We start from the raw sequence: 72,089 nt of genomic DNA, 5'->3' as shown, positions 1-72,089 counted from the left end.
TTGTTCAATGGGTTGAGGAGATGCTCCCGCAAAGGTACCGGAAAGTGACTGATACCCAAAGGGAACAGAAGGACCGCCGTACAAAAAGGATTCTGGCGATTGAGTAAACATGGACGACTGTCTTGACATATTTAACGGAGGATAATAACCTCTAGGTGTTGGGTGATAAGGAATACGAGGTGGTGAAAAACTTAGCCCTGGGTTTTCCAAAAAATTAGTCAATGAAAGATACCAAGCACTACTCCTAGGTGGACTGTAAAAAATTGATTCACGCTCCCTAAGTTCAACAACAGGTTGATTTTCAGGGATAGGGATGCTTACTTCTTCTTCCAGAGTAGCAAGTTCTTCGATAGCTATAAGTCCAGAAGGAAGATTTTGGGTAATTATTCTTTCTACCCTGGGTGAACCAGGACCACTAGAAGTTGGAGAGGTAAACCCCGATGTTGGAGTAGCAGCAAATTCACTTTCAGGTTCGGATATTTCAGGTTCCTCACCTATATCACTAGTAGAGGAAAAGCTACTAGTAATCTCGGAAACAGACACTGATTGTGGATTATAATCTGCTACTAAAGCTTGAAAATCAGGATGTATCACCAAAGAAGACTCTCCTTCTTCAGGTGACCCAACTCTACTGTCTCTAGGAGTTACGAGGGCTCTTAACCCTTCATGCTGGCTCAGTGAAAACTCAGGAGGTTGGCCCCGAAGTCTACGGGACTTCCTCGGTAATTCAGCCACGATTAAAAAATTTTAACTACTTCACACGCAAACAAAGTAAAATATCAATGAAAACCACCTAAAGCCTCTAAAGAACCAACCAAATTTGAATCACACGCCTAAAGAATCTAGGAGATCAAACCACACACAAACAGTAACTTTCCGTACTGAAAACACTAGTTGGTGATGAAGCCCAACGTTGCAGAGTTCAATACAGAAATGGCGATTGGAACAGTTACCCTAGCAACCTGCTTAATGAATAGACTGGCACAAGTTCCTCCACTAAACCGTCTCGATTGAAGAGAACCCCCCAGAAAATCCAAGTGAGTCTAGTCGACGTCTGCTCTAGGTACAATGGGATCTTCCAACCACTGTCACCTTAGGAAGAATCCTATAGAATATGGTCACTAAGGTTACCAACGGAAACAAATATACCTGGGGGAACAGTCTATGATCCGATACGCACGCAAGGGTAGAGTAACAAGCTCAATCCCCTTGAAGGCTCCTTGACATAATCCAAGGTTTACCAACAAGTGACCCCAGGCTCCTCGACAATGGTTAATCCGAGGTTTACCGTTTTTAATACGTGAATATCTAGCGTTGTTCCCAATGAGGAAGGATTGATTCCCACACTGGTTCGGACACGATATAGTGCTTCTCCTTTAAGAGGAGCTTTCCCAGAGCATAAATGTAACAATTTGATTTCTCTTCTACCGCAAGATACAACTACTTGTTTGTTTTACTGTCTTGGAGAGTTAATTACTCCCTACTCCAAGACACTAGCCTAAGCTATATTGGTGTATCAGGGCCCTAGAAATAAAAATATTACTAGATAGATTTTACTTTAAGCGTTATTTTTATTGGTTTTTTTTTAAGTCAAGAGGTGCGGAGATGAAACTCGTGGTGTGAAGACTCGACTCGAAATCACTAAAAAATGCACTTAAGATGATTAAGCAATCTTTTCCCTTCAATGAACTTCTAGCTAGGAAAGAGTTTGAGAATGCAAATACTTGTAAACACAAATCTTTCTTAACAAACAAATTAAAAGAAGAGCTTTTTGTCTTTTCCAATGCACTCAAAACGAGACAACTAGTTATTTCCACAAAAATTTCCCTTTTCTTTCAAAACACTCAAACACTACAAAAACAAACTTTTTCCAAAAGAGATTTTTATTTTTTATAAAACACTCAAAACTATGGAACTAACTAATCTTGAGATCTATAAACTATAAAAAATTATTTGAAGTCAAAGCTTACAAGATGTCTTTTTCAAGGATGTTTTACTTAGCTATAAGCAAACTAAGGACTCTGTGCTAAAAGCAAAAGTGCGGATAGGTCTGCACTGTGTCCCAAGCTGAGGGTGCAGTCCTCTCCCAAAGTTATGAAAAACAAAAAATAATCTTAGATGTACTAAATCTACCCAATTCCACACACAACAAGCCAAAAACAAAAACAAAAACACAGTTTCTCAAGTCAAAGTAAAAACAAGGAAAATATCAAGTCCCCAGTATGGTCACCATTTTGTCACACGAAATGAGTCGATCTTGCGGACAAGATAGACCTTCCTAGAATCTAACGATATCTAGTGACAAGCAAGCCAATCAAAAACTATCTTTCTCTAAATATGCATTTATAAACAAAGGCAAACAAGTGTTTTAGGCCTACCTTGGGTCCAATGCAAGTTTGTGGAAGCCTCGCTCCTTTGATCCAAATGAGCTCCCTTGTTTCGAATCTGCAAACACAAACTAGAAAACAAATTAAATAGAACCTAAAAAGTCAATATCATAAAGCATACTTAACATGATGATCAAGGAATTCATGAAACAAATGACATAAGACAATTTGTTGAGAAAAATGAATATGATTGTATTAATTCAAATCAAAGAAGAACTTTACAACCTGTGCCTTGATGTTGTACAAGCTCCTCCCAGGGTCCAACAAGAAGTCTCCTCTACTTTGACAAGTTTCACTCTCTTCCCAATGAAGCCAAAAAGGTATGTGATCTCTCCTCTCAAGCTTAAGTAGGAAGTCTCAATTCCACTAGCATTTACCCTCAAAAATGTTCAGCTTCTAACCTCTCTAGCAACCAGCCCAATGCCTTAATTTATAGTGCAATGGAGGGAAGTTACTAGGTCCTCCTTCAAAGGGATAAGGTCCTCCTTCAAAGGGATAAGGTCCTCCTTCAAAGGGATAGCTCCTCTCATCAAGGGATTAGCTCCTTCTCTTTTGGGATGCATGAACCACCTAAGAGCGGCCAATCCACGTCAAAATTCCTTCTAGAATCATCTAGAATTAACCCAAAGTGAGTTTTTTAGAATAAACTTGCGCCTTTTTTACTTTCACAGGGGTCCGCACCCACTCCTTTAGGGATAGAGCGGGCAGGTCCGCAGTTTTTGTGAACATGAGGTGCGGGACCACAGGCAACAGTGAGAGAAAGTGCAGAACCAGAGCTTTGTTGATTTTCAATGTCTTTCTCTCATTTTCAAAGCTTGACTTGAAGAGCTGAGGTCTGAGACTTGCTTAGGAGGACAGTACAAGTGATGATAGACCCATACTAACTGCAAATAATCATGGTGACGATATTTTTGTGTAACAATGCCAATCCATCACCCTCATATATTTTCACCATCCACCCATCATTCTCAAGCTTCTACCACTTATTTGCCTTGTTGTCCTAAAAACTACAAGATGCTCTATTTTACTACAAGATACAAAAATACATAGAGTAGAAATTTGTTTTTTCCATAACTTGAAAACCATGCATCCATTTGCCAAGATGTTTCAGGGGGAGATGCATATGGATGATGGTAGCATGCTCAAGCAATTTCAACAAATTCTAGTGCACGGTTTCCAAAAAATTGGCCTCCATCACCTTCAACCATTTGTTCATTTTCTCAATATCCATGCATCCATTTAAAAATTTGTTTCATGGGGAGATGCATATGGCTGATGGTAACATGCCCAAGCAAATTCCAGTGCATGGTTTCCAAGAAATCAGCCTCCACCACCTTCATCCATTTTTATTTCTTCTCAAGATCCGTGCATAATGATGATGGAAACATGCTCAAGAAGTTTCAGCGTAATCCAGTCTACTGTTTCGGAGATATAGACAAAAAAAGTTGTTGTCCTGTAAACCTACAAGATATAGAACAACATCTACAGGATTGGAAGTGAGAAGTTTTAAAGGAGATCCAGAGGTCAAATAAGCTCCTCCAGAGCTTAGAAGTAGCATCATGATCATCAGCATCACCATCCAACACCTTCACATCAACATCAACTCAGCAGCAGTATGCATGTCTCTCCAACAACCATCAGGTAGGTACAGGTATGCAATATTCTTGACCTCTTCTCTTGAGCATATTATGGTTAGAAATTTGTTGTCAATGCATGAGAGATGAGGTTTTATAAGCTAAAGATGGGTCAGCAGTCTCAGTCGCCTTCAACTAGTTGATTGCAGCTCACTCCTCCACTCATGCAATGTTGAAAAGTCAAATTATGAAGGGTGATGATTTCAAGAAATTAGGACAACCGTTAAAAGAAGAATTTTTTGCAAAGGCCAAGGTCACCACAATAGTCCAAGCCCTACATCCACTTCATATTCACTATCTATTCATCATTCATCCATCCCATTTCATTCTTGAAAAAAAAAACAAAAAACAAAGAGAGCATCCTCTCCATTTTCATGAAATTTCCATTTGCAGGTCAACAAGAAGGACGGTCAAAGAGCAAAGGAGGATCACAAAGAGACCCCTATCACTCACATTTTTATTTTACCACTCATTACCATTCATTTCTTGACTATGTCTGTCATTTTTTCCACTCCTTTACTTTAGTTTACAAAGGGACTGTGTTTTCTACAAGATGATCCTATAGGAATTACAGTGACCTAGAAATCCTACAGGAGGCAGTCCTAAGGAAAATAAATGGTGGAACAAGGTAGCAGAATGTTGATAAGGGTGTGGAAGACCTTTCCAAACTAAAAAAATAATCAAGAACCATCTTGAATAAGGGGAAGAAGGCAAACTAATGGTCTCAAGAAACAAGGATTTTTCTTTGCACAAATATGTTTTTTGGCTTGTCCTTGCAGAGCTTACAGCCAAGATTCTTAATGCATAAGAGAGAGGCCACTAGGGCCATGGATGAGGCACAATGAGGTCACTAAGTTGCTCAAAGGATGAGCAACACTTTCAGCAAGGGGGTATGATGGACCTCTAAATTAGACATAAATTAAGGTCCATGACTCTAATTTAAAACATAAATTAAGACCTATGACCATCCTTCAGCACATTAAACCTCTCTTTTTGCATTAGATAATTTATTTTTAACTTTAATATATTCATTAGGAAGGTTTATGAATAATTGAATATTTGTGCCTAATATTATTTATTTTTTGTGGAATATTATGAGAATATTGGGCAGATTATGAAGAGTTGGAGGAGGAGAAAATTTAGGGACTTGTTTCCTACTACTACAGGATCAATAATAAATAACAAGTCAACAAGATATTATGGAATTATGGCACAAATTGTGGAACTCCAATGATTGAGAAAATCTAGGAATGTGTTCCACTAATCAAGGGAGCAGATCCACCAATCAAGGGAGAAGATCCACAAATCAAGGTATTGCAGGGGGGGAATATTCCTCCATCCATGGGGAATGATTCTTAATCATTTTTTATAAGTACCAAGTCGAATTTTCCTCTAGGGAATGATTGAGAAAATCTAGTAATGTGTTCCCTGCCATTTAATGCAAATTCCTAGTATAGGGGACTAGATCCACTAATCAAGGGATTTTGGTGGGGAAATCTACCTCCATTCATGGGGAATGGTTCCTAATCATTTTTATAAGTACCAAGTCTAATTTTCTTATAGGGAGGTATTTTCATTAGTGTTATTGTGGAGAGAGCTTGTATTCTTGCAACTCCATTGTATTTTCTTGCAGGGATGTAATTCTATTGATGAAAATAATGAAGATTGGTGTCATGTTCAGCTTATAAATCTTGTTCTCCTCCATAGGTCTCTGAGTTTCCTTGGGATTTTCCATCCCAGGAGCCTCAGAGTCCTTTTGTATCATTTTCTTTCCTTCTTTTCGTTGCTTATTCACATGCATCTCTAGTTTTTATTTCTTTCTATTTCTACATTTAGGATTAATAATTTCTTGTTGTAGGATTGAGTTAAATGGTTGATGACAGTTCTTTTGCAGGATCACAAGAATTTTTTAATCCTTGGAAAATCTTTGGAATTTCATAATAATCATTGAGTTGCTTCGATTAGTCTTCTTATTCCCAAATCTAGTTTGCTAGACCTCCCTTTTAGCAAAGAACAATAAATTTCTGCTATTCTTTAGAGCATGCTAACGAGATTCAATCGAATTGATTCCACTTGCATTATATCATAAAAACATTCTAGTTCATAAAAAAGTTACCCCGTTTCATTTGCACTTGATTTGGTTAGGATTTTTTTAGATTTACTAGCTCACAAGTTCTCAACTTTCTAGATTTTTCGACTAGTAATGTTTTTTTTTTTTTTTGCATGGGTTAACAGAGGTACTTTTGAGTGATTCCACTCGGAATAAGGACCTAATACATCCTATTTAATAAAAAAAAATCCCATCCAATTTGGATTTGATTTTCTTGGTCATTAAACCCTCACAAATTTCATCATTTCACAAGGAAACTTCTCCAAGCTTCTTGTGCAAATCCATCCTTCTCCCAACTTTGGTTTTGAGTTCTAAGTGATCCTAGGTATTTTCTCACTCCATTCCACCCATATACCACCTTCCCTAAGCCTTTCATCACCTCCAACACCTCACATTTTTCTCTCGGTTGTATCCTGTAGGTTCATTGTAATTCCTACATGATCATCCTGTAGGTTTCTATTACATCTTGTAGGTTTTCCTGAAATGGCCTGTTTTGAGGCTGAATTGAGAGAAAACCTCTAGGAAGTCACCAAAATCCTCCCAATGGTCTCCCACACCATCCAACCATCTCTTAACGCTTCCATCCAACCTCCAACATCCTTAATTCACCTGCCACATCACCAAAGGAAATTAGTTTGCATACTTGATTTTGCATGAAATGACAAAAAGAAAAAAATAGATTTATTTTAGTCCCTTTACTTGCACATTAGTGATGTTTGATGCTTCTTACTTCCATGCTTAGATAGTAGCATTTGGTTCATGATAATTTACCATTATTGCAAAGCATAGTTTCTTAGCAGTTAATTAGGAAATTGTGTGATTTAGCATTGAATTTTCGTCTCCTTCCTTGTACTTTCTTTCTTGCAATAGGTTAAGGTTCCATCTCAAACATTTCATTATCTGCAATTAGTTTAGGATTTGACTTCAGTACATGCACTCCATTACATCATGACAAAAAAGGAAGGAGACATTGTATGCTGCACATATAGTGCTGACACCTCTTAAGTTTGTACGAAACCTGGGTTGATAATTAAAGTCGATAGCCTTGGGATTTGTAGCATTCTTGTTGCAATACCGAGGCCCATCATAAGTTCCCTTCTCTACTTGGACTAAAAGTTGTGTATTAGGGAATTGAAGGGGTGACTGAATAACTCTGCTACATAAATCAAAGGAGGCCTCATGGGCCTCAACTATACTAGCAAGGCATGTAAGGGCCATCCTATGCATATTACAACCCTAACCAAAACACATCCATTCCCTCTTAGGGCCCCCTTGCTCATCCCTCCTGGTCTACACCTTCTCCTTGGTCTTTTTCACCTCAGTACCATTCCTAGCCAACCAACCAACCATTTTAGCCATATACTCCTCCACAGCCTCAATGGAATGCACCACCCTAGGGGTGGAGGTCCCCATACAACAATGCTCCAACTTTATTGCCTTCACCTCTTACTCAACCACAACTTTTACACCTTGCTCCACCTAAACAACCTCAGATGCCTACCCAACCAAATCCAAACCTGAACAACAGACAAGCACAACAAGTATACAGTGGAGAGACATCCTACCCTACTTATGCTATGAAAATTCAGGAAATAAACCTGAGGTCTGGGAGAGCACTCTTGGACATCCAATGTCCATCTCCACCAAGGGAGAGTGAGGGGGAAAGAGAGGAAAGTACGGCTAGAGTGAATCCACCACCCTTTCCTGAAATATTAACTCATCCAGTTCAACCTACTCCAGAAGAGAATGAACTTCTGGGTGAACTTTGTGTCAAAATTCCACTTCTCCAAGCCATTAAGGATGTACCTATTTACAACAAACTGATTAAAGAGAAGTGTTTCAAACATCTAGGGAGGCTAAAAAGAGACACCCCTACCATTAATGTCGTTGGACAACTGTCCAACTTAATGCTAGGGCAGGTAATTTGCCCAAAGTATTTAGACCCTGGAAGCCCTGTAGTAGATGTGAACATCAATGGCACTATTGTCCCACATACCTTGATTGATCTCGGGGATACCATTAATGTAATGACTAAGGACACCATGCTCAAGCTAAATCTCCAAGGTTCATTAATAAAGACCAGAACAGTCTTGTAGTTTGAAGATTGTTCCACAATAGCCCCTGAGGGGATTGTTGAGGATGCGATGGTCTCCATTGACTCTTGGGAGTACCCTTCCAACTTCCTAGTTCTCCAGCCTAAGACCAAGCTTAATGGTTATCCTCTCATACTTGGGAGGCCTTGGTTAGCCACTACCGATGCCTACATCAGCTGCAGGGCTAGAAACATGACTATAAAAAATGGGCATCTATCCAAGCAGTTGATCTTGTACCCTCCTGCTCAGCCATCTTTAGAACATGATTTACCTTTATGGCTGGAAGAGGAGGAAGAAGATGAAGTTTACTCAACCCAACTCTATACCCTAGAAACTGCCATGGGAGGAGGACAACTTGATGAAGATGATTTGATTGAACACATCCTCCAAAATCCAACTCCCAACACCTTGTCCTTAGAGGAAGTTGTAAAGGAAACCAAGAGCAACCATCAATTGATATATGCTTAGATGATTCAAACCCTAATTGTGTCAAGACAATAGAATTCAGCCCTTAAAGAACTTTGAAAGTCAACCCCTCTCTTTCTGTACACCAAGAAGAAGAGTTGTGCAACATGTTATGGGAACATTTGGACGCCTTTTCTTGGAGTTACAAAAAAATCAAGGGAGTGCACCCCTCGATATGTACTCACCACATTTATATCAAAAAAGGTTGCAAACCAGTCTGAAAACCCCAATGGATAATGAATCCAGCTCTTAGGGATATAGTGAAATAAGAATTGCAAAAGTTGCTGGATGCAGGATTCATTTACCCTATCTCAGATAGTGAGTGGGTTTCTACTTTTGTGTTGGTTCCAAAGAAAAATGGGAAGTGGAATATTTGTGTTGATTACAGAGAATTAAACAAAGCAACAAAGAAGGACCATTTCCCTCTACCTTTCATTGACCAAGTGTTAGATGGTCTGGCAAGGAAAAAGTTCTTCTCTTTCTCAAATGGGTTCAACGGATACAATCAAATCCAGATTAGCCTAGAGGACTAGGATAAAACCACCTTCACCTGTACTTGGGGTACTTTCACCTATAGGGTCCTTCCTTTTGGCCTATGAAATGCCCTTGCCACTTTCTAGAGGGCAGTTCTGAGTATATTAGTCGAGCTAGTCCATGATGCAGTGGAAATTTATATGGATGACTTTACACCCTATGGGTGTGATTTCCAAGAGGCTCTATCCAACTTGGGTAAGGTGTTGAACAAATGCATTGAAATGAACCTATACCTTAGTCCCGAAAAATGTGAGTTCTTGATGACTTCAGGGATTGTTCTAGGTCACTAAATATCCTAGAAAGTACTGCATGTAGACCCAAATAAGATAGCCATCATCCAAAGGGTTCCATCTCCGCAAAACTGAGAGATGTCATAAGTTTTCTAGTTTAGTTGGATACTATAGGAGATCTATAAAATACTTCAGCAAGTTAGCTTCTCCTTTATTTTGGTTATTGGCAAAGGACTCCGAATTTGTATGGTTAGAAAGCTTTCAAGAAGCCTTAGACACCCTAAAGGACAAGTTGACTATTGCACCTATTCTCCGAGGCCCAAATTGGGCTCTTCCTTTCCATATACATGCCGATGCCTCTCACAAATCCATAGGAGCAGCTCTAGGCTAGCTAAATGACAAGCTACCTTATGCCATTTACTTCATCAGTAAGAATCTGTCAAAAGTCGAGCTAAACTACACAATGACTGAAAAAGAGCTCATAGTTGTTGTGTATTATTTGAATAAATTTAGACATTACATTACTGGTTACCATACATTTTTACATACTCACCATGCTGCAATTCAATACTTGAAAAATAAACCCGATGTAAATTCCCATATTATTAGATGGTTACTTTTATTGCAATAGTTTGATTTCACTATTATTGATAAGCCTGGAAAGGAGAATGTTTTTGCAGTGTTTTTATCCAGATTGACTTTGCCTACAGGGGAGGAAGGAATGGTTGATGTTCAGTTACCAGATGAACACTTATTCTCCATTTCAGTTCTCTCTCCATGTTTTATTGACATAGAAAATTACTTGGTGTCTGCACAGTTTCCACCAAATTTGTCTTCCAAGGAAAAGAGCAAGATTGTAAGGAAGAGCACCCCATTCACTTGGATTGGGGGCAACCTCTTCAAACTAGGCTCGGATCAAATTTTGGGAAGATGTGTCATGGAGGAGGAAGTCTTTGACATCCTTTTGAGCTATCATGAAGGGACTTGTGAAGGTCACTTTGTAGCCAAAAGAACAACATTCAAGGTACTACAAGTTTCTTATTACTGGCCCACTCTTCACCAAGCTGTGAGGAGGTATACTAGTTAGTGTGATCGGTGCCAAGAATGGGGAAACCTACCCCAAGGGATGAAATGCCTCTGCAACCTCAAGTGACTTTCGAGCCATTTGACAAGTGGGGCATGGAGCTCATTGGACCCATTGATCCTCCATCTAGGCAAAATAAGTACATCATTGTGTGCACTGACTATTTAACCAAATGGGATGAAGCCAAGGTCATCAAAGCAGTAGTAGCAAGATCACCAACATCACTCTCCAGCACCTGCACATCAATATAAATAAGCATCAAAAGAGGCCAATACAAAGAAGGATATGCAGCAAATACACAACACAATGACATCACTCTCCAGCATGCATCATCATCAAAGCATCTTACCCACAGGTGTGTCATCTTGCTCATGCTCTCTCGTTAGTACGATATGATCAAAACTGTAGGATTATGTGAGAGCTATTTTTATAAGAAAAGGTGTCCAGTTAACTTGGCCACCTTCGGCCAAGCAACGAGGAGAAAACAATTAGAACACTCCACACGTGGTAGCAGTCAAATCAAAAGAAAAAGGAGATAAGGTAAAAAATGGTTAAGTTATGGAGGAACGAAGTGGGAGATGATTACAAGGTAAGGTGGAATGATGGACTGATAGTGGGACCAATGGTCCAAAAGGAGGTGCTCGTACTTAGAAATCCAGCACACCATCCCACATGATCATCCATATATGGAAATAAAACACTGATTCCCATACAAAGAGAGCATTAGTAATCTCGATAATTCATTGAAAAGAGGTTTCTCTCAGCATTCTTGAAGCAGCACTTACAGGAGACAGTTAGCATTTGTAGCGCAAGAGACCTATAGGATCCTACAGGAAAACCTACAGGATCCTACAAGAAAACCTACAAGATACAGAGCAATCAATCTACAAGATTATCAGTGGGCACTAAGGGAGGAGAAATCAAAGTTTGTCCTCAACAGAACGTAACAAGTGAGGTAGGAGCTATACCTTCCATGTTTTCCAGTTAAAAGAAGAAAAATCATCAATTTGATTAAGGGAATTGCAGTCTAGGAGAATTGTATTGCAGAGTTAACATTCAAACCTCTCTCACCTACTAGAATTCTTGAATTGTATCCATACAAGACTCCACAATTACTAGGGAAAGATGACAGGAGGTTTTAACAAAAGAGAACCCACAAACACAGTAAGGATCCACCAGCATCCTCTTGTAGTAGAAATTTTCACAAGGCACCAATGGATGGGGTTCTTTGAGAGGATGAGAGGATACGATGATGAGGTGGCCAGAGACTTTGCTCTCTCACTCATACCCCTCACTAGGACCCATGCCACTATTGTGGTGAAAGGCCTATCAGTAGTAATCACCCCTGAAGTTATAAGCAGAATCACTACACTCCCTTTAGGGTTACCTTGGAGAAAATAAGATAAGGGTAACAACACCCTTGCAAAGAAGAAATTCTTTTTGGAAGGGGAGGAGCCAATGGAGGGAAAAAATGGGGCTAGAAGAGAAAGAATTCCATACCCTTGGAATGAAGTTAGTTACCACTTCATTAAATACATATCATGTGAAGGGAGACAAAATGTGGTGTATGGATACCACTTTAGACTCCTCTAAGAACTAAGATTTGGAGAAAACACACTTCTTTAAAACAAATTGAGTATCCCCTATTTTATTCTTCAATCAATGATAGACATGACCATCAAAGTGTAGGAGGGAAAACATCAACAACTAGCCCATCATGGGTTGATCAAACTCATCCTATAGGATTCTCTGCAAAACCTAAGACTCCCTATTACATGGAAAACCTTCAAAGGCATGCAGGCAGGAGGAGAAATTCAAGCTCTTGAATATGAAAAAATCCCCAATGCTAGTGAAAAGGGAGAAGAAACAAAGGAGGAAAATGAGGAGGAAACAGAGGAGGAGAAAGAAGAGGAAATAGAGGAGGAGAAAGAAGAAGAAATAAAGGAGGAGAATGAAGAAAAGACAGAAGAAGAAACAAAAGAATATATAGACGGGAAGAGTGAGGAAATAGAGGAAGATGGAGAGAAAGAAAAGGATGAGAAGGAGAATGGAAAAGAGGGGACAGAACAGAAGGAGGAAAAAAGGTCTACAGTTCAAGACAAAAAAGGGGAAGAATCACCAAGGGTATCTCCAAAACCCATTGAGAAAGAGGCAGCAACTGCTCTTACTGCACTAAGTACACCTATAAAGTCAGAAGGGAAGAGGAAAATACAAACCCCACTATACTTCAGGACAAGAAAGAGCACAAGTATTAGGCAAGGAAGACCTCAAACCCCCACAAAAGCTCCAATTGTCATTGAGTATTCACCAAAGCAGTAAGAAAAGGTAGCCCCTCTAGATAAAATTCAAGGAGAAGGATCATCAGGACAAGCCTCTCCCAAATCTCCCATCACTTATGTTAGGAGGTCTATCACAAGGTCAACCTCATCAAAGGAAAAGGTTTCCTACAGGAGACACAAGCAAACCTATAGGAAGCATAGGCCATCCTACAGGAAATCCAGTCAAACCTACAAGATGTATAGAAAAGGGACCAAGAAGGTATCACTCCACAAGAAACAAAGGAAGAAGACCAAGAACTGAGGGAACCTAGTCCACAACCCAACCTCAGCTCCTACTACAGATTCATTGAAGGAGGTAGGGTAATCCCACAAAATTTTTCCATCCCCTTATTCTTTGAACTTGAAAAAGAGAGGGCAAGGACACACAGGTGGATGAAAATTTCCAAATCAAAAGGAGTGGAGGATGTAGGCCACATGGAGGAAAAATTGAAGGAGATGGGAAGAGAACTAAGTAGCATAAGGGACAAAGAGGCAATGATGAAAGCTCAGTTAGAAGCAGAGAATGCATGGCTAAGGGGACAACTACAAGAAAGGGAAAGCTAGTTGGAAACTATGGCCAGTTTATCCTTGGAGGCAATCCAGTGCAGGATGCCAGCAAAGTCTTATGCCTTGTATCTCAAGGAACAATGGCTACAATTCCAAATCAATAATTTAGCATAGAGAGGCACTATGCCCTTCCAAGACTATAGACAATTCATTGATCTCTGTGATCAAAGAACCTTGGAAGATAGAGCAAAAATGTCTGAGTTTTACCTACACAACTTGGCCTTGACAGATTTGAATGTGTGGGACCCAAATTCAAAACTAGGAGACTTGCAACTGATGGCCTTAGCATCATGGATGAATCATGAGGAGGCAAGAGCTACAGAGATGAAAAATGTAATGGAAAGAGAAGAGACAAAACCCCTCATGATCAGAGCTAAACAATCTAATCCAATGGCTATCATCAACACCCACAACCTCATTGGAAATGATCCTAAGCTTGCACCTAGGTACCTTGCTACACAAGAACAAGGATTTCTAGGAGATGACATCATGCAATATTTCCAAAGGAGGTGGAATAGCTTGCCTTACAGCCTAAAAATCAAAGAATATCATTCTCTTGAGAGAATGAGAGAGGCAAAATATAGAAAACCCATGTACAAAGACTCAAAATGAATTGGATTGGCTTGAGACTCAGTCCACCACTGCTTTTAGGAATGTTGGAAGGGAGGAGAGAAGAATAAGAAAGAAAGCAGTGGGAAGAGACAAAGAGGAAGGCAGGATTTTATTCACAGGAAGAGGAAACTACAATAGAAGCATGGGATGTCAGGGAGGCCACCAAAGCAATGAAGGACATGGACATAGATTAATTTTCTCAGAGGATGAGCAACACTTTTAGTAGGGTGGTGATGATGAACCTCATCATTGGGTAACTATATGGACTTTAATACACCTCCAAGCTTATTAAAAGCAACTCTTTTCACAATTCCTTACATGTTTTATTATATTTTGCTTAATGAGATGAGTAAAAGTAAGATGTTATGTCTAGTGGTCTAATGTGCATTGATTACAGGTTTTTGGGAGAAAATCATGGCAATTTTGGCTAATTAAGGTGCAGGAACTCGAATGAGACAAGAAGGAGAGATTATAGGAGATGGATCTTAATCATTAAATCCTCACTCATGCGAATATCCCTTAATCAAATCACACTAGCTCAGAGTTGCAAGTAGCCGAGTCATGGAGATCATGGGCAGCCGAGCTAGTGATAATTAAGAACTAGTTCATCTTGATTTTGGGAGCTAAGCCTCCCTATATTTAAGGAAGTTTTTGGAGACTTCAATTGTATAAATAAGGAGGTCTGGAGCCTCATTAGGATTCATATTTTTTATGTAAGAGCACTAAGCATTTTCGAGTAAAAGGATTGTGGTAAAACACTGTTATGTAATTTTTTGATATGATAATTAGAATGAGCATTTCCTTGATCCAGCACTGAGATGACTCCGAGGGATGAGCTCTTATTGTACTTGTATGCTTAGATTATTTCATAAATTAATTGTTGAATTGATTTTAGGATTGTTTCATTGCAAGTAGTGGTGAATTTGATTAGTTTTCTTCCATTTGTGCATAGATTTAGCAGTAGCTTTAGAGAGATAAAGGAATACAAAAAAGGCTGATAGCAGGTGGATTTGGCGTCACTCCTCCCTTCAGGGACCATGGTTTGAGGAAAAACTCTTATTCAACCCCAAAAAGACAAAATTCTGATGTCTTATGGAATTTAGGGTTTTCTGCTACTTAGGCCAACATCTTTTCAGTTTTCAAGAATAGGTTTCAGTTGTTATCTCTGCTATCTCCAGCCTTGTATTAGATCTCATGGTGTTTCACAAAATTCTGCAAATATTTCCATGCATGAACTAGGAAATTAAATAATGGAATTCTATTTTCTTATGTTGATTGGAAATATTTCTTGTTTGACATGATTCATGGGTAAATGCCAGTGATGTGTGTATTGCAGGAGTTTCAATAGTGCAGGAAGATCTCATGTCAGCAGCCCCAACCTAACCTCATCCATCCATGATCACCAAGATCCACTAAGTCCATCAACCAATTTATCATTCCATAAGAACAACTTTCCATGTTTTTTGAGAAAATCCAACCATCTTACAAACTTTGGTTTGAGTTCTGAGGAAGTCCTAGCCACTCCCTTGCCTTATTTCTTCCATCATTCACCTTCCCTAAGCCCTATACCACCTTCCAAATCACTCCTATTTCTTTCGGTCGGATCCTGTAGGAATACAGGGGATCCTGTAGGAGCATTAGGACATCTTGTAGGTGCATTAGGACATCCTGTAGGACGACCTGTAGTGGCTTGTTTTGAGGCTGATTTGTGGAAAAAGCATCCAGAAAGATAGGAGAAGACCCCTACTTGCCTCCCAAGCCATCTGACCTTTCACAACCATCTCTAACCCACCTGCCATACCACCAAGAAGATTTAGCATTCATATTTTCACCAAAAAGGACAAAAGGGAAAAAAAGGTTATTGTGTTCATTCATATGCACAACAGTAAAGTGTTTGATTATCTCAGATTGCATGCCTAGGATAGTTAGGATTACACACATGTTAGCTTAGGATTATTCTGAAGCAAGATCTCTTAAAAAGTAGTTAGATGAGTGGTGTGTTTAAAGCATTTATTTCAGTCTTTCATTACTACAGTAGACAATATTTCAATTCTCTCAATTAGGGTAAAATATTCCTTTCTTCATTGGTAATCAAACTTCTTCTAAATCAATAGAAGGCTAGTTTGAGAAACCCTAGTGGTCTATCGCCAACTCAACAGTGACAAAGAGTGGACCCATTGCATCTACTTGTGTATACAACACTGTCACCTCCAAGTTTGTACGAACCCTAGGTTGATAAAGTAAATTTGGTATCCCGGGAGTTGCAACATTCTTGCTGCAATACTGGTGTTGATCAGGTCACATGGATATTTTTCATAGGACCAAGTCAAGGCACCAATACAAAATCTTGTTGAAATTTTGAATAGGACCTGAAGCCACCAAGACTTTGTAGGAAGGGGTTATATGGACAAGAGTTAGGATTAGGGGATGAGACCTTGGGCAGTGGCATATATCATTGGTTATGATGGGTCGTTGATCAAATAATGCATATGGAATTCACCCCCCCGCTCCCCCAGCGAGGAGGAGGGGGGGTTTTCACTAAACCTCCACCATTAGATCGATTGGAGTGATGCCATAAAATGAGGGCCATTGGATTCTAGGGCCGAAGCCATGTTCCCAAACCAAGAACGCAAAAACCCCATGTGACGTGGTAGATGGGGGGGTTTTGCATCGTACCTATGTCATTGATCTACAAGGAATACCTCAACCATTGGATTGAGTAGGGGTAAAACCCTCGTTATTTAATCGATCACGCGAATTCTCACCATTGATTTTGTTGAGAAGGGAGGGCTCCATGTTGCATGGTGATTGTCAATTGGAATTGATGCCTAACTTTCCTTGTAATGGTTGGGACATGCGTCCAATAATATCAAAGCATAAATATAAATAGATATGGATATCATCATGTTCACTCTGCATCCATTCTTGCACCTATACAAATGGACTTTTCATCAATCCCCTACCCATGAAAATCTAAAGAGCACAATGAAAATATTATATATATATATATATATATATATATATATATATATATATATATATATATATATATATATATATAATATTTTCATTGTGCTCTTTAGATTTTCATGGGTAGGGGATTGATGAAAAGTCCATTTGTATAGGTGCAAGAATGGATGCAGAGTGAACATGATCAAAGTTCAAAGCTAATGGATCAATAGTTTCGATGCGCATAGGGTTATGGTGGGATTTTTTGTGTTGACAAGGGGATATTTTCTCTTATTCCTATCACTGTGTGTTTTACTTGGGTGGCTTCTCCAAACTATTTTATCCTTTGCAAATAGCCTTCAGATGTCTAAACTATTGGGTTAGATTTTCCTAATCGCATATACATGAGGGATTGTTTAGTTATTGTAGGAGTTTCTAGTTATTCAAATTCAGGGACCAAATGTAGTAGTGGGGGTGGTGCATTACTTTGATGCTGGTGGTTGTACAATTTTGGACACTTTTGGTATTTATTTGTGACTCTTCATAGGTTTTTTTTGGGTCAAAATGTGGATATATGCGGGTTCACAATTTTTTATGCCTGGAATGGACTATTGATTCAAATAATGTCTCAATATGTGATGGGTTATTTGAATTAGTGTTATCTTGTTGATATATCAAGGATATTGGGATTTTCTAAGCTGTTGGTATATTGGTGTTTTTCACTGGATCCCATTCTAGGTGTATACAAGATTGTGGTGTCCTGTTATTTGATCCAGGTGGGACATTTTGATTAGAAATGAGGAAGGAGATTATTTGGGTAGTTGCAGTATGGTGGATCTTGATGTTCTAGTTTTATACCATCGAATGAGGTGTTTCCTATTTGAAAAATCAATAAGATGGGTCCACACCTCTCTATATGTTATTGTTGTGTATTACATTGGGGTAGCATAACTTGAGCACATTTTGTTGTTGGGATTAATTATTTGTCTTTTCACCTTTATGTTGGTTGGTTATGAGATTTGGATATCCATTTGTGTTGATTTTTGGATGATCATATTGATGGGAAATTAATACATTCTGTCTATTTTAGCTATTGGGTTTTACTGTCCTCTCTGTCTTCATGTGGACAGTTTGATTTCAATTCAATATCCATGACACATGGTGCTATTCTGGGGTTGGTACTTCTGACATGTCTATAAATTTGTATACCATTTGGTTTTTGGCATACATGTTTTACCTATTTATATCTAGATCAAATCGGTGTGGCCTCACCTTCTATATTTAACATGTAGGATTTTTTATTGTGTTATGGGTGGAGTGTCCATGTATATTAATTGACAAGGAGTTTTTCCCCATAATTTGGTGTATCAAGTATTTTGTTTTAATGCAGGTTGGTATGTGATGGGGATGCTTGGGCTAAGCTTTTATGGAACAACTGGATTTTCCATGCAGTTTCCTTTCTCCCCAAAATTGAAGGATCTCATTCGGGTGACTGTGTTGGAGGAAGAACAGTTTTCTAAAAAATGTTATGGTCATTTGTCCTCTTGCATTCCATCTAGTCCTCATCATAATTTTCCTAATTCTCATGGTGGTTTTGGTTTAGAGGGTCATTTCTTTTGTACAGGTTGTCTGAATGTTTGCCTATAATTCATAGACGTAGAATAAAGTTGTTTGACTTGTGGAGAATGTCTAGATGATGATTTTTTGTAAGGGGGTGGTTTGGATCGAGCATGAGGGATGCAACAACGTGTGCTAGGTGGGTGATGAGAATTTTTGAATATGAGTGGTGCTTAGATGATGGAGTGGGTCGAAGCCCACTGGCTTCCCATTATTAATTACAAGGAAAAAATTAGTTTGTTTTTCAATGGTTGGTGTTGCTTTCATTTTCTCTACTCAAAGGATATGAAAACAATTATGGAACTCCCTTGGGTGTGTGGTCGAAGTTTCTTGTCTCTGCAACGATCATTTGTTAGCTTTAATCCATTTAAGAAGGTCTTGAGGTGAAATATGTTAAGCACTTGGGAATTCCTTTAGAGCTATGGATGAGATAGGGTCTCATGGAAATCAAGAATTCAAATGGAATTTTATTTTTATTTTATTTTATTTTATTTTATTTATTTATTTATTTATTTATTTTATTTATTTTATTTTACTTTTTTATTTTTTACTTTTTTTTAATTTTTTTTTTTATTTTTTATTATTATTTTATTTATTTATTTATTTTTTTTTTAAATTTTTTTACTGGAGGATCGTAGCTTGTGTTGTTTGGACAAGCAGATTTCTTGGGTTTTGGATGAGGTAGAGTTCTCGGGTGACCTTCTTGTGGAGTTGGACTTGGTCTGGGGTGAAAATTATTTCCACTAGTACGTTTATTACTAGGAATCCCCTTTCGGTGTTTGGTGTGTTGTTCAACTGGCCATTTGATTGTAAGCTTCCCTCAGAGGTATGGGATTGTCCATCATGGTCATTAATCACCAGATCACTTGTGGTCATGAAATCATGTTGGACTTGTCCGTTTTGATGTGGTTTTGATTGAGAAACATGTATATGTTCATCATAGTGAACCAGGTATTGACCATGTCACTCTATTTTCATCCCCTTTTGATTCATCAGTTGATGTATCTAAAAATCTTGTGGATGTATTTGTTGAAAATTCACTCCCTATGTGTTTCATGACATGGATTAATTGCCTTTCGTGGATCCTAACTCTAGAAATTGTAGCAGAGACTAATGCCTGTGGGTTTTGGTCTAACAGTAGTCATGATTTCCAACAAATGGTATCAGGCTTACAAGTCTTGAGTTCAAAACTCACACGAATCTCATTAGGGGGGAGATTGTTGGACATTAAGTTCAACACTCCCCGTGTGTTTCATGACATGTAATAACTGCCTCTTGTTGATCCTAACTGGTGATTATAGTGGATATTAATTCTTGTGGATTTTTTTCTAACGAAAGTTATTATTTCCAATAGTATCAATACAAAATCCTAGTGTGAAAAATATTAATTATACTTGTTTGAATCCAACGATTCGAGCGGGTTTTGTTTGTGTCTATTCTATTTTTTCATCCTAACCCCTTTTGCGGTCGTGCCCCCAACCTTGGTAACAAATTGTTGAAATTTCTTTGTGGTCACTAGCCCCAACTCTCAAGCTAGACATATTTTTTCTCCCCCTACACAACTTTCTCTAGCTATTCATTTTGGTTCTTTCATAAGGGATCAATCGCCTACAAATTCTATTGGTATCTATCTTAACATTTTGAAATAGAACTTATCATTGAATATGGTGCCGTTGACCATACATTCATCCTTATTCTCTTTAGATTCCTTTCCCATTAGTCATAAATTGAGGTGGAATTTCACCATATAAAAGAATCAGAGGGGTGTGTGTGTGTGTGTGTGAAAATAATAGGGTTCTGAATGGGGACCATGCTTCTACCTTGGCACTTTCCTTTCTGGTGGTACAAGAGTCACACAATTCTTCTTCCCCTGGGAATAAGGAAACTCGAGATATTAGACATTATTTTCCCATTCTTAATGTTCCCCCATGAAGTGTCTATCTTTAAACATTTGGGGATTGGGGTGTGCCTCAAATTTGTTATACCTACGTCATTTGATTAAGTTTAATTGACCTTCTATCCTACTTATTTAGGAGACTATATTGCTTGGGGTTAAGGCATGGACTTATTTTTTGAAATTATGCCCAGGTTGGAGGGTTTTTGCAACAGATGCCTCCCATCAATTCAAATTACTGGCTATTTTGTGGAATCCACAAGTCATTAACTTTTTGGCTTTTAAACCTTTTGCAAGTATTTTAATTTCAGGTTTTTCTAAGGGTTCAAAGCTTTGCCTCCAATCTTGAATGTATATGCTTGATATGGGTCCAGGTTAATTTTCTGGAACATGTTGGATTGTAGTGGCTTGATGATGATAGGTTCACTAATTTTGGTGGGTGAATTAAATACATTAAGGATCTATTTGAGGAAAACCACTAAGTGGATATACTATTGGATCCTCTTATTCCTAATTGAAGGAATGGTCGTTTTAGTAAGGAGGGGATTTCAAAGAGATTGGACCATTTCTTGGTCCATGAAAATTTGGTAGAGTGGCTCGACTTGATGCTAGCATGGATTTCCCCTTCCATGTTGTCTGATCACGCACCAATTTTCCTTCATTAGTGCGGGGATTGCGATTGGAAGGAAATTTTGTTTAAATTCAATCATTCTTGGCTAAAAGAGAGGGAGTATGAAAATTTGGTTCGAGATACATCAACAAAGTTTGAAATTATTTTGGAGTCCACATGGATGGAGAAGGCTTGCCACAAACTTATAGAATTGAAAAAGGTGGTGAGAAGTTGGGAGAGAGATAAAAAGAGGAACAACATAAAATAATTAATTGAGATCGACAAAAAAATTACGGAATTATCTTATCCTTTAGTGCCAGGTTACTTCTCTGATGCACAAAATTAGTATGCCTTAGCACTTAAAGGGGGAAACACTTTATTTTAAAGCTTAAAGAGGAGGAATGGAGGCTAAAAAGTTGTTCCATCTGGATAACAATGGGTGACAAAAACGCTAAGTTTTTTCATAATTCTTCCACAAAAAGGAGGTGGGAAAATACTATATGGATGCCTTCATCAGGAGGTTGTCCATTATTTTTGTAAATTCTATAGTGCTAGGAAGAGGTGGATATTGATAATCAATTTAGGAACATCTATGTCTTTCAAAAAATGCTCAGTGAATAATATTGGGTATCAATTGGGAGGCCAATCACACTGGAAGAATTGGAATCGATATTAGAGTCATTTGCCAAGGAAAAAAGTCTAGGTTTAGACTAGTGGTATATGGAATTATTACTACATTTCATGGACATTATGGGGTCAGACTTGCTTCTATTAGCATAGGAGTCAAGGGCCCTCTGTAAAATCATTGGTGCATTAAATTCCACCTTCATAGTTTTGATCCAAAAAGTATCGAATGCTACATCTTTCTAGGTTACAAGCCTATTTAACTTTGCAATACAATTTATAAAATGATTTATAATATTATAGCAACTAGATTAAAAGCCACTTTGTCAAAATTTATATCACCTGAACAATTTGGGTTCCTAGAACATCAACAGATTCAGGCTGTGGTGGAAATTGCTCAAATGTTTACATTCCATCAAGGTAAAAAAGAAAGATGCATTGTTATTGAAATTAGATTTGATCAATGCTTATGATTGTGTTGATTGGGGTTTTTTTAGAATGGTATTACATAAAGTTGGTATTATAGTGGTGGCCATTGATTAGATTATGATGTGCATCTCTTTGGTAAATTTTTTAGTTTTAATTAATGGTGTACCTTCTCGCTTCTTTAAGGAAACAAGAGGATTAAGGCAAGGATGATCACTTTCCACTCCCTTATTCCTATTGTTGATTGATCGCATGAGTAGAAATATTACTGAGGTGCACACTTATGGCATTTTCTTAGTGTGTCATATCACAAACAACATATCCGTTACCCACCTTATCTTTGCGGATGACATTCTTATCCTTGGGGAGGTATCTGCTATTGAGTGGAAAATCTTACATCAGATTATCTTCTCCTTCGACGATGCACCGAGGATCTATATGAGTAAGACAAAATATTTATTGATTAATGCGAATCCGAAGGAGGTTTGAGTTACAGAGATTGCAAAATTAGTTATTGTTGAGGTTGGATCGTTGAAATACCTCAGTTTTATTCTAAAACCAAATAACTATAGTATAAGAGATTAGAGTTGGTTGATAAATAAATTTGAACATAGGTTTTATTTATTGTCACATAAATGGGTCACTTTGGGGGGTAGATTGATATTGGTGTAGTCATTCATGCATAGTATCATGGTCTATTGGATGCATCTTTATATGATGTCGAAGAATATCATTAAGAGGATAAATTCATACATTTCAAAATTTGTCTAGGCAAGTTCCAGGGATGGAAAGAAGATCCCTCTTGTTTGTCCGAAGGAGATTTCTTTGTAGAAGGCAGTTGAGGGTTGGGGAATAAATAATATTGAACTATTTAGGTGGGCTTTGCTGATAAATAGTTTATGACGTACCTTAAATGGTAATGGCATATGGAATTTTATTATCAAGGAAAAGTACTTGAAAAATAAATCTTTATTGGCATGGATAAAGGATGGGGCACAAGCTCCATGCTCGACATCATATATTTGGAACAATATGATGAAAGTAAAGCAATGGTTGTTTTGGAATATGCATTGGGAGATCGGGGTGGGTAACTTGGTGGAGATTAGGATGGATCCCTTTAGATTTTTTGATGGGGAACATTCTTTGCCTACCCTTCTCATCAGGCATAATCATAATTTGGGTATTTACTTTTTAAATAAAATATATGTATCACACAATCCAAACAAACAATGTCCTTCCTGGATTTTTGCTCACGAGCTTGGTTTATTTGGTGATTGGTTGTATCTTGGGATAGGTATGTGAATAACCTATCCATGGCGATTATCCCACTGATTGAAAAGGATGGTATATTCATGTGGGATGGAAAAACTACACATAGACAAACATTGGTAAAGGAGGCAATAAAATATCTATCTCTCATATTTATTATGAATTTCAAAGGTGGTTCTTTAAAATATGGAAGTGGAACCTTCGCCCTAACCTAAAATTTCTTGGCTGGTTGGCATGTGAAAACAAGATTTTGACTCGAGACAACTTATGTAGGTGAGGCTTATTAGGACGAGGATATGTGTTATGAACAATGTAAACTTTGAAACAGGAACTATAAACTCAAAATGGGAATGCTAGCCAAAAAACCCCATAAAACATCAAAAACAATGCTAAAAACAAAAAGTGTTGATGTTGGAACATCAACCTTTTTTTCTAGGGTAAATTTTCAATATGTTTTAAAAGTGGCGGTGAAAACCAATTTTTTGTGCAAAAATTGTCCAAAAAACACCCTCAAAACGAAAAGTGTTGATGTTTGAATAACACTTTCTTTTTCAATGGTAAATTTTGTGCAAAAAACACCCTCAAAATGAAAAGTGTTGATGCTCGGATAACACTTTTTTTAAGGGTAAAATTTCAACATTTCGAACTAATGGCCTAAAATATTTTATCATGACCCCAAAAAACATTAAAATTTCAAAAAAAATAATGAAAACATAAAATAAAATTAAAAATTAAAAAATTAAAACAATGAAAAAACACAAAAAAAAAGTTAAAAAAATAACAAAACATAAATTAAAATATATACTAAAAACAAAACATAAAATAAAAATAAAAAACAAAAAAAAAATCAAATATATATATATATATATATATAAGAGAGAGAAAAGAAAAGAAGAAGACAAAAAAAAAATTCAAACATCAAAAAAAAAAAAATCAATCATAAGAATGTAACATAAAAATAAAAATAAAAATATTAACCTATAAAAGATAAGAATTAAAAAACTTAAAAATTATAAACCAATAAATAGTAAAAAAAACATATTTAAAAAAAAAATGGAAAAAAGATAAAATTGTCTTGTAAACCATAAAAAAATTGGCAAAAGATTAAAAAATTAAAAATTAAAATAAACTATAAAATTAAGTAGGTAAAAATAGAAAAAATTTAAAAACATTAACCAAAAAAAAAAAACAAACTGGATTTAAAAAGAGAAAATAGAAAATGAACAAAAAGAAGTTAGAAACTACTAAAATTAAGATTAAAATGTTGATTACTTAAAAAAATAAATATAAAAAAGACAAAAATAAAAATAAAAAATGTAAAAAAAATAAATAATCTTATAAACCATGAAAGAATTTGGAAAAAAAAAAAAAAAAATATATATATATATATATATATATATATATATATATATATATATATATATATATATATATATATATATAATAAAAATAAAAAAGAACATTAACAATAACTACTAAAAAACAAACAAAAACAAAAACATTAACCAAAAAAATAAATAAAAAACTAGTAAAATTAATATTAAAAACATTAAAAAAAAACTAAAATAAACTCAAATTATAGAGAAAAAAAAAATATATATATATATGAAAATTTTAAAAATATATATATCTTCAAAAAAAAACATTTAAAGTTTAAAAATAAATATGTAGTTTTGATTTTAAAAATAAAAATAAAAATTTATTAAGCCTACCTTTTTTATTTAAAAACAAAAAAAATGTAAACTTTTTTTTAAATAATTTTATTTTTTACTTTTTATTTATTTATTTATTTATTTTTTACCTCCGCCCGCCCGACCGCCCGTGGTGGCGCGGCCCTAAGTAGAGGGTCTACATGGAATCACCTCTCCGCCCGCCTAGCCACTCGTGGTGGTGCGGCCCTGGGCGGAGGGTCTACATGAGGTAAAAAAAAAAAAAAAATTGTTTAAATTTTATTTTTTTCATAATTTTATAATTTTTTGTTTTTGTTTTTAAATAAAAAAGGTAGGCTTAATAAAAAGTATTATTATTATTTCTTTTTTAAATCAAAAATACATATTTCTTTTTAAACTTTAAATGTTTTGTTTTTTTTTTTGGTTTTTTGTTTTTTGTTTTTTTGAAAAGATGTATATATTGTTAAATTTTCAATTTATTTTTTTTATTTTTTATTTTTTATTTTTTAAAATTTTTATTTTTATTTTTATTTTTTTAATTTGAGTTTATTTTTGTTTATTTAGGTATTTTTAAAATGTTTTTAATATTAATTTTACTAGTTTTTTAATTTTTTTTTTGTTAATTTTCTATTTTTTTTTTAATCAAGTTTGTTTTTATTTATTTTTTTCTAGTTTTTGTTAATGTTTTTTTAAATTTTTCTATTTTTACTTACCTAATTTTATATATATATTTTTTTAAATTTTGTTTGTTTATTTGTTTTTTTTGTTTTTTTTTTTTAACAATTTTTTTTGTCTTTTTTATATATATTTTTATATTTGTTTTTTTAAGTAATCAACATTTAAAAAAATGAAAAATAAAACAACTTGAAAATTCGTTAAGTAATCATAATTTCAAAAAAAAAATTGGACATAATAAATTTTAAAGTGAAAAATAAGTCCTCTAAAAAAAAGGTATGCTGCATCAACAGGTTTCAAAATCAGCATGAAAATCGATAACATTTAAAAACAAATATTTATATTTGATACATTAAAATTTAAAGTGTCAAAAATATGCTCCCAAAAAAAGAAGTGTATTTTGCATCACCACTTTTCAAAATTGAGTCACGTTTTTACTACCCCTACGAAACGGGTAATCATATCAATTATTTAAAGTGCCAAAAACTATGCTCTAAAAAAAATATGTGTGTTCTGCATCACCCCTTTCAAAATCGGGTCAATTTTCTGCTATCTCTATGAAACGAGTAACAGTATCAGTTCTCGTTTTAAAGTTTATGTTGTTTATGTATAAATCAAATCATGAAGATGTAGTTCATTTGTTCCTAATTTTTCCTTATGTGAAATCCATTTGGACCAGGGTATTGAATATCGTAAATATTACTCTCGTTTGGAATCCATGGTCATTGGATTCCTATCTGCAGTAATGGACTATGATTTATAAGGAAAATTGCACCCTCCCTTTATACATTTTCTAGGGAATTTGGAGGTGTAGGAATGCAATAATTGTTTAGGATGCTTTGATAGACATCAAGTGTACTTGCATGAATATTTTTTCATACTTCAATGAAATTAGGCTAGTGATTGAGAAGGGTACATCAAGATGCATTCAACTATTAAATATATGGATCAGATATCCAGTGGGTTTCATTGATGTGGTGTATTACAATAATTATTATGGTTGTGGGGCATATATAGTCATCAAGCTTGGCACTTATTATCACTTTTGTTGGAATAGTGGCGTGGGTTCCAATACTAGACCTGAGATCATAACACTTTGGGGGGTACTATACTGTGCAAATTGGTTATCTTTCATGTCTTAGGATGTGTTTGGAGACTCCGAAGTGGTTATTGATATGGTCTTGATGTTATCTTCTTTTGAACCTCCCTTGCTCATAAATTAGATGAAAATAATTAAAACTTTGATTGAATGTTTTCTTGGATTGAATTTTTCTCACATATACAAGGAATAGAATGCCATTGGAAATGAATTATCCAAGGTGGGACACAACAAACAAACATGTGAGATTAATATAATGATTTCTACAATGATACCTTTCAAAGAACGGGAAAAATCTATGTTACACAGGTTCCATTCTATCGAAATGGAACATTTAATAATTTTTGTTCACAACATTTTGCGAAATATACATGATGTAGGGATCATATTATGTATTATGATATTGGCTATATAAAATGACAAATTTACATTCTTGACTGGGCTATCATTTTTGTGAACATAAGATTATTCTAGAACTGGATTATATCTCGAAATTATGTTTGGATGTGAAAACTATCTATGTAAACATAGGCTATAAGCTTGGTTATGGACTATACTAGAAATGGTGAATATCTTGGTATATATTATAAGATATAAACAATTTTTTTATAAACAAAACGTTTGTTGGTTAACTATATATATATATATATATATATATATATATATATATATATATATATATATATATATATATATATATATATATATATATATATATATATATATAGTATAAGACCCTTGCTCCTATATAAATAAGTAGGGATACATATCATTTCCAAACCCATCATAGGGAGGATTTTGGACCACAGTGGCAAGCTTCATGTGCATGACCATGCAGTGTGGTAGAATGCCATGTAGGCACCACGTGGAGGACACATGGAAAGCCTAGGTAAGACTCCAAGGTTTGTGAAATAAACTTTGGAAAACCATAGATTTTGATCCAGAAACCCAAATGAGGTAAAAATGTATATGTCGGAATAGTCTTAACGAGATGAATGTGATGGTGTCATCTATTTTGGGTTTGAACGGGTTTGAAAATGGTAAAAAAATTTAGATCCCATTTCCTTGACATAACATTGGGAGTCATGTTAAAATAGTAACCACCTCTTTTTACCTTTAGTGTGGTCTATGGATAGTAAAGGGTTTGTTACATATACACAATGGAAGTTAGGTTTTGTGATTGGTTCTCAGAATTAGTCTTAGACTCTCAAATGAGTCATCTCAAAATTTTTGCTATAAGTTTTTGAGAGGGTGTTTAATTTTAAGAAGAATGTGAACACATATTAAGGTACGTTTGGTAAAATTTTTATATTATGCTTTGCTACAAATTCGAAGATATTTCGTATGGAAGTTAGGATTCGTTAATCGTCCTAAAATGGGTTTCAAATGAGTTATCCTAGAAATTTTATGATAAATATTTTTCGGGAAGACTCAGGGTGTGAAATTTTGAGTGTATTGATAAACCATCTTAAGGTACAATTGGTAAAAGTCTTATATTTTGGTTCACAATGATTTTAAAGATATACCCTATGGAAGTTACGATTTGTGAATGGTCCTTAAATCAATTTCAAACTAACAATCATGGAATTTCTACTATAATGGTTTTTGGGACACTTTAGACTATGAATTTTTAGATTTATGATGAGACATATTGAAGTATCTTAGGTAGAATTTTTAGAATCATATTTAAACAAATTGTACATGTGGCATGTTGTAACATTTTTCTATAAGGAATATGGAAACAATCAACAATTGGAAAAGTGAGCATATCTTTCACTTGGGACATCAAATTTTGGTCATATTGATAGGAATGCAAAAAAGACACATTAGAGTACTATAGCCTAAAAATTTAGATGTAGAAGGGACGAAATTAGAAAGATACATCAAAAGAAAATTTAGCTGTAAGGACAAAGTCAAGAATAGGGTTTCAAAAGGAATGTTAACTTCAAACTATCATAATTCTTATTGGATTGTTCGATTGATGCGATTCAAAATCCATTGAAAAGAGAAACCATAGAATGATATAATTGGAAGTGATGATAACTATTTGATATCATTATTATTGAGGAGAGTGAGTTTGGAATATGATCTACAGTTTCTTTTGTAAGTTGACATTTTGAGTCCAAAATAGGACCCATCATCAGGATAGAATGTTTAGAGAGAAGGAGGAGAAGAGAAGATATATAAATACAAAGAAAGGGAGGTAAGAGTAGAACCAAATTAAGTCAACGTTTAAAAAACCTAAAAATTAAAGAAAAACTAAAAATAATAAGTTAAAATGTATCAATACATATGTATTATAAAATTAATAAAATAATTAATAATGAGCTATAAATGTTATTGTTACTAATAATAATAATATTATTGCTAAAATATATTAATATTATAGTAAATCGTTGTTTATGATGAATCCCTCCTATGGACAAGGGCGATTGGAAACCAGATCTAGAACAAAATAGTCAAAAGCATACAAATTTCTCTAGCTTTAATTATCATTAAACCATAAATATAAAAGGAAGGACGAATAGACCTTACCTTTTTTACTCACATTTTTCCTCGCTATTGTTTGTTGTCTTCGATGTCGTCCTTGATGCTCTGACAAAAGGATCTACAGGTGACACAAACAAACAAAACATCAAGCATATAATATTGATATGATTAAATGAAAGATATATGAATGATCAAGGAAACTCATAACAAACACCATGTAGATCTAAACAAATGGATGTGAGAAGGAAAATATGCAATTGTATTAAAAAAGAGGAAGTGAGTTACAACCAAAGCCTTGCTAGTTGCCTTAATTCCCAAAACATTGCCTTCAAAATATTATAAACCATAGGATGGATACTTTGAGAATGTGGGAGTATGAAAGCTTATGGGTATTTCTAATTCAAAAATTCAACCCCTTCATCATGAAAAACCATTATATTTATAGTCCAAGGAAGGGTGAGTGGAGGATAAGAAATGGGAGTTAAGATCCATTAAGGTAGGGATGGGATCCAATAAGGTAGGAATGAGATCCAAGATAAGAGGGATGCGAGCCAAATCCCCACCATTTGGAGTAGATACCATTACAAGGCTTCCAGAGTTGAATCTTATCATGATTTGTATACTTTTACCCATGTTAAAATAGTGTCACACCTTGACAATTATGAAACATGCAACATTGTCGCACCCTATCAGTTATGCAATCTACAACATCAAGAATTGTCGCATACCAACAATTAAGAAACATGCAACACTGAGAATTGTCACATCCTAGTAGTTATGCAACCTACAACACTCTTCAAAAATATACCTTTTAAGGTATTTAATCAATATTATTTCCTTCCACAGTAATGTTTTTCTTCCATCTTCTTCAGGGATTGATGGAAATAATGCTTAGGATAGTGAATAATAGGGGTAGAAATCATTTGTCGTGGTTGTAACAAAATAATGTGTAACATATTTCCCCTTGAAGTACAAAGTCAAAAAAGGGTGGTGACTGAAGTAGTTTATCATACAAAGGTTTCGAAAAAAGAACAGACTAGTTAGAGTTGTCATCAATAATCAAAGGGTTAAGTGCAATAATATCATATGATCATCTCTGAGGTAGGCATTCCCATACTTAGAATATAAACAAATCTAAGTATAACAATATTAGGTCCCTATACTACTAGTGTAACCCCTTATTGTTATTAGTACAACCCCCTTATTATATTGTTGTGCCCATGTAGTCCCCATATTGTTATTATTGTGCCCCATAGAAGCCCACTATTGTTATTACTATGCCCTTACATTATTATTGTTATGTCGGCTTTGATTATATTATGACCCCTTAGACTCCTATATATAGAAATGAGGTCTTGTCATTTGTATCATCCAAGAATTGTTCATTTGTGTAAAGTAAAGGAGGTTGCCCCCTCGAAGAGGCTAGTTTCTAAGTTGTTGATCTATCTTTTCTATCTTTTTGTGAGCTGGTTTCATAAAATTTGGTATCAGAGCTTTGGATTCTAGGGTTTCGTTGCTCCAAACAGATCATCATGGAAGTTTTGCTATAATTTTTTGTCTGCGATGTTTCAAAAGCTAACAAAAAAACCCATTTGAGAGGAAATCTCGCTGAACCGCGGGTCCAAATTTCAGATCGTGTCTCGCCATATTTTTAGAGATATGATCTGAGGAAGTTAGGGTTTTTGCAAGCTCCGGAATTTCATCTAAAACAAGTCATCGTGGAAGTTTTGCTATAACTTGTTCACTATGAAGTTTTAGAAGCGAAAAAAACCCATTTGAGAAGAAACAAGTCTTCACCTCGGGTCCAAATTTCAGATCTTGTCTCGCTATAGCTTCGGATAGATGATTTGAGGAAGTTAGGGTTTTTGCAGACTCTCGAATTACATATTAAACATGTGACTTTGGGAAAACCGTCATAACTTTCTCTCTGAGCATTAGATTGAAATTTCGTAAGAAGTTACAGAAAGAGGATGGATTGTAGTTTTTTTTTTATTGTTTAGATCCAAAGGTAAAAATAGTGATGCGTGGCACTTCATACAAGTTTGCTCTTTTGAAAAGGTATATAATCAGGTCATCTTGGGAGATTATGCGTAACTCTTTCTTGGAGAATCCAATTTCGATCAGACTGGTGGCATTAGAAAGAGGACGCAGAGGGCTACTCCAGGTCGCAATTTCAGAACTGGAAGATCTGAAATTACAGAGTTACAGTCATTTCAATATCGAGCTCCTAAAATCAAGAAAAGGCAACATGAGGAAGTTTGATGGCAAGGATCCGGCAAATTGGATACTACAGATGGAGCATTATTTTGATCTACATGAGGTGCAACTATTACAAAAGGTATGTATTGCATCTGTTGAAATATGGGAACAAGAATATTCCAATTTAATTTGTCCTTGAATTAAATTGTGAATTAAAATCGAATTTAGTCTTGACAACTACTTGGAAATAATTAATTAATTAATTTTAAATTAAATAGTTGGAGAAATTCAAGTTAGAAGTCTTTCTGAAGTCATGCAAGAGTTATCCCTTAAATTAAGGAGATAAGATTGAGTTATATTTGAGTTGTAATTAGTTAACTCAGTTTACTGATTTAAGTCCAGTTAAATTAGTTCCAAACTGTTTGAGGAACTAATAGTGAGTTAATAGTCAGTTGATGCATTAATGCACTCAACTAGTGCTACTCCAGTTAACTAAAGATTCCCTCATCAGAAACTCATTCATGTCTATTTTGAGAAAGACCCAGTTGAGATTAATGTTCAAGGATAATGTACTATCATTTGCATGTGTTTTCTCATGGAGAAAACTCATGCATGTAGTCAAGGATTTATCCTTGAGGATTGCACAGTTTTGAAGGAAGGGTTTTCCACTTGGTAATAGGAAAATCATCCACAAGGAACAATGCAAGGAAATAGGAGCTTGGAGGGCAGAGAGGAAGGTTGGAGAGAATCCAAGATTGCCTGTGAGCATCTGTGATGATTGAATTGAGAGCTGGCTAGCTGTGAGAGCTAAGTCTTTATATAATTCCTATGTATTTCCATGTATGATAATACAATAGTGTGGGGTTTTTATTTGAGGATTTCCCCAAAAGTATTTTCAAGTGTATTGTGCATTGATTCTTCTTCTTCTGGTTATATTGTTTAGCTCAATCTTTAAGCTTACGCAAATTGATAGTAGAAGTAGGTTATAGTATTCTGCTTTGATTTATATTGCATTATCGGGTTAACCTACCATCATATTTTCTACATGGTATCGGAGCTGTGAACAATATACTGAGAAGAGAATTCGAAGTTTGAAGTTCAGGGTTGCAGGTGCAAATCGAATTCATATCATACTTCAAGGTTGGCCAATGGCGTTCTATGGCTTGAGACTTGAGTATGCCTTGGAAGGTAGCTCAAATTACATAGCATGGAAAGATACAATGGAGGTTGTATTAGAAGACAATGGCTTGAAGGAATTCATTGATCAATAAATCCCAAAGCCAGCTTCAACTAATGCACAAGAGTTGGTTGAGTGGAAGAAGTGTGTGGTGAAGGCAAGATGGATCATCATTGAGGAAGTTTGAGACCCTATTGTCTCGAGTCTCCATGGGAAGGATACTCCATTTTCAATGTGGAAGACATTGAAGGACCTCTACCAGAACAGTAGTGACCAAAGGAAATTGGTGCTCAAGGATAAGCTTCGAAGAATCAAAATGGAGAAGGGCGATACTATTTCCACATATCTAAACAAGCTCACCACCTGCAGAGATGAGCTTGGTAGTGTGGGAATAACTACTGTCGATGTTGATATGGTGAGCCTTGCTCTCCTTGGCCTTCCAAAGAGTTGGAATAGCTATCAGGACTCTGTGAATGGAAGGGAGAAACTGTTGGATTAGGAACGACTGTGGTCGGATCTTATGTAGGAGGAGATCAGGAGGAGAAGAAGAGATGGTTCTTCATCCAAGAATGATGATGAAGAAAATCTGGCCTTCGCAAGTAAGGCAAGGAAAGGGAAGGGGTAGGCTTCCCATTTCAAATCAAATTCTTCATGGAGGGAAGAAGGGTGACATGTATAAAGTAAGATGCTTTAATTGTCACAATATTGGACGTTATGTGATTGATTGCCCATCGAAGAAGTCCAAGAAGGGATCCTTGGAAGGATTGGAAGGTGAAGCATTAGCCTCTCAGTTCGAAATGGACTTTACCCTCATCACATGCATGGTGTCATTGATGATGGGTTGTGTCTAGGATCTTGACAGTGGAGCCTCATTTCACATAACCAGTGATAAAAATTGATTCAGTGCCTTCGAGGGGAAAGACCTCAAGATTTGCATAGAGATGAGTGACGATGGAAGGTATAGTATTTCAGGGGTGGGCATGGTTTCTTTTTAGAGGGAGCATGGAGCTCCTCTCACCTTGACAGATGAGATGTATGTGCCTGGACTGAAGAAGAAATTGGTATCGATCATGATGTTGGAGGACAAAGGCTATGATGTTGTCTTCAGTAAAGGAAAGGCATTCCTAAGACACATAGATATGGGTCAGACCAAGAGGATAGGGATTCGGGTGAAGAATCTCTATAAACTAGAGGTAGATGATTATGTAGCATTGAGTACGAAAACAAAATTGGTGCAAAGCCAATATATTGGCGAGTTGTGGCATAGGCGGTTGGGCCATTTGCATCATGGGGCTTTGAAGATAATGCAACAGATATCTACAGGACTTACCAAAGGTAAACTTGAGCAAGTTGACACACTCAAAGGTTGTACCTTGGGAAAGTACACCAAGTCTTCCTTTCATGATTGAGATAGTCGAGCAGAGGCATCTTAGAGCGAGTTCATACTGATTTGTGTGGACCATTCTCGACGGAATCCACAATGAAGCAAAGGTGTTATGTGATTTTCATTGATGACTATTCTTGTAAATGTTGGATTTATTTCATGCAGAAGAAGGACCAAACTTTCACAAAGTTTTGTGAGTTCAAGGCTTTCGTCAAGAAAGAGTTAGGGAAGAAGATCAAGGCCTTGAGAAGAAAAAATGGTGGAGAATATGTCTCTCAAGAGTTTAAGGACTTCTGTGCAGCAGAAGGAATTAAACGAGAGTTGACGACACCTCATAACCCACAAGAGAATAGGGTGGCTGAGAGGAAGAACAGAACTATTGCAGGGGCAGCACGGGCAATGCTGCATGACCAAGGCCTACCACTTCACTTGTGGGCTGAGACATGCAACACAGAGGTCTATTTGCATAATAGAAGCCCGCATCGCATACTTGGGATGAAGACACCAGAGGAAGCTTTCTCCGGTAAGAGACCAGTTGTGGGTCACTTTAGGATCTTTGGCTCATCGGTATATTTCCATGTGACAAAGGATGCATGGAAGAAGCTTGAGCCAATAGTAGAGTTGGGGATATTTGTGGGGTTCTCTGATACACCTCACAACTACCAGGTGTACTTGCCTACCAGTCGGAGGATAGTGATTCGCAGAGATCTCAAGTTTGATGAGCAGAAGGCCATGCGATTTTCCCTTGAGAGGGAGCTCCAACTACAGGCTGTGGAGGAAATTTTGGTTGCTAAGGAGGAGGAGCCTCAGACTGATACGGAGCAGCCGCATGCAGAGGTTCTAGGAGTGGATACATCCACTCAAGCAGAGTCTTCCAGAGATGGACAGAAACGCACAAGAGAAGTTGACATATTGTTGGAGGATGCGAGAGAGAATGTGGGAGCACTATCTTCTTAGCAGACAGAGGAGGTCACCTAAGAGGTACACTAGATACATGGCCCTTAATGGGGAATGTGTTGAGACTGAGACATCTTCCTTTGAGGAAGCAGTGCAGCAGCCGATTTGGGTTGATGCTATGGTGGAGGAGTATGACTCCATAGTTCGTAACAGTGTTTGGGACGTGGTTCCGAGACTGGAGAACAAGTCAGTTGTGAGTTCCCATTGGCTTTACAAGGTAAAGCAAGTTGTTGATGGTAGTGTGGAGAAGCATAAGGCGAGATTTGTTGCCTGTGGCTTTTCAAAAATCATGTTGTTGTAGTATATTTCGACAGAGGAGCAAGATGCTGACATTTTGACAAAGGCATTGTCAAAGTGTAAATTTGAGTTACATAGAGACAGGATCGGGGTGGTAGATAATCCCTTTCTTGTTGAGAGGAATTGTTGAAACATGGCAACAAGATTATTCCAATTTAATTTTTCCTTGAATTAGAATTGAATTTAGTCTTAACAACTACTTGGAAATAATTTATTTATTTATTTTACATTAATTAGTTGGAGAAATTCAAGTTAGAAGTATTTATAAAGTCATGCAAGATTTATCCCTTAAATTAAGGAGATAAGATTGAGTTATATTTGAGTTGTAATTAGTTAACTTAGTTTACTGAGTTAAGTCTAGTTAAATTAGTTCCAAACTGTTTGAGGAACTAATAGTGAGTTAACAGTCAGTTGATGCATTAATGCACTCAACTGGTGCTACTCCAGTTAAGTGAAGATTCCCTCATCAGAAACTCATGCATGTCTATTCTGAGAAAGACCCAGTTGAGATTAATTTTCAAGGACAATGTACTATCAGTTTCATGTGTTTTCTCATGGAGAAAACTCATGCATGTAGTCAAGGATTTATCCTTGAGGATTGCACAGTTTTGAAGGAAGGATTTTCCACTTGGTAATAGGAAAATCATCCACAAGGTACAACGCAAGGAAATAGGAGCTTGGAGGGAAGAGAGGAAGGCTAGGGAGAAGCCAAGATTTCCTGTGAGCATTTATGAGGATTGTACTGAGAGTTCACTGGCTGTGAGAGTTAAGGCTTTGTATAATTCCTATGTATTTCCATGTATGATAATACAATATTGTGGGGGTTTTATCTAAGGATTTTCCCAAAAGTATTTTCATGTGTATTGTGCATTGATTCTTCTTCTTCTGGTTATATTGTTCATCTTGATCTTTAAGCTTCTGCAAATTGATAGTAGAAGTAGGTTATAGTATTCTGCTTTGATTTATATTGCATTATCAGGTTAGCCTACCATCAGATTTTCTACAACATCTTCATATTTAGAACCAGATCAATTTTTATGGTATAAAGGGCTTTGCTCTCGTAAACCACTTATTATGTGGTCAATTTTCACGGAGGAAATGATAGCATATTATGAGGATACAAAGAGAAACACCTTCTTTAGCCAATTGATAAATCTCAAACAAAAGTGTTCAATGACAGAGCACATTGACGACTTTCAAAAATTGAATATAAGGGAAAAGAATATTCCAAAGAAGCAGAGGATTGATGTCTCCATAGGGACTTTAAAGGATAACATTCAACATGAGGTTTGTCTTTGGGAACCTAATTTATTGGAGAATGCATTCAGGTTGGCAAGAAAAGTGGAAAGAAAAATTATGGCAACAAGGAATTGTACCCCTCACAACTATAAAGATGGAAGTGTTGTTTCTCCTAGCCTTCCACAACCTACAAGGTTGACACCACAACAATTGGAAGAAAAAAGAGCAAAAGGACTTTGTTACAATTGTGATAACAAATACATTAAAGGTTATAAGTGTGTCGAGAAGAAATTATTTTACATTGATTGTGAAGAGGAGGAAGAAAAGGATCAAGAAACATCAAAAGAAGAGGATATACACTAGGAACCAACCCTAGAGAAAGAAGAAATGAATCTGACCATATCTTGTAAAGCATTGGCAAGAATTACCACTCCTCAAACTCTCAACATAGAAGGACATATCAAGAAGAAAAAGGTTCAAGAAGTGAAAGATCACATCGATAAAGAAGAAATGAATCCGACCATATCTTGTAATGCACTAGTCAAAATTACCACTCCTAAAACTATCAATATAGAAGGACATATCAATAAGAAAAATGTTCAAGAAGTGAAAGATCACATCGAGCATTAAGAAATGAATCTGACCATATCTTGTAATGCATTGGAAGAAATTGCCACTCCTCAAACTCTCAAGATAGAAGGACACGTCAAGAAGAAAAATATTCAAGCAGTGAAAGATCACATCGAGCATCAACAACAAGTTCTCCAAATTTTAAAGGATAACGCCACTTTGGTGCAGAATCGAATGAAACAATAGGCAGATCAACATCATAGTGAAAGAAGTTTTGATGTAGGCGATTTGTTATTTTTACGGCTACATCTCAAGAAATCTATTTATGAGAAGGAAATGTTGGAAATATTACATGCACTTAAGAAATGGCGACCTTACCTAATGGGAAGACACTTCAAGGTAAAAATTGATCATGATAGTCTTAAATACTTTTTAGAACAAAGATTATCTTTAGAAGAATAGAAAAAATGGGTCAAAAATATGTTGGGTTATGACTTTGAAATCATCTACAAAAAAGGGAAGAAAAATTTTGTTGCAGATGCACTCTCAAGAAAGGATGAGGATGTGGAAGCATTGTTTTGTGTTATTTCTATTATCCAACTAGATTCGATAAACGAAGAAAGGGATGAATGAAAGAAGGAAAAAGAAGTGTGGCCACTCATTCAAGAGTTGCAGAAGATACCAATTCAGACAATATTGCGAGAACTTGACGAGGAAGGAAAAATCATATTGGAACCTAGAGAAATCACAGAAACAAGAACCCGACAGCTACAAAATCAATCAATTTCAGAGTATCTCATTAAGTGGAAGAACTTACCCGCTAAAGATTCCACATGGGAGGACAAGAATTTTATACAGAAGCATCAAGAACTACTCAAGCATTGAGGACAACACTTTTTGGAGAGGGGCATGTTAGGTCCCTATACTACTAGTGTAACCCCTTATTGTTATTAGTACAACCCCCTTATTATATTGTTGTGCCCATGTAGTCCCCATATTGTTATTATTGTGCCCCATAGAAGCCCACTATTGTTATTATTGTGCCCTTACATTATTATTGTTATGTCGGCTCTGATTATATTATGACCCCTTAGTCTCCTATATATATAAAGGAGGTCTTGTCATTTGTATCATCCAAGAATTGTTCATTTGTGTAATGTAAAGCAGGTCGCCCCTTGAAGAGGATGGTTTCTAAGTCGTTGATCTATCTTTTCTATGTTTTTGTGAGCTGGTTTCATAACAAACAATGGGAAAGCAAAGGTCCATGTCAACTAAGAAATATTATGGCCACCATAAATACATTGTGGATCCATGTCTACATGATTCAAAAGGATCATAGCCACCAAACAAACATCATATATATATGCAAAAATTATAAATATTCAAACTACATTGCAACTAGGATATACAAACAATATCTAGGGTCTTCATCTCTATCTATCCATAGTACAAATATAACCATGGTAGAAACTAATTAATGAAAGGCCAATGATACCTACCATTGAAGGCGAGGAAACTTTCCAGTAAGACATGTAACTTCCAAGGTACTGAAATTTTTCTAACTCATATTCTTAGCTAATGTTTTGAATTAGATAGGATATGATTCATTGTATAAAGGCCTTGAGGTATCCCCCTTCAACGACACAAAACAAGTATCAATACTTGAGGTAGAATAGAGAAAAGTGATTTGGGATTCACTCAGGGATGGATGATGTGATATAAGGCTTTAAAGTACTATAAAACAAGTTAACTGAGGTTGAAATTCTCTTGAACATATTTGTGACATGACAACTATATTGGAAACACTCACGCAAAAGGGATCAGAGACCGAGGTGTAATACTTTTCACGGAAAATGATCAGTAATAGAGAAGTGGATTTACCAACCTTAACAAAAGGAGTGAAAGGGGTGTCATGTTTAGGAGAAACTTGTTGCCAAGGTATATAACTTTTTTTACAAATTCCCTTCCCAAATTTCCCCCAACATTTTTGGCAAGTGCCTCTTTATTTTTACATGAACTTGAAGAGGATAAAATATGCTTTAACTATATGCTCATCCTTCGAATGAATCCTTTAGAATATTTTTCACGAACTTGTTGATGGTGCTGGAAATCCATCAACCAAAGGGATATCCCCACTATGAAGTCCCAGTTAGAAATCACATTGTTTGATGTAGGAGTCCCATCCGGTATAAAGGCCCATTTACCAAATCCTCAAAGATGTGCCTTGGATCTAGTTGTCATCACAAGAGAGTGATGAAATGGTATCTTCGAACAACAAGGTGAGTGTGTAATGCAAATGTGTCAAGGCTCTCTTACTAAAAAAGGGGGAGAAAATTGAGCCTCTAAGTGTGAGGTAATAATACCACTCAAGAATAGACACATGTGAACCAAAAATGCCTAGCCAACATCCAATAGAATAGTCCACAGCATGATGCGACAATTGTTACAACCAATGAACATGGAAAGGTCTGTCTACCATCAAGCGAAGTAGTCCACATCAGATGTGAAATTTGTTACAAATGATGACTACGGAAAGGTCTATCTAGTATCATGTGGAATATTTCACAAGGATGAGACAGAAGTAGCAACCATTAAAACACATTCCCAACAAGATAAGCAATAAAACAACCGAAATAGTTCAACTATCTTAGTACATGTGAAAACGAACATGAAATACAAATGCTTACAGAATAGTCTTACAAATATCCATAAGTCATGCATTGAAACGTGTTGGCCTAAAAATTCTTATGTAATTAAGAAAAGGTTCCAAGACACATATTTACGTCATACATCACTAGCCCTTGTAGTGGGACATTGGAGCCACTCCTTGCTCCTCAAATAACTAACTGAACTCTCTTTTCTTTGTGAGAGGAGCTAAGGTGAAAATTCCACTGCTCATACAATGAGTGGGGTATATATAAACAAGGGGTGATGCTTGACCCTTGTGACTCTTTGACTACCCTCGTGACTGTTCAACTTCCTATGACTTTTCAACTGACATGACTCTTCATATTCATGTGTGTCCATTAGACTTCCACTTTACATTAAATTCGATTTACAATAGACATGGCTCATAATAGTGATGTGGCCTTTGACAACTCATGACATGAATTGCCTAACATTGTTGACTTGGACTAGCTTGTTGAAGTGGCAATGTCAAGTCGTTGTTGTTGCTAAGTGATATATGTGTTCTTCGATGTGCTTTCTATTCTCCTCTGCATAGCTTGTCTTCAATGATATTTGGTCTTGAGAGGTAGTTGCATGCATGTGTTCCCTTGTTCTTGATAAGATCCTTTTCTTGTCCAGTGGAAACTGAGTCTCTAAGCATGCTTCCCTCCTACTTTTCCTTCTTCATCATCTCGGCATGACTTGAGAGTGTACCTATTCCTACAATTCACTCATGAAGGGACAACATTAATCTGAAAACTCCCTACTCTAAGATGGTGCATTATCATTCATGGACTAAGCTTGGGACAAGTCACAGGCTGGGAGACAGGGCTTAGTGACTGCGCATTGTGCAGTTCCAATTGGCAGGGAGAGAGCTTGATCACTGAGACTACACAGAGCGCAACTCAAGCTTGATTGAGGAACTTTTGAGCACAGTCCTCCCTAAGGAGAAAAATTGTGCAGTGGCCACTGGGAGACAAGATTTCACAGTTCAAGTCAGCAGTGGCTGGTGCAAGGTAAGGCCAAAGGAGGTCAGTTTTGCGCAGTTTTCAAAGGCAAGGAGGACTGGGCAACAAAGAGGCTTGGAAGCCAAAACTACGCAGTTCTTGAGGACAGTGAGCTCCAACTGAGGGAGGACACTTAGGGACACCTCTACGTAGTTCTATATGCTAGGGGAGGCTAGGCTCTCTACAAACTCTGGAATTCCAATAAGAAAGGGAAAAGCTTGAGGAATGAAAGTGTGAAATGTGCAGTTCCAGTCAAACTAGAAGAAATTGCTGCACAATTATAGGAGTCAAGGAAGGTTGCTGAACTCTGGAATTACATAGTGCAACTGCCCTGGAGGAAAGTGACAGTGAACTATAGAATTCTAGTAAGCAAGTTCACATCATTGAGGGTTCAAACTACACAGTGCGCAACTTAGTTGGGGCCCAGTGAAGCTAAGTTGCTCGGTTGGTAAGATTTATAAAAATGGTTAAGTGTGAGGGAAAATATGGACTCGTGATGAACTCAAAATGTGATCACACACTTAGCATACTTCAACAACATGAAAACCACAGACCATTGGAAAAACTAGCAAATCGTTACCCTCTGAGTGACTTCCTCATGACAAGAAACGATAAGTGTGACACTTGATATAGACTTTAGGATGATCATGATGACACTTGTGCGATAGTGCTCAAGAATTTTTGTATGAGTGAGAAAGTTGTTTACATGGCTAGGATAACTAGTATACACAAAGACCAACCTTCAAGGTCACCAGAAAGGTTTGCAAACATGACATAACAACCAAACATGCCAAAAGACGATAATTGATCCAACAAGCGAAAGCGAGCAAGACACTTAGAGGAAACACATGGAATGACTTTTAGTTCTTCCCAACATGCATTCCATACACTAGCTCATATCATGTGTGTCTTGTGATGTTTCTCCAAGTGGTTTTGTATGCCCACAATGCTTCTGGTAATTTGTCAGCCCAATCCTTTTTGTGAATATTTACCACCTTTGAGAGGATGGACTCAATCACCTTATTTGTGGACTCCACGTGACCATTTTCTTGTGGGTGATACGGTGTAGATTTCCTATGCTGTATTTTGTACTACTCCATCACACCCTGTACCAGATTAGAAATAAACTATGGTCCATTGTCAGAAACAATTTCTCTAGGCACACCAAATCTAGTAAAGATTTCAGTAAAAAGAAAATCAACAACAACTCTTTCAGTAACAAAAGAAACAACTTTAGCTTCTACCCATTTTGTAACAAAATATGTACAAACCAAAATATGCTTTTTATTTAATGATGTTGGATTTATTGGTCCTACAAAATCAATGGCCCATTTTTCAAAAGGCTCAATCATAACTTGAGGACATAAAGGCATTTCATTGGTTTGATTAGGCTGGCCAACTCGCTGACAGCTATCACACCACTTGACATATTGTTTGGCATCCTTAAACAAGGAAGGCCAAAAATAGCCAGCTCGTAACACTTTGTATGCAGTCCACTTATCGGCGAAGTGACCCCCGCAAGGTTCATCATGGGTAGATTTTAAAATATCAAACACTTCTTCCTCTCTTACACATCTACGGATAATGAGATATGCTCCGGTGTAAAAGAGGTCTCCTTGAATCCAGGAATATGCAGCACTTTTCTGTATGATATTCTGCTTTTCACAAGTGGATAAGTGAGGTGGTAATTTTCCAGTGACTAAATAGTTAGCTATGTCAGAAAACCATGGGGATTTTGTTGACACAACAAAAAGATGTTCATTAGGAAAATCATCATCAACAGGAATTGCTTCACCAAGATTATTTAATCTTGAAAGATAATCTACTACTACATTCGATTTTCCTGGTCTATCAATAATGGTAATATTAAATTCCTGTAACAATAATAACCACCTAGTCACCCTACCACTAGTTAATGGTTTATTCATCAAATATCTTATTGCGGAATGGTTAGTATGTACAAAGACTTCATATCCTGTAATATAATGTCTGAATTTATTAATGGAAAAAATTACAGCTAAAAACTCTTTCTCAGTAACCGTATAATTTAGTTCAGCGGGTGACAAGTTTTTACTAATGAAATAAATAGCATAAGATTGTTTTTCTTCTTCTTGTCCTAAAGTTGTGCCAATAGTAGTATCTGAGGCATCAAAGGAAATATGAAATGGCAGGGACTAGTTTGGTCCTCTCAAAACTGGTGCCTAGACTAGTTTTTCCTTCAATGTCTCAAAGGACTGTTGGCAAGCTGTGGACCAAGAAAACTCACTATCCTTAGCCAAAAGTTGGAAAAGGGGCATAGATATCCTTGAGAAATTCTCAATGAATCTCCTATAGTAGCCCACATGTCCTAGAAAACCTCTCACTTCCCTTTGAGTTTTGGGTATATGGAGACTCAAAATAATTTCTATTTTTGCAGGGTCAACCTGGATACCTTTTTCAGAAATAAGATGGCCAAGAACCACCCCTGCCTTGAACATTAATCAGAATTTTTTATCACTCAAGGCGAGATGATTTTCTTGACAGCGAAGAACCACTTTTTCTATATTCTTGAGGGCTTCCTGAAATGAGTCACCAAACATAGAAAAGTCATCCATATAGATTTCTACACACTCAAGGTCAGCAAAAATAGCCAAGAATGCCCTTTGAAAGGTAGCCGAGGCATTACATAGCCCAAAGGGAAGCACTCGGTAAGAAAATTTACCCCATGGACATGTAAAAGTGGTTTTGTCTTGATCCTCGGGTGCAATCCGTATCTAGTTATACCCGCTAAAGCCGTCTAGAAAAGAAAAGTACTTCTTTCCAGCAAGGGTATCGAGTACCTGATCAATAAAAGGAAGGGGGAAGTAATATTTGAGAGTGGCTTTGTTCAATTCTATATAGTCAATACAAATGCACCATCTCCCATCTTTTTTCGGGACTAATACCAATGGAGAGACCCACTGGCTATCATAAATAGGATGGATAAAATCAGCATCTAAGACTTTTTGCAATTCTTCCTTTACAACATCTCTTAGAGCCAGGTTCATTTGCCTTTGGGGTTGTCAGAGGTCGGGCTCCATCTTGAATATAGATATGGTGTGTACAAGTTTCAGGAGGGATGCCTTTCATATCTTCATAGCCCCATGCAAAGGCATCAAGATGTTTTCGCAACAAATTCACAAGCTACTCTTGCTGGGAATAACTCAAGTCTGAACTGATATGCAAGTATTTACCTAGACTAATCTCAACAAGAGTGGTATCAGGCTCAAGAGTACACAGAGGTGTCACTAGATATGGTGGCGAGGGAGGTAGAGAGTCATAACTTTCCTGAAAATATAGACTAAAAATATGATTCAATGACTCAAAATTGGGCATGGTGTCTAGATTGTTCAGGAAGTCTTGAATCTCACCCTCCTGCGATAACTCAACATTCTGATGTATCAAGGAAATAGGTTGAGTCTCCTCATCACTACTATAGTCTAACCATAAAGTGTCTCGAAGCTCCTGAATGGATCTAGCGGGTGGATATAAGGTGACCTTCTTCCTGGAATCTCCATGGGAAATATACATGTCACCAGAATGACATCCGATATAAGCATCAGCCGTGGCAATCCATGGTCATCCCAAGATCAAGGGATGTCCTCCCACAAGATTATTTGGCTGAAGCACAATGAAATCTGTGGGATATTCCCAAGAGTCTAGGGAAATGACCACATCATCCAACACCCCTTCCGGCTTGATTTTAGATCTATCTATTGTTCAATCACAGTGGGAGTAGGACGAATATGGACCAATCCAAGTTGATCCATGGTTTGCTTGGTCATAGCATTAATGGCTACCCCCAAGTCTATAATTACATTGGAGACAAGGAAATCACCTATCTGAACAGAGACAACAGGGTTTCCGTGGTTGGTATATTTCTCCATGTGCATACACCTCGTCATTAACTTTTCTTCTCTACTAAGAAATTGAATAGTTTGAGGTTCTAATCTTCTCCTTCATGGCTTCTTGAGACAGAGTTACCTAATGATTTTTGTCCAGATGGGGATCTCTTTAATACCTTGGAGCAAAGGTACCCTTATGAAAAGGTTGTTAAGCTCAGAAGCCAGGCTAGACTCAGGAATGGGGTCTTTCTTCTCCACAACTAACCTCTCTAGATAGGGAGGTCAGTTGGAAGAAAATGGAAAGGGCTCAAAAGGTACAGGGATAGGCTGAATGGTGCCATCTTTTTCAGAATGGTTAAGAGTTTCCTCCTCTCCTTTCTCATTGATAATCACCACAGGCTTCTTTTGATTTTCTAAGGTTACTATCTTCCCTGATCTCAATTGGAGGTCATTGACTCCAACAGGAATAGATTAATATCTAGATGAAGAAAGAGGGTTCATAGAATGGATCATTTGTACTTCTTTTTTATTGGGGTTGGGTAAAGGTTGAGCAGGTAGCTGAGAAGGTTGAAACAGTAGAGGTAAAGGTAATGGTGGCATTGGTTGACTCAACTGAGGTAATGATGGTTGTGGCATTGGGTAAGGTGCATATGTAGGAGGTTATGACTACATAGGTTCAGGATAGGAATGATGTGAATGGTGTGAATGGTTTGGCCCTCTCTGTCCTTGTTGCTAAGATTGGGAGGGTTTTCCATATTAATATTGGTTCCCATGCTGCCAATGTTGAGAGTGACTACTGTTAGGATAGGAATATGAACGTGCATTATAACCAAAAAAATGCAGTGGAGGTTCAGGAGCCATATGTGCACTTACCTGAGGCCAATTTCTTCATGCTCCCATAGCATGCAGTGATTCGGCTTTAGGTTGTCCTCCCTCAAGTACAAATTTCAACCCAGGTATGGAGGGACATTTTTTTGTTGCATGGTTCTTTGCACAAATTGCACATTTATTAGTTTCTTTAATATCGAGAGGACATTCTCTTGAAAGATGCTCTCTTCTACATTTTGAACAAAAAATAGACAATGACTCTTGTTCCTATGCAATTTTTTGCTGAAACTTCAAAGAGTCTATTTTTAACTAACAATATTCATTATTTCAATTTTCATATTGTCCATTTTGTTTTCTAATCCAATAATCATAGCATCAGTAGATTCGATTTTCTTGTTTCTATTTTGAATTCCTTTACTGGATCTATATTGGTTCCTTGAGAATTTCCTGCACAAGTCACAAATTTGATCAAAATATTTTTGAGCAATATCCCCTTGTCCTAACAGATTTAAATTATTCCTAGCATCATCAATAAGCCCATGTAAGAACAAGGTTCTAATGGTACTTAGATCAAATTTTTGCTTTGAACTTTGGAGGATATACAGGAATCTCTCCAAGTAGTCCTCTAGAGTCTCATCATCATTTTGCATAATAATAAAGATTTCATCTTGAATATCTCTAGTTTTACAATATTCCGGATATTTTGACAAGAACACTCTCTTGATTTGCTCCTAAGAAGATATAGTGTTTCCTCCTAGTCCCCTGAACCAACAGAGCGTTGTGTCCTTGAGAGTTGCAGGAAACAACTTTAACTTCTGGGCATCAAATGAATAATCATAACTTCTACACAAAATATCAAACTCAAATAAGAAAGAGTCTGGGTCTTCATGTACCTTACCATAGAAATGAGGAAGATCTAATGGTGAAATATTTTTCATTTGTACTTGTGCATCAGGATCCACAATTAGGAATCCAAAAGTGGATTATTCCTCATTTACCTGATTTTCACCAATTCCTTCTACATGGTCTTCCTGATCTGCCATTATTTTTTTCCATGCGAACCACTCTCAACAGGTTGAGAAGGATGACTATCGGTTCTAATAGTCCCCTTATTCCCCTTTGTGGGTTGTGTCACACCTAGACTACTGCTACCAGAGCCCAAATGGATTGTCCTGCGTGATGAGTCTAAGTTTTTTTGGACTTTCTGCCTGCAAAAGAAGGCCCAATATGAGATTTGGTTTCAGATTTATTAGTATTTCTTTGGCCCCTAGTGGGCTTCAGACCCCTACCTCTTTTAGGCATTCATCTCAAAAAATGACAAAATGAAATTCAAATAAAAGTTGAAATTTCAAAAATAACTCAACACCTATAAATTCCTTCAAACAATAGAAGCACACTACAGGCAAAAAAAAATAGTAGACTTACCCCTATTGAAAAAAATGGAAAATTCTTACCAATTCAAATCGCCTCCCCAGCAACGGCACCAAAATGTTGGGTGCGGGAATCGCACTTAAGAAAACTCCTCAACACTTAATTGTCAACCCAGGGGTTTCGTAAACTTATAGACGAAGCACATGCAATGCTAGAAGTGGTATGAACTTTTCCCATTCCTAATCCTACTTCTTAAAGGAAATGTTGTAGAATTAGACAGAAAACAATCTCTAGGAAATCGACACCAAAGCAACCCTAGTGCTGGAATGTAAAAGAGAAATTTGCAAGTAAATCAAGTAAAGGAACTTTCACACAAATGGAATAAATCTTAAATGCTAAAATGAAATACTATGTTTATCTTGAGTATAGATGGCTAACATCTTGACAAGTGGGCACTTGCATAGATCTGTTTCCCAATTGATTTTCCTTCTACACAAACAACCTGTTCTTGTACTATTGCAATCTTCTTGCACTAGTGTAGGTACAGTACTTCTGTGCAAAAGTATATTTTACCTTCTTTACTAAATATTTATGTTTTTGTGGAGGTGCTCTAAGCCCACTCTGTTCCTATGACAAGAGACCAACTCTTGCACCGAGACAGAGCTTCCTTCACCAAAGTTTCCAATTTACTTTTGAAAGAATTAAAAGACGTGTTGAAAAGAATTGCAATTGCAAACTAAATTCTGAGATAAATTATATATGGAAAAGAAATTCTTTAATTAACTGAACCTTGCAATGAAATTCAACTTCATAAAGCGAAAACAATTTGGAATAATCAAAGCAGTAGTCAAAGTAATTTGCATGCATCAGCTGACTTCAACAATTTGCTTGTAATGTTTTTGTTCCTTTTTCTTAAGTCATAAAATGCAAGTGTAAAGTGTTTGTAATAGCGTCCTTTCTTAATTCATATAAACATTCTCAGATCCTTCAGAAGTGTACTCTTAATGTTAAGAACAATTACTAGAATTAACAATACTTTTGCTTGCAGGAATAATTGAAATGATAAGTAGGAAAAGAAATGTAACATTTGCTGTGAAGTAAATGAATAAACCGGAGTGCAAGAAACTACATGCACTGGTACAGGAAGAATCTTCCTGCACGACCCGAGTGGAAGCAAACCAAGACAAGAATTGCAGGAAAGAAATTGCAAGAAAGAAATAAGCTCAATCAAACTTCCAAACTATGGATCCGTTCACACTTAACTACGAAATAAATTTAACTCAGAACTTCTGAAATAAATATAAGAACCATTCAAACCACACAACTGCAAATGAATAAATGTTCACACAGACCTTTTAAATGGTGAAAGAACAAGGGTAAATGAGTTGGGTTGGCTGGGCCCTAGCCAACCAACTCGTTTCCCATTTAGGAAACAAAATGATTCAGCACTTAAGCACACATAAAATGTAAATTAGACACAACGTGTAGATAACATGGCATGTTCCTTGTATTAACTTGATCAACAAATATACATGATGGTGCAAGTCCAGCCCAGAGCCAAGGGCAATACAAAATTACACAGTGAATGAAATTACAACTTAGAGATCGCTCCCCCTTGGTTCTACCTACAATCTACATTATATACAGTCTTTCAGCCTTAGCCAAATTCTGCTAATTACAGTCATTTCCTTATTCAAGCCTTTCGGCCAAACAGACTAACAACCAATATTACAAAACTAGCTAATAGTTATAATGGAACGTGAACTTCGCTGGCCGTAGACCATCCTTGGCAAGTATCCTTGACTATACGCCACCAATATCCAACCTTAGCTAGTCCGCAACTGAACAAAGGTTAAAGTCTATGGAAATGGGATAAAAATAGAGAAATTTGGGACACTAACAACATCTAGGAACATTCATCACATTTAGCTCAGCTTTTTCCGAGTAAGTCTACTTTTCATGTCTTTTGCTGCTTTTCTGTTGCTTTTTGTATTTATCTTTGTATGAATGTTATTTTCTTGGTTTCGTTGAACGTCTGCTGTCTTTTTAATGCATGTTAGCTTGTAGAAGTACTATTTCAAGTTTTTCATTGCATCTCACTATTGTCGCATGCATGCCACTGTTTCTGCACTGAAGGTCGTCATTGTGGAGACTCGCTTCACACACATGCTTGTTTTCCCATTTTCTAAATCTTGCACTCATTGTTTTCATGCATGATCATTCACTCTTGTTTACACTTATCTTCACCATGCATTTAGAACTTTTCATGTTTTCATTCGCCCGTCGGTGGGTCTGGGCTGCCTTGGCCCGAACCTTGCCTTGACCGGCTAGCAATGCACATTTCTGAGAGTGAAGGCTTTGTCTTCCCTCCAGAAACTACGCAAATCTGGCCCAGCAGTGGCCCCCAAGCTTGCTTTGTACAATTATGGGAGGCAGTGCCTTGCTGGCCCCATAAATTGCGTAATGCAATTTGCTGGGTTTTCATGTCATTGCTAACTGAAAACTGTGCATTGCGCGTTTTCAGTCCTCAGCAATCCAGGCTAGACTGTGCATTATGTATTTTCACTAGTCAATCAGCCTCCTGACAGCCCAAATTGTGCCTTGTGCAATTTTGGCAGTTAGTCTCCCAGCCTCCTAGTGAAAATTGTGCAATCTTCCCAGTCAGTCACCCGAGTATGTTGCATGTCAGTCCTCAAAGTTGTTTTGGTTTTCAACTAACAGATTTCTTGCCATGAGTGTTTCTATGTCTCCAGGTATCACAGGTGTTCGTCTGTCTCTCAGCAGTATAGATTCAATGGCCTCCAAGAGAGCAGGGTCAAAGGACATCGTCGAGAGTGCAACTGGAGATGCAGTTGAGCAAGTGTCTATGAGCTTGCCTATCTACGAGGAAACCAAGTTGTTCATATACAAGGATATCAAGATGAAATGGCAGGACATCAACAACACATTCTCAGGCACATTTGAGGAAAATCTGGAAGACCGCAGGGTCTATGTCAACATTCACAAGTCTGCCTTGTACCAGATTGCATGCAGGTATCTCATGTTTCCATGCGCAGACATGATCCACTGGATTGTCTCGCATATTGATCCCGAGACAATGGTGTTGATCCGTGCTAGTGGAACATAGCTTTCTACCTTCCGAGCTAAGGACTTTCAGGAGATGTATCACTTTCCACAGTCGGTGATCACAATGGAGAAACCGTTTAGAAAACCCAACATCAATGCAAACTCAAGAGATATCTTGAAGAGTTGGGTGAAAGGGCCACCCAAGTTAAGGACAACACCCATCCAGGTCTACAAGTTGAAGATACTGTGGAAGGCATATCATTACTTGGTCATCTTTGTATGCCGCTTATACAGCCAAGAGAGCATGGAGACCTTCTCGTAGAGTTTGGTGATCGCATTGGACCAACTGTTCAACAAAGGAAGACCTTGTAACTAGTCTGACATGTTGGCTCTTAGGTTGAAGGAACAAGTGACAGAAACTCGACATCTACCCAAGGGTCAACAAGTGGAGATATACATGTCCACTTACATTCTGGATGTATTTTGTGCCCGTCAGCAGTTCCCAAGATTGGGTTGGGCATGGACACCTTTTGAAACCTTTGTGCACACTTATTTCAGATTGTTCTCCGAATGCAACTTCCGCGGAGTTATCATACAGTTGTCAGACCAATTTTTCACCCTTGTGTAAAAAATGATATTTGAGTAGGATCCACCTTGCATGTCGCAGGCAATGATGGAGGCATTGATCGACATGGGAAATTGGTATGCCTCACCCCTTGGCACCTTCATATAGATGTACAGCGTGGAGAAGCCTCCGCATGTTTTACCAAATTTTTCCATGGACAAGCTCATCATGCAAGAGGTGTCATATCACATCTCGATACGGTTATCAGCAAGACTGCATAGGAAGAAGAAGGCACCATGGCCTGATCTTCCTTTGTGGATCGGGTTGTATGAGATACAGAATCTCAAGCATGTTGAGGCTGATATGGAGGAGTTCAAGATATTCACCTTTGGCACCAGAAATTTCAATTCATATGACCCACATTTCTTAGTGAAGGACCACTTTGCAAGAGTGCAATTTCCTTGGATCAATGGGGCATGTCATTGCCCTAAGGAAGACCCATGGAGATACTGCTATCACTTCTCCATGCTCAATGAATTGGTCAAAATAGTTGTAGAGTGGTTAGAAAAGCGTAGGGAAGCAACATCTTAGAGAGCAGCATCACCAACAACTGCAAAGGGTAGAAGACCTATGCGTGAAAAAGGAAAGGGAAAGGTTGTTGATAGTGCAGAGGTAGAACAAATCTACAAGTTCAAAGAAGATCCACTTGTGTTGAAAGAATCTTTGGAGATTGAGGCTAAGAGCAACAATGCAACAAGAGGATTGCGCAAAGGCTCAGGGAGAAACAGAGGATGAAGGAAACATAAAAGGAGTTGCAGGAGTTGAAGCAGTAACTCTAGGAAGACCAAGAGCTATGCAGAAGAGAGAAGGAAGCTCAACAAAGACAGGTACAAAAGGAGGCGTAGCATGCACAAATCGATGAAACTACACCCATACAGGTTATAGCTGCATTCGAGCAACTATCACATAACAGATAGGTTGAGCAGTCATAGGAGAAGGACTGATCTCAAGAGATTGAACAGATGCTAGAGAAGATGGATACAAATATGGTTCAACCAGAGTCAGATCACGATATTGACCTCATGCCTCAGAACCAAGAGGTCACCCCACCAGTTTCACCTAATCCAGAAGCAGAGAAAGTCCCAAGTGATCAAGGAGACACAAATATCCTTTAAGACAATCCAGAAGCATAATTACACAACATATCTTTCGACAAGTCATAACACAAAGTTGTGTAGTCGCGCAGAGTGCCTACTCTAGATGTCCACATATCTCCTACGCAATTTGAATAATGAGTGATCGTATCTGATGTGCGCAAGCATCCAATAGCATTGGTTGATGCTACCAAAGAATATGCCGAAGCCACCAGCTCGAGTGTTCGATTCTTGATAGCAGAGAATGAGCACATGGCTAAGGAGTTACAAGTAGCCAAGCAGGGAGGAGAATAGGTTACATCATCCTCCAGAGCAGAGTTGAAGAGCACGATACTGGATGAAGTATCATCTCTCGAAGTAGTCATGTAGACGTTGTACTCTTGATTCATCACCATGAATAAGTCAGTTGTCCATCTCAACGGTTGGAAGGAGCACTGTGCTAGGAGAGCACACATCTTGTCAAATCTGTATACTGTTGTCAATCGCATGTAAACATGGATAATGAGGTACAAGGGAGCCCCATTGCACTTTCCAAAGATGATGAATTCAAAGGCAGTAGAGTTGAAGGCACACATCCAGAGTCAGATCCAGAAATATGAGGAACTCTCGCAGTTCATCACCTGTTTGCAGGCTTCACATGCATGGGTGTTCAGAAGCATGGATTTCATTGTTTGCATGCACATGATCCCATCCATTGGCGCACTCACTGAGGCAAAGTCAAAGAATCAATTCTGACTAGAGCTAGACATATACATTGATGAGTTGATGCGCGTAACCACCAATGCAAAGTTGGAGATCAGTGTAGACACTATGCATCAGTATGTTGCTGGTCCGACTGCAGTCAAGGCTATGATGCACAAGTTATCAGATGAGTTGGACAGAGGTGCCAAATCAATGTACCCAGATGCAATGGAGGCAAGAGTGCGCTTTCAACAGGATGTCACCATTGAGCATGCGAACACCATAACGGACTACCAAGATTGGCATCAATTCACCACCATCGATCATCGTGAGGATGTCGAAGAATTGGTCTTCCCACAGTTGTCTAAATATTAGTGATGTCTTGCATGACTTTCTCAAGCCTATTTTGTCTCACATGGGTACATGTGTAGATTGTAATGTAACATCTTGTAAAAGTGAAAGACCAAGTGTTGATATTACAATGTAATAGTCATGTAGTAGTTGAAGAGTCATGAGGGTAGGTGAAGAGTCACAAAGGGGAATGTCAAGGCTTACCCCTCCCTTTGTTATTTATAGAACATCATAACTCATTGTACAGGATTTTGGGAGCCAAGCTTCCTATAGGTGTATCCTAGAGAAATCTTGGAGTGTATTGTAACGAGCCCTGGCTTCTCCACAATGTAGAGCTAGTATATCTCTTTGGAGGAGCAGGAGGTAGTGACTGTAACGTTCTGTTGTCGGGTCTAGTGGTTGGTAACAGCTGTATGTATGATTAGAGCTTTCACTTTCTTAATATAACAGAGCCAACACATCTCATGCATATGTTGTTATTGTATTTAAGTTATCTTGGTTACCCTAATGATATATGTATTTGTTGTTTATGCATGTATGTATGGACTTTTCTATATATGTTTGTATGAGTCTTATCAAGATGTGCTATTGGTTTAACCATCACTGTGGATCATTGGCTAACCTTCTTTCCAACTTGTGATGTATCTCTCTCATGTGCTCCCTTTCAAGCTGCTTGTTGTCACAAGTTTCCAAGGGGCGCACTCATACCCCTGTTATGTGTGTTAGATCCTCTCATGCACCTTCCTTGACTTGTTGCATATGTCACACCCTTGCTACCAACAAGGACATCTTACTCACCTTTGCGTGCAACCACGGTCAAGGTGATACCATACTATCCACTACTGGGACTCCTACACCAAATGGTCTGAGGTCTATTTGGGACTTCTTACCAAGGAGATCCCCTGACATGTTGGTGGGTCCAGCACCATCAACATTTCTAGCGCTAGAAGGAGGAATATATGAAAAACTAAGTCCTCGCACCTTGTTTTGAATCATTGCATATTTGTCATGGATACCATTATACTCCTCCCTCCGGGATGTCTATCCAATGTTGAACCTGTTGACATCACGAGAGATTTTTTTGATCTCTTGTTGGAATTCACGTATGATGGTGAAGGTGAACTGGCCTAGCCTGAGTACTTACAAGAATTCCTTGCATTCCTTGATGATGTAGATGAGTTCTATGAAGAGGAGGTCAGCTTGTTGCTTTCACACACACTTTCATGAATCCCCACAACAATGGTGCACAACCTGCCTCATGGTTGTGTGCACTCACTTAAGTAGTTCTATGAGCTAACTGAATCTACTTTCCATCATTTTGATCCTGAACCTCTTGATAAAAAGTTGTTGAAACAACAAAAGACTCCGCATGAATCGCCTATGGATTTTTGGTAGCACTTCCATGTACTTCAATTTAAAGCTCCGAAAAAACAGATGAAATTTCAATATCTTTGGGATAGATTTGAATATTGTTTACACAAATCACTATATCCCAAGATGAAGTTGAAGTTCAAACCCCTCTCAACATACTTCGGCGATGGTGTTGTGAAATCACAAGTGGACAGAGTCACTGTCGCAGGTGACTGTCCACCTTGCCCTGATCAAATAGCTCCACCACCGTGTAGTGATGTGGGAGGACATGCACACATGTATGTTCAACTGCCATATCCTCCCAGCATCACTTCTCTCAATTTTCACACAGATTTGGTTGTGAAGCCCATGGGTTGTCACGTGCATTTGTTACCTCAGCCTCCATCTTCGTGTTCTGCTGATCCTCTGGATTGCACTGTCTTGTGTTCTTCCATTCCAGACTCTACACTTGTTTTGAATGAGGATCAAGCCATCGACAGAGTTGGTGTTATACAACCAACTTGCACTGTCATTAATGATGAGTATAGCTAGGAACCTGAACATCAACCTGTGACAAAGGATGATCTCCTTCTATCTGCACCTCCTCTACTTTTTCCTGAAATCTTTGGTGATTCTGTTATCTCTAGTTTTCCTTGTGTAGATCCATCCATGGATATATCTACTGCTGATCATTCACAAAACACACCCGATGTCAGTCCATCATTCGAAAGTAGAGAGGACAAATTCTTCATTGAAAATCCACTTGATTTTTCATCTTTCTTTTCCAGAAACGTAGAGGGTGAACATTCCTTCTTCTCATCTACCACTCTGTTTGATTTATCTGATCATGAGGATGCCGATGAAATCATTGATTTTTCTAATCGTAGTTGTCGTGATCCATTTACTCTTGTATTCAATCACGATGATGATTCTATCACTGTTGATCTTTCTAAGCCACCTATTTATGATGATCTATCTGTCGACGAAGTCGAAACACTGTAAAATATCAAGGAACTTCAGCCTGAGTTGATGGTTATGTCAGGCTCTCACTATCCTGAGGTTGGTTTCACTTCTAGCCAGGAAATTGTTGAAACAACCAAGGATCCTCTTCATTCATCTGTATGCATTGAAGATCAATCCAACACATAAATTTCACTTCCTTCACTCGAACTACATGATCCCATCGCTCATGCATTGGAGGAATATTACACAACAAGCACACTTGTGCGACACAAGTTGTCTATGTTCCTCACATTTTCTTGCATGTCACAGTCAAGAGAATGCATATGCTTAACATCTACACGTAGTGTAGCACATCACCATGGTAAGTTCACAAAGTGCATGTCATGCACTTTAACTTTTTTATTTTTTGTGGACGTGTTTAAACTCGGAATGTGTTTGTCCTCATTGTTATATCTTTCATGTTTGCTGGTTCACCTAACAATGTTGTTCACAAACCATGCCTTCACCAACATGGGTCGACCAATGCGTCGGTGGCTACATTGGAAGTATCACTTTACGTGAGTAGGCCCATGCACCGTTAGTTTAGGAGTAGGAGTAGTGTTTTCTTTTGTCTTGTTTGCTTGCATGCATGTTTTCTTCCTTTCTTTGTTGTTTGTTTTCTTTCCTTATTTCTTTTCTTACTTTCCTTGCTTTCACATTTTCTTCTTCTCTTTGTTTTGTTTGTTTGTTTTCTTGTTTACATTCGTAGATTAGTTTCATATGAAACAGTGTGCAACTCTTGAAACAAGCAGGGTAAGGTACAAGAGAACGTGTACAACTATCAATACTTGATTATATGTTTTCTTGTATCTATGTAGAACTTGTTGTCTTCAGTCAATGATACACCAATGGAAAATATGTTCTATTCGAAGTGAACCTTGATGAAAACACAACACTTGCACGCTAACTAGTATCACCTACTCTAGTCGGTTGTTTTTGGGTTAACCCTTGTCAGCTCATTCAAGTAGTGTAAGGTGAGGGGGAAAACCTTAATAAGTATGTCAGAGGTATAGAAAAAATACTTCTCTGAAGGAACAACCTCCTCTGCTCCCAATAAGTCAGGATCCATCTTCTGCCTCTGAAATAAATAAGATCTATGCACAGTTACGAAAAATGAAAAATGAAAATGTGATCTTTTTTTTTGAAAAAATGAAAAATGAACAAGGAGAAAGAAGAGAAAGGCTTCTTGCATAGAGAGGTGATGCAAGTAACTCCGTCGGGGTACTAACTAGGCTCGTTGACAATGAAGTGATGCTTGTGCTCCTACGTGACTCTGTCAAGGTACTGTCCAGGCCTGCTAGTAGTGGATGAACACCAGAGATGAAACTTAAAATTTCACAGTGATATTGCTTGTGTACCAATATAACTCTCATCCCCAATCGAACAACTGTGTTGACTTGGCTTGGAATGGGTGCTGACCGACCAAGAGCATGGCAGGTGCTACATCTTTCAATCAAGCTAGTGTGGAAACCAAGATGATCTAAGAACTTAACAATACTTCTGGAGGACTTAGACTTTCTTTTCACAAAATAAGGTCCATTCAAAGAGTTGGAGTTCTACCAGTGTGTTGCCAAGTGTTGTAGAGGCTACAACCACCCTCCAAAAGTTTTCCTTAGCTTCATTTTCGAGCCTCCCTACCAACCATCTTTAGCAACATGTCTTGCATTGTCCAAGTACATAGGCTTCAGCTGAGTTTCAGTGACCTGCCAGCCTATGCATGTCAACTTTTTTACCTCCCACCAGCAGGCTGACATTTCAGACTTAACCATTTTCTGGCTAAGTTGCACACCTAGAAATTTGTGCAATTCTAGATGGGAACCAACCTTCCCTCCAGAAATTGCACAATCCAGTTGGGCTACCTGGTGAGCTCTAGAAATGCGCAATCCAGCCAGGAAACCTTTCCTCTGGGAAATTTGAAATTTAGCCCAACACTAGGCTTCAGCTCAGAAAATGCGCAATTCTGATTGACAGCCAGGGCTTTATTCCAAAAATTGTGCAATGCATGAAGGACAACTAGTCTTGCTTCACCCAGAAATTGCACAAATTTCATCCCCAGGCTTGTAAACTGTTGCATGTGCTTTCAGGTTGACCAGCTCCCCCCAGGACTGAGCAATCTTGATTTGCATGCATGGGCTTCTTTTTCCTGAAAAATAAAAAAGGAAAAAAGAATCCCTAGATTTTAGGGATCCATTTTTAGAAGCTGGAGGTTACATGCAAAATCCGTTTTAGAAACCTCCTGCCAAGTGCCACTTTTTCCTAGATTTGTGGCATGCACATCATAAGCCTTGATCTTATAAAGCTTATTTATTAGACACTACAGAGCTCATTCCTCACATCGATATTGGAGCTATGACATCCCACATTGCATCTAGGAGAATTCAGCACATTTAGCTCAACATTTTCCAGGTAAGTCTGCTTTTCATGTCTTTTGCTCCTTTTTTGTCGCTTTTTGTATTTGGCTATGTAATGAAAGTTGTTTGCTTGGTTTTGTTGAATGCATGTTTCCGTTTTAATGCATGTTAGGTTATAGAAGAATTGTTTCAAGTTTTTCATTGCATCTCAATACTGTCGCATGCATAGCATTGCTTGTGCACTGAAGGTCATCGTTGTGGCGACTCGCTTCACACACAATGAATCATTCACTCACTGTTTTCATGCATGATCATTCACTCTTGTTTACACTTAGCTTCGCCATGCATTCAGAACTTTTCATGTTTTCAGTCGCTCGTCAGCGGGTCTAGGCTGCATTGGCCCAAACCTTGCCTTGCCCGGCTAGCAATGCACATTTCTGAGAGTGATGGCTTTGCCTTCCCTCTAGAAATTGTGAAAATCTAGCCCAGCAGTGGCCCCTAGGCTTGCTTCGTGCAATTTTTGGAGGCAGTGCCTTGTTGGCCACAGAAATTGTGCAATGCAGTTTGTTGGGTTTACATGTCATTGCTGACTGAAAGTGAGCATTTTGTAGTTTTAGTCCCTAGCAGGCCAATCTGTATTATGCATTGTGTAGTTCCAATAGTTAGTCAGCCTCCTGACATCCCGAACTATGACTTTCTCATTTTTGGCAATCAGTCTCCCAACCTCTTGGTGAAAATTGTGCAATCTTCCTAGTCAGTAACCCGGGTATGTTGCATTTTAGTCCTCAAAATTGTTTTGGTTTTCAACTAACAGATTGCTTGCCATGAGTGTTGCTATGTCTCCAAGTATCAAAGGTTTTTGTTCGTATCTCAGTAGTACAAATTCAATGGCCTCCAAGAGAGCAGGGTCAAAGGACACCATCGAGAGTGAAACTGGAGATGCAGTTGAGAAAGTGTCTATGAGATTGCCTATCTTCGAGGACACCAAGTTGTTCATAGACAAGGATATCAAGATGAAATGGCAAGATATCATTAACACATTCTCAAGCACATTTGAGGAAAATCTGGAAGACTGCAGGGTCTATGTCAATATTCACAAGTTTGGCTTGTACAGGATTGCATGCAGGTATCCCGCGTTTCTGTGCGTGGACATGATCAACTAGATTGTCCCACATACTGATCATGAGACAATGGTGTTGAGTAGTACCAGTGGAACACATCTTGCTACCTTCATGGCTAAGGACTTTCAGGAGATGTATCACTTGCCACAACCGATGATCACAATAGAGAAACCATTTAGCAGACCCAACAACAGTGCAAACTCAAGAGATATCTTGAAGAGTTGGGCAAAAGAGCCAACCAAGTTCAGGAAAACACCCAGCCAGGTCTACAAGACAAAGATAATATGGAAGGCATATCAGTACTTGGTCATCTTTGCATGCCACTTATACAACCAAGAGAGCAAATAGACCTTCTCGCAGAGTTGGGTGATCGCATTGGACCAATTGGCCAGCAAAGGAAGACCTTGTAATTGGTCTGGCATGTTAGCTCTCAGGTTGAAGGAACAAGTGATAGAAGCCCGACATCCTCCCAAGGGTTAACAAGCATAGATATACATGTCCGCTTACATTCCAAATTTAGTCTGTGCCCATCAGCAGTTCCTAGTCTTGGGTTTGGCATGGACCCCTTCGGAAACCTTTGTGCATACTTATTGCAGATTATTATCCAAATGTAGCTTCTGTGGAGTTATCATACAATTGTCAGACCACTTTGTCACCCCATTGTACAAAATGATATTTGATTAGAATCCACCTCGCATGTTGTAGACAACGATGGAGGCATTGATCGACATAACATATTGGTATGCCTCACCCCTTGGCACCTTCATAGAGATGTACAACATGGAGAAGGCTCCGCATGTTTTACCAAAGTTTTCCATGGACAAGCTCATCATGCAAGAGGTGTCATATCACATCTCAATAGGGTTATCAACAAGACTGCACAGGAAGAAGAAGACACGTCGACCTGCTCTTCCTTTGTAGATCAGGTTGTATGAGTACAGAACCTCAAGCATACTGAGGCTAAGACAGAGGAGTTCAATAGATTCACTTTTGGCACCAAAAGTTTTAATCCTTATCACACGCATTGCTTAGTGAAGGACCACTGTGCAAGAGTGAAATTTCCTTGGATCCACGAGGCGTATCATTAGCTTGAGGAATACCCATGGAGATACTGCAATCACTTCTCCAGGCTCAATGAACCGATCAATATAGTTGTAGAGTGGTTAGCAAAGTAGAATGAAGCAACATCTCAGAGAGCAGCATCATCAACAACCATAGAGGGTAGCAGACCTACTCGTGACAAAGGCAAGGGAAAGGTTGTTGACAATGCAGAGGAAGAACAAATATGCAAGTTCAAAGCAGATCCACTTGTGTTGAAAGCAGCTTTGGAGATTGAGGCTAAGAGGTGACAACGTGACCAAATGATCGCGCAAAGGCTCAAAGAGAAACAAAGGATGGAGGAAACAAAAAAGGCATTGTAGGAGTTGAAGCGGCAACTCCGGGAAGAACAGGAGCTATGCAGAAGAGAGAAGGAAGCGCAGCAGAGACAGGTACAGCAGGAGGTGCAACATGCATAGATTGATGAAACTGCACCCATACAGGTTATAGACTCATCCGAGCAGCTAGCACAGAGTAGACAGGGTGAGCAGTCGCAGGAGCAGGACTTAGCCCAAGAGACTAAATAGATTCTAGAGAAGATGGATACGAATATGGTTTAGCCATAGTCAGATTAGGATATTTACCTCATGCCTCGAACCAAGAGGTCACCCCAAGGACCTCACCAAATCCTAAAGCAGAGCAAGTCCCAAGCGATCAAGGAGACACAGAGATCCTTGAAGACAATTCAGAAGCAGAAATGCACAACATATCTTTCAATGAGTCACAACACAGAGTTGTGTAGTCATGCAGAGTGCCTACTCTGGATGTCCACATACCTCCTATGCAGTTTGAAGAATGAGTGATCGTATCCGATATGTGCAAACATCCAACAACATTGGCCAATGCCACTAGAGCATATGCCGAAGCCACCAGCTCGAGTGTTCGATTCTTGATAGAAGATAACGAGCACATGGTTAAGGAGTTACAAATAACCAAGCCGAGAGGAGAATAGGCTACATCATCTGCTAGAGAAGAGTTGAAGAAAGCGATACCGAATGAATTATCATCTCTCGAAGCAGTCATGCAGGCGTTGTACTCCCAATTTGTCACTGTGCATAAGTCAGTGCTCCATCTCAACGGTTGGTAGTAACGTTGTGCTAGGAGAGCACGCATCTTATCAAATCTATATAATGTTTTCAATTTCATGCAAACATGGACAATGAGGTACAAGGGAGCCCCATTTCACTTGCCAAAGATGATGAAGCCAAAGGCGGTAGAGTTGAAGGCACACATCTGGAGTCAGATCCGAAACTATGAGGAACTCCTACAGCTCATCACCTGTTTGATGGCTTCACATGCACGGGTGTACAGAAGCATGGATGTCATTGTGTGCATGCATGCGATCCCATCCATTGGCACACTCACCAAGGTGAATTCAAAGAACCAATTCTGACTGGAGTTGGACATGTAATTTGATGAGTTGATGCGCGTAGCCACCAGCGTAGAATTGGGGACTCCCATAGACACTATGCATCAGTATGTTGCTGGCCCAGCTACACTCAAGAATATGATGCGCATGTTATCAGATGAGTTGGCCAGAGGTGCCAAATCAGTGTACCCGGATGCAACAGAGGCAAGAGTGTGCTTTCAGCAGCATGTCACCATTGAACACGCGGACACCATAACAGACTACTAAGATTGGCATCAATTCACCACTGTCCATAGATCAAAAAGATAGAAAAGATAGATCAATGCCTTAGAATTCAGCCTCTTCGAGGGGGAAACCTCCTTTACATTACACAAATGAACAATTCTTGGATGGTACAAATGACTAAACCTCCCTACTATATATAGGAGTCTAAGGGGTCACAATATAATCAAGCCGACCTAACAGTAATAACATAAGGCCATAATGATAAAAATAGTGGGTTTCTATTGGGCACACTAATAACAATATGGGGACAATAGAGGCACAATAATAACAATAAGGGATACAATGACAATAGTAATGGGGGAATCACCAGTATTATAGGGACATAACATGCCCCTCTCCTTCTGAAAAGTGTTGTCCTCAATGCTTGAGTAGTTTTGGATGCTTCTGTATAAAATTCTCATCTTCCCATGTGGAATATTCAATGGATAAGTTATTCCACTTGATGAGATACTCCGAAATTCATCGATTTCGTAGCTATCGAGTTCTTGTTTCTGTGACTGCTTCCGGTTCCAATATGATTTTTCCTTCCTCATCAAGTTCTAGCAATATTGTTTGAACTGGGAGCTTGTCACATATAACCTTCTTTAAACATGAAACATGGAAAACTGGGTGCACTCGGGAAGCTACAGGAAGATCCAATTTGTATGCCATAGTACCAATATTTTGCAACACCCTGTACGGACCATAATACTTTGGTGATAATTTATTATCATTATTAGCTTGCTTGAGGGACATTTGTTTATATGGTTGTATCCGTAGGAATGCCCAGTGACCTACATCAAAACTTCTTTCACTGCGATGTTGATTTGCCTGTTGTTTCATTCTCTTCTGCACCAAAGTGAGGTTATCCTTTAAGAGTTGGAGAACTTGTTTTTTATGCTCAATGTGATCTTCCATTGCTTGAACCTTAGAATTTTCTCTTAAATATGATGTGATGGACGATGGATGATATCCATAAAGTGCCATAAATGGGGTCATTTTTGCTGCAGTATGTAAGGAAGTGTTATACCACCATTCAGCTAGAGGCAACCATTTGCCCCATTGTGTTTGTTTATTAGATACAAAGAAACGAAGATATCCTTCCAAACATTTATTTACTACATCAGTTTGCCCATCATATTGAGGATGATAAGATGAGCTATGAGCTAACTGAGTATCGATACAAGAAAATAATTCTGTCAAAAAAATTTCCAGTGAAAATGGGATCTTTATCGTTTACAATAATCTTTGGGTTTCCATGTAGCTTTTGAATTGTTTCCATAAATGCAGTAGAAATTGTACTCGCTTTAAATGGATGAGATACTACACAAAAGTTTGGATACTTGGTAAGTCTGTCAACTACCACCATGATCACACACTTTCCTTCAGACTTGGGTAAACCTATGATAAAATCCATTGAAACCTCCTCCCAATGTTGGCTTCGAATGGATAAAGGTTGTAATAGACCCGGGGTCTTAATTGTTTCAACTTTATTTTGTTGGAAAACCAAATATTCCTCCACAAACTTTTGAATATCCGATTTAAGGCCATCCCAAAAAAAATCCATCTTAACCCTATGGTAAGCTTTTAAAAATCCTGAGTGTCCTCCTAAGGGAGAAGTGTGCAATTCCATAAGAACCTTTTGTTTGAGTTGGGAATTCTTACATAGGTATAAGTGATATATGTACCATAACGAATAATTTTTCCAGCTAAATGTATCAAATGTACTAGGATCTTGTTGTAACTTTTGAATGAGTGCACACGCTTCTTCGTCATTCTTCCATTCATCCCTTGCTTCATTTATCAATCTAGTTGGATAATAGAAATGGTGCACAACAATGCTTCCACATCCTCATCCTTTCTTGAGTGTTCATCTGCCACAACATTTTGCTTCCCTTTTTTGTAGATGATTTCAAAGTCATAACCCAATGTCTTTGTGACCCATTTTTGTTGCTCTTCAAAGGATAATCTTTCTTCTAAAAAGTATTTAAGACTATCATGATCCATTTTTACCTTGAAGTGTCTTCCCATTAGGTAGGGTCACCATTTCTTAAGTGCATGTAGTATTGCCAACATTTCCCTCTCATAAATAGCTTTGTGTAAATACTTTCCTTTTATTGGATGACTTTTGAAAGCAATGGGTCTTTCATCTTGAATTAAAACAACACCAATTACATTTCCTAAAGCATTGCATTCCATAATAAAGGTTTTTGTGAAGTCCAGCGTAACTAAGACCGGTGCTTGGCACATTGCCTCTTTAAGATGTTCGAAGACCTTTGTTGCTTCTAGAGTCCATGAAAATGCATCTTTATTCAATAATGTTGTTAGAGGTGCTGATATTCTCCCATAATTCTTAACAAACTTGCGATAATACGCCCTCAACCCGAGAAATCCTCGCAAATGCTTTATGGATGTGGGGATTTTACATTCCTTAATGGCTTTAATTTTGCTAGGGTCTACCTTAACACCTTCATGAGATACAATATGACCCAGATATTCCACCTCTTGTACTCCAAAGAAACATTTGGAGTTTTTTTCATATAATTGTTTCTCCTTAAATAGTTTGAGCACCTTGTCAACATGTTCAACATGATCCTTCCAAGACTTGTTGTAGATTGGTATATCATCAAAAAGTACTAACACAAATTTTCTAAGGAAGGGTTTGAAAATGGAATTCATCAAACCTTGAAATGTAGAAGGTGCATTACTAAGGACAAAAGGCATGACCAAAAATTCATAATGACCCTCATGAGTTCTAAATTTTGTTTTCAGAATGTCTTCAATCTTCATTCTGATTTGATGATATCCTGAACAAGGATCCAATTTGGTGAAGTAAATTGATCCATGCAATTCATCCAATGATTCATCAATGAAAGGAATGAGAAATTTATCTTTTAATAGTGAGCTTGTTGAGCTCCCTATAATCCGAACACATGCACCATGATCCATCCTTCTTGTGCACCAATACTATTAGAGCAGAGAAAGAACTTTGACTAGGTTGAATTATACCAGCCTCTAGCATTTCTGCAACCATACGTTTAATTTCACTCTTTTGGGCATAGGGATATCTGTACAGCGTGATGTTTGGAGGAACACTTCCTGGAATCAAATGAATAGCATGATCATGATCATGAATAGGTGGGAGGCCTTTGGGAATCTCAAATACTTTGGAATGATTGTCCAAGACTTTTTGGAGATCTGGAGAAATAGATGATTTCGATGTGGGAACCTCTAGCGAATATAATTGTGCAATTACGCCTTGTTGTTCCTTCTTTAGAAGATTTGTCATACCGTTAGAGCTGATTATCTTTCCCCGTTTCCCTGCAATACCCCTTAATTCAACTTCCTTTCCTTCTACACAAAATTTTATGAAAAGTTCTTGAAAATTAAAATCTATTGTACCCAAGGATTGTAGCCATTGGACTCCTAGTACAACATCAGCACCACCCATTGGAATGAAAAGCATTGGGCTAGTCAAAACATATTCTCCAATGGATAGCTTGATATTATGGCACTTTCCAGAGCAATTTATGGTTCCTCCACTTGCAACCATCACTTGACACTTTGGTTCTGGATATAGGAAGCAATTCAATTCCTTGGCTATCTTATAATGAATAAAATTATGGGTACTTCTCGAATAAATCAACACTATTACCTTTTTCTTCTAGATGTATCCTTCTATCTTGATAGTTTGAGGAGTGGTAATTCCAACCAATGCATTACAAGATATGGTCAGATTCATTTCTTCTTTATCTAGGATTTGTTCCTGGAGTATATCCTCTTCTTCTGACATTTCTTGTTCCTTTTCTTCCCCCTCTTCGCAATCTATGTAGAATAATTTCTTCTCAACACACTTATGACCTTTAGTGTATTTGCTATCAGAACTGTAACAAATCCCTTTTTCTCTCTTTTCTTCCAATTTTTGTGGTGTCAACCTTGTAGGTTGTGGAAGGCTAGGGGCAACAACACTTCCATATTTATAGTTGTGAGTGGTAGGCTTCTTGGTTGCCACAATATTGCTTTCCATTTTTCTTACTAACCTGAATGCCTTCTCCAATGAATCATGTTCCCAAAGGCGAACCTCCTGTTGGATATTATCCTTTAAAGTAACTATGAACACATCAATCATATGCTCCTCTGGAATATCTTTTACCCTTATGTTCAATTTTTGGAAGTCCTCAATGTGCTCCATCATTAAACCCTTTTGTTTGATATTTATCAATTGGCTAAAAAAAGTGTTGCTTTTTGTATCCTCATAATGTGCTATCATTTCTTCCATAAAAATTGCCCAAGTGACAATTTGTTTACAAGAGAAAAGCCATCGATACCATACAAACTGATTTGGTTCCAAATATAAAGTTTCAATACATACCTTTTGTGTGTTTTGCACATTATGGAGATCAAAAAATTGCTCCATCTGTAGTATTCATGTTTCGGGATCCTTGCCATCAAATGTCCTCATATCAATTTTTGGAACATGGTGGTTCTTCAATCCAACATTAGAGTCTATGAAATCATGATTAACATTTATTTTGTTCTCATCATGCGTTTCCTTTACTACCCTTTCACCATTAGTAACCATTTCTTGTAGAAACTTATTCAAATTTATCTTCAATTCTTCCATCTTAGCGTCCATGCCATTCATCTTATCGTCCATGCCATCCATCTTAACTTGCATGCCATTAATATTAGCTTCCATTCCATTCATCTTGGCTTTAGTTACCTTTTCTGAGAGTGAAATTTGTTGTACTTGGTCTTGTAATTTTGATATATCATGTTGCATTTCTTCCTCTTCTTCACAAGTCATGCTAGAGCTTTCAGGTTTCTTACTAGGTGTTCCCATTTTCTTTCTTCGGGAAATCAATTAATGCTAATAATTCTTCACTATTCCCTTTGAATTCCTTCAAACTAATTTTTCAAACCAATCTTATGCAAAATTTAAAATAAAAAAAAGTACACACATTTTTTTTCACTTTGTAAGAGCTCGATATTGAATTTGTTGTATCTCTATAACTGTGGATCTTGAATATCTAAAATTGCGTCCTGTGGTAGCACTTTGAGTCCTCTTTATAACCCTACAAGTCTGATCAAGATTGGATTCTCCAAGGAATAGTTATGCCAAATCTCCCACAGTGGCCTGATTATAGATAAGTTCAGTAGAGTGAATTTGTATGAATTTCCATGTGTCACTGTTTCGACATTAGTACCTAAAAATGATATACAGAAAACCACAGGCCATCCTCTTTCTGAAACTTCTTACGAAATTTCAATCTAATGCTCATAAAAAAATTATGATAATTTTCTTCAGGTCACTTGTTTGGAATGTAATTTGGGAGTCTGCAAAACCCTAACTTCCTCAGATCATATCTCCGAAACTATAGCGAGACAAGCTCTGAAATTCGGACCCAAAGTTCAAAACGATTTCCAATCAAATGGGTCTTTTTTAGCTTCTGAAATGTGCAGAAAAAAAGTTATAGTAAAAATGCCATGATGACCTGTTTGGAGCTGCGAAACCCTAGAATCCAAAGCTCTGATTCCAAATGTTAGGAAACTAGCTCACAAAAATATCGAAAATATAGATCAACGCCTTATAATTTAGCCTCTTCGAGGGGGCGACCTCCTTTACATTACACAAATGAACGATTCTTGGATGATACAAATGACTAAACCTCCCTTCTATATATAGGAGTCTAAGGGGTCACAATATAATCAAGTTGACCTAACAGTAATAACATAAGGGCACAACAATAACAATAGTGGGTTTCTATGGGCACACTAATAACAATATGGGGACAATAGGGGCATAATAATAACAATAAGGGATATAATGACAATAGTAATGGGGGAATCACTAGTATTATAGGGACCTAACATTGGTCGTCCCACAGTTGTCTGGATCTTAGTGATGTCTTGCATGGCTTGTTCAAGCCTATTTTGTCTTACATGGGTACATGTGCAGATTGTAATGTAACACCTTGTAAAAGTGAAAGACCAAGTGTCGATAGTAGACTATAATAGTCATGTAGTAGTTGAAGAGTCATGAGGGTAGGTGAAGAGTCACAAAGGGGAATGTCAAGGCTCACCCCACCTTTAATCTCATAACTCATTGTGCATTCTTTTGGGAGCCAAGATTCCTATAGGTGTATCTTAGAGAAATATTGGAGTGTATTGTAACGAGCCTTGGCTTCTCCATAATGCAGAGCTAGTATATCTCTTTGGAGTAGCAGGCGGCAGTGACTGTAATGTTCTGTTGTCGGGACTAGTGGTTGGTCATAGCTGTATGTATGATTGGAGCTTTCACTTTCTTAATATAACAGAGCCAACACATTTCATGCATATGTTGTTATTGTATTTCAGCTATCTTGGTTACTTTATTGATATATCTATTTGTTGTTTACGCATGTATGTATGGAATTTTCTATATAGGTTTGTATGAAACTTATTGAGATGTGATGTTGGTTTAACCATCACCTTGGATCGTTGGCTAACCTTCATTCTAGCTTGTGATGTATCTCTCTCGTGTGTTCCCTTTCAAGTTGCATGTTGTCACAGGTTTCCAAGGGGAGAACTCATACCCTCGTTATGTGTGTTAGAGCCTCTCATGCACCTTCCTTAAATTGTTGCATATGTCACACCCATGCTACCAACAAGGACATCTTACTCACCTCTGCGCACAATCGTGGTCAAGGTGATACTATACTACCCACTACTGGGACTCCTACACCAAACAGTCTAAGGTCTAGTTGGGACTTCTTACCAAGGAGATCCCCTGACATGTTGGCGGGTCCAGCACCATCAACAACAACATACCTTCAATCTCAGTCATGTGCGCCTAATGTTTATCCTAATTTTTATCTAGTATAACATAAATCCTAGGCATACTTCTACCCACGTGTTCCATCATCTTAAATACCTGCATATTGTGCATTGTCCTCTTTTGAACTATTAGTATTTGATATATCTCTTGTTTCTAAAATTCTCATTATTTATGTTGTCTTCTAGACCTGAATACTTCTTCAATGAAATTATGCAAAATTCTTGCCTCATTAGAAACTTTGGGTCCATTAGTGTATTCTAATAATTAGTAGCTTTCCGTAGACTATTTATTTGTAGGATTCTAACACCTGGGCATACAGTTACACCATCCAGAAAGTGTTTTACTAAGCTGAATTTTTCTTCTCTTCAAGACTCCCATAAGTTTCAGCTCAGTTTCTGGGGATTTCCCCCCACCAAATCTATTCCTATCTTTGCAAATGCATTCTTCTGAGAATTCTCTTTTCTTTGACTATTTACGGGTAGACTTTTGACTTCAAGGTGCAAGGCTATGCCCCTACAAATTTTTTCTTCTCTCATTCCATCTTTATTAACTATTATAAAGTTAAATTATTCACTAAGTTACCAGGATTAAACTTAATCTTTATTACTATACTCAATTTACTCTTGTTGGGTGGTAGCTCTTGCCTTCAGGAACTTGGCCAACATAATTTGGCCAGTTCCATACCCATCACATGGGCCCACTCTATCACAACTACTCTCTCGAGGGATCTATAATACATATCCTTATCATTAAGCAAATCCACACACACACACACACATATATAAACTTATCCCCCAAGGGGTCTCAGTTATGTAACCATTCTTACTAACAAACAATCAAATGGACGCATATGAATACCTATATATGAGTACATATACATATATATGCCTCACGATGTTGAACAACCAAGTATAAAATAGGTGTATACATATATTTCATCAACGAATTCATATGGAGCAAACTATATGAAATATATACATTGGTAAACTCTTTATACATATATATTTAAACTAATTCCCATCAGGCCCAAGGTTATTGAATTATACTTAATGACATATATACAAAACAAATAGATATATGTAACACACACATACACACATTTTGTTGGGTCCACTATATACTATGACACCCACACATTTGTGTCATATATATCTAGGGTTCTCAAAGCATACATGTATATATAAGTGAATATCTATAACAAAAATTCATATTCAATGTATATCATATATCAAAATTTAAAACAAATGATATAAGAACAAATTATATATATATATATATATATATATATATATATATATATATATATATATATATATACAAATGATATAAGAACAAATTATATATATATATATATATATATACACTCCCCGACATTGAATCAAGTATAATACCTCTATTCCACAATCATTAAAAATGCATACATATTAAGTAATCATTATATAAATATCGAAATTTCTCTTGACAGAACAAACTATCAAACTATGTGCAAATATAAGCGGGAAACTTTATAATTTATATAACTATATTAAGATGCCTTCCGATGATTACGGTACGTCGATATTAAAACTTTACAAACATGACATCGAAGAAATAAATCATATAATTATATATCCTAAGGCCAATTTATCCCTGATGTGACTTGTTGGCCCACATCCTCCATGCCTCTAATGGCCCAAAAATGTGCTTGGGGTCCACCAAGTTGATTGATGACCAACATTCCACAAGGTAACCAATGATTTAAATTAATTGGGGGGGTATTAGAAATTAAATAATAGAGTAATGGAAGACATAAAATATTGCAGAAACATAAAAACAGGAAAGCATAAAATAAGAGAGACACATATATATGAGGTTCACCCATTTTGTGCTACATCCATGGAGAAACAACTAGTCCTTCCTTTTATATTATCCAGCAAATTGAAGGGATACAACCTGCAACAAATCCATTGTAACTTCCTCTTTTCTCTCACACAGTCTCTTCTCCCTTGCTCAAATAGAATAATAATACACAACCACAATACAATTCCCTCATATAAACTGAGGGTTTCCTTCTAGGGAAAAAACCCTAAATTAACATAACTTCTACCATCAGATCTTCTTCCTAATGAATGACTCATATTGACTACAAAATTACAATATTTTACAAGGCAATTTTTATCCAACTTTTTTATTTGGGGGCATTGCCCCCAAACCCATGCTACATGGCAGAAATAATGGGGGGTAAATCCCCCCTACACCCCCACGTCAGGGACTGGGATCCAACCATGGCTAAAACAAAAACCTCTGAATAATCAAGAAGATAATCAGGCTCCACACCCAACATTATCCCACTTGGAGGCTAATTATATCAACTCCATTGTTACTTCACTTGCTGGACAATGCTTCCACTTGAACTGGTTTGTTTCTCATCTTCACCATCATACTTGAAGACCAATTGAAACAGAGCAAAAACTCAGTTTCTCCCTCACTACGACCTTTGTTAACATATCTATAGGATTTTGGCTAGTGTGTATATTTTCTAGCTTCAATTGTCCATCTTCCAAAATTGACCGTATGAAATGGTACTTGAGTTGTATATGTTTAGTCTTGATTGAAATGTTGAGTTATTTGCAATATGAATGACACTATGGTTGTCACTGTATAATCTACCAATCTCTTGCTTCTTGCCTAATTCATCCATAAACATTTGTAACAAAATCATTTCTTTACTAGCGTCTGTAGTAGTAACATACTCTTCTTCCATTGTTGAAAGTGAAACAATATTTTTTCATTTTTGAAACCAAACTGATAGTTGCACCACCTAAAGTAAATGTGTACCCTGTGGTGCTCCTCTCATTATCAATTGCCATATCTACATCGACATATCCCTGTAGAACAATGTTAGAACCTCCAAAACATAATTCTTGATTAGTGGTATCTCTCAAATACTTGAGAATCCACTTCACTTCCATCCAATGTTCTTTTCCTGGATTGTTCATATACCTGCTCACAACTCCCACTGCATGTGCAATATCTGGTCTTGTGCACACCATTTCATACATTAACCTTCCAACTACTGATGCATATGGAACTTTAGATCTATAATCCATCTCTTCCTAATTCTTAGGACACATCTCCTTACTTAGTTTGAAATGGCTAACCAAAGGGGTACTAACTAGTTTTTCATTCTACATATGAAATATTTCCAACACCTTTTCTATGTAATCACTCTAAGACAATGTTAATTTACATTTTTTCTTGTCTCTATTTATTATCATACCAAGGATTTTCTTTGCAACACCCAAATCCTTCATTACAAATGAATTAGCGATTTTTCCTTTGAGCACATTTATTTTCTACATGTTAAACCTTGCAACAAACATGTCATCTACATACAATAACAATAGAATATAAATACCATCATTTTTCTTCTTAAGATAAACATAGTGGTTAGAGTGACATCTAGTGTAACCTTGTTCAAACATAAACTTGCCAAATTTTAGATATCACTGCCTTAGAGCTTATTTTAATCCATACAGGATATTCTTCAACTTGCACATTAACTTTTCCTTCCCTTTGACCTCATACCCTTGTGGATGTTGTATATAGATATGTTCCTCCAAATCCCCATGGAGAAAGGTTGTCTTTAGATCTAACTGTTCAAGATGAAAAACCTTCTGCTACCACTAGACTTAATATAGCTCTGATTGAAATCATTTTAACAACGGGAGAAAATATTATATCAAAGTCTATACCTTTATTTTGTGCAAACCCCTTCACCACAAGTCTAGCCTTATACCTTTGTTTTCCTCTGTCTTCTTCCTTGAACTGGTAAAACCCATTTTTCTGCAATGTGGTTTTACCTATAGGCAACCAGAATAAGTCCCAAGTTTGGTTATGTACCAAGGAATCTATCTCTTCTTTCATGGCTTTCTCCCACTTCTTCTCGGTTTCTACCTGCATTGCTTCTTCATATCCTTCTAGTTCACCAACATCAATCCAAAA

Source organism: Pinus tabuliformis, chromosome 5_1 (assembly GCF_031772625.1).
Source record: "Pinus tabuliformis cultivar Carrire ecotype Pingquan chromosome 5_1, CPIR1, whole genome shotgun sequence".
Classification (NCBI taxonomy): Eukaryota; Viridiplantae; Streptophyta; class Pinopsida; order Pinales; family Pinaceae; genus Pinus; species Pinus tabuliformis.
The sequence above is the reverse complement of the archived record's forward strand: the minus strand, read 5'-3'. Positions refer to the sequence as shown.